Raw genomic sequence first — 72,089 nt, 5'->3', positions numbered from 1 at the left:
AGATCTCCCAATTTGGCCACTTCTTCCCTTGTAGGTTCTGGGGTGTCCTCCTCAGGTTCAACCTCCTTCTTGGCTGGGGGAATCTTAGGAATGGTTTTCAAATGCCCCTTCCCCTCCTTCTCCTGACAAGCTCCTGGGCCACTGGTTCAGGCCCCAGTTGCTTCTGATCACCCTCTCTGGAGGCCATGGCCCATGTGGTCATGCACATCCACTCTGGCAATCCTAACATTTCCAAGTGTGCCTTGAGCTCTTCCTACTTTCAGGTGGTATGCTCTAGGTCATTACCTAGCAGACAATCAAAAGGCATGGATGGGCCCACAGCTACCCTCAAGGAACCTGAGACCCCTCCATTCAACCATTCAGAGGGAACCTGAGCTACCAAGCATTGGTGCTCACTGTTATCTACTGCACCAACACATTAGGGATTACCTGCTCTTCAGGTACCAGATGACAGTGGACTGTTGTCATATTGGCTCCTGTGTCTCTAAGAGCCTCCACTGATCTTCCATTGATTGACACCTACTGCCTGTACTTCTTTGTATTATCAGGCATGGGGGTTCTCTGGACCACCTCACCCAGGGAGACTGGGGTTATCTCAGATATCTCCCCATCACTAACTGGGGCCAACTCCTCCCAAGTCCTACACCAGCCTTCCCAAGTGACTGCCCACAGGTGGGGGCTGTGCCTGCTAAGGACACTTGGGACTCCCTCTGATGTGCCCCTCCTGGCAACAGGCAAAGTACTTGATGGGTCCCTGCCCTGTAGGCTTTCCTTAAGGGAACCAACTCTTTTTCTCAACAAGGGGCTGGGAATCCTTACCCTGGGAACTAGTTTGGGGCCCTTTAGAGAACTCCTTATTTTTATCTTTGTCCCCCGGCCTTCATCTGTTGGGGACTCTGCCCACCCTTGGCTGAGTCTCCCGCATACAACATTTAGACTTTGGCGCTGAGCCAATGGTCCACCTCCTTGGCAAGCTTCCTGGGGTCAGTAAGCTTGCTGTCAATCAAGTGCTGGTGCAGCTCGGGAAAACAATGACTAGACAAGTGCTCCCATCCAATCAAACTGCATAGCCCGTGGTTTCCTTGCTGCCCGTTACCCAACCATCTAGCGCTCTGCAGAAAGAATCCATATACTCCACCCAAGTTTGTGCCTCAAGTTTAGCACTCTAACTAAACGTGACCCTGTAACTTTCTGGGGTGAGACAATGCCTCCTGCTTAGGGTATCCTTCATGGTGAGGTACCTTATCTGATCCTCTCCTTCTAAGGACAACAAGGTATCCCTCCCCTCCAATGAAAAGTACTTCCTCAGACCTGCCCCCAGTCTCTCTCAGGGAGCCTCTGCATCCTCAGTGCTAACTCATAACCCTTGAACCACTGCTCTATGTCATTACCCACCACAAAATCCTTTACCACATTCATGGGTATATGGACCTTCCTCTCAAACTGCACTGTTGAACTGCTGCCACCATCTGTGCTGGACCTGCGCTTTAGCTTCATCACTTTCAAACTCAGCTCTTGAGCAAAAATCGGTTTCTTCTCTTCTGTGGTGATCCTCTCTTTCCCTCTCTCTGCCTCTCTATTGAGTCTGGCCAGTTCCAACTGAAACTCCTTCTCCATTTTGAATCTCTCCAGCTGCCTGGCCTCTCGCCTGTCCTCCAGCTCCTCTGGGTTCAGATCTCTGGAGGAAACACTGCTACCTGTCATGTAGGCTGCTTCCCTCCTAGGCAGATCTTTGTTATCCACCAAATCATCATGTATGCTCTGTACCTCCTCATCCACAGCAACATTTTTCTCTGCTGTGTGCTCATCGGCCTCGTTTGCTGCCAACCAGGCCCTCAGCACCTTTTGCAGCTCCTCCTTTTAAGTGGAGCTTTTGATTGGACCCTTGAATTCCTCACAAAACTGCTTGAGCTGAGATACACTGTAGGTATCCTACTTCTCCAGCTCAAACATCACATTTGTTACAACTGCTGATGGCTTGTGGAAAAGGCTCAACAAAGGTACAAGATATCAAGAGTCAGAGAGATTCCAAAAAGGAAAAAACAGAAAAGTAAAAAATACAAGAGAAATAAATACTTAGTGGTTGTGTAATTGTCTGCAATAAGACAGTAGTGTACACCAATCACTGTATGTCAAGTACAAATAAAAGTCCTATCCTCACCGTTGATCACCAGTGTTAGAGATGTGGTCCCTAGTTGGAAGCCAGTATTCACCCATTCCAAGTTGGGACCCTCACTCTAGTCAGGGTAAGGGAGGTACACAGGTCATATAACCCCTGCTCACCCCCATGGTATCTTGGCACAAGCAGTCAGGCTTATCTCAGAGGCAATGTGTAAAGTATTTGCACAAACACATTAGTAACACAGTGAAAACACCACAATAGGACTCCACACCAGCTCAGAAAAATAGCCAATATTTATCTAAATTAAAAAAGACCAAATTGACAAAAATCCAACATACACAATAGAAGATATCAGCCTTTAAAGTAAAAAAGAGTCTTGATCCTTAGGAATCCACTTATGCGTTGTTTTAGCACAAAGTACCTGGTATGTGCTGCAGGAGAGATAATGTGTCAGAAAAGAAGTGATGGGTCGATTCCTTACTCACAAGTGAGGCCGTGTGTCAGTTCTTCCCCACCGGGTAGGCCATGGGTTTTCCCTCACAGAAGAACGATGTGCCGATTTCCGGACATGCAGCCCCAGGTCTGTGCTGCTATGTTGCAGATTTGATGCCCAAAGGTTGATGCGTGAAAAATTCAGATGCACTGTGCAAAGGGTCCACATGGAGGACAGGCACTGCATTGATTCTCCAGGTGCTGTGTAATATTTTCAGCCATGGGACAGGCGCTGAGTCGATGTTTCTGACGCGCTCACAACAGTGCTTGGATTTTCCCCCATAGGTTACCAGCTTTCACTTCTAAGGGCCCAGGTACTGGATTTGGCACCACTTAACAAGTCAGGACTCACAGCAAAGAAGCCCAGGCACTGGCAGATGAATTATTTGATGTTCCTGAGATTTCACAACAGAAGGCAAGCTCAGTTCAAGCCCTTGGAGAACCTGGGAAAGCAGGATGAAGAAAGCAAAGTCCAGCCCTTTCACTCACAGGGCAGAAGCAGCAGAAGGCCAGTACAGCAAAGCAGCAGGCAGAGTGGCAGGTCCTCCACAATAATCTATATCTTCTCCCTGTCAGAATGTCTTCAATCTAGGAGTGTTCAGAAGTTGTGGGGTCGGCAGTTCAAGATTTATACTCATTTTTGTCTTTGAAGTAGGAAAACTGCAAAGGAAAGTCTTTATAGTGTATAAGAACCTTCCTCTCCCTGTCCTGGCCCCAGACACAATCCAGGGGATTGGAAACTGCTGTGTATAAGGATAGGCAGACCCCTATTCAGGTGCAAGCGTCAGCTCCTCCCTCCACTCTAGCCTTTTAAGACTCATCAGGATATGCAGGACACACCTTAGCTCCCGTTGTGTGGCTGTCTAGAGTGAATTAACAAATAGCCCAACTGTCAGTCTGACCCAGATGCGTATTCCACAACCAGGCATGAACACAGAATGGTTAAGCAAGAAAATGTCTACTTTCTAAACGTGGCATTTTCAAATGGACAATTTAAAAACCAACTTGAAGAAAGACGTATTTTTATCGGCTCTCAATGGGAAACCGCTCTTAAAAGATATTTCAAGGCAATCCTCATGTTACCATATGGGAGAGATAGGCCATGCAATAGTGAACCACAAATTTAGCAGCATTTCACTATCCGGACATGTAAAACACACTAGTTCATGTCCTACCTTTTAAATACACTGCACCCTGCCCATAGGACTGCCTTGGGCCTATCTTAGGGGTGACGTAGATGTAGCAAAAGGGAAGATGTGGGCCTGACAAGTGGGTGCACTTGCCAGGTTGAACTGGTAGTTTAAAACCGCACTCACAGACATTCCAGTGGCAGGTCGGAAACATGTTTACAAGGCTACTCATGTGGGTGGCACAATCAGTGCAGCAGGCCTAATAGTAACATTTGATTTACAGACCCTGGGCAACTCTAGTACATTTTACTGTGGACTTACTAGTAAATTAAATATGCCAATCACGGAGCAAGCTTATCATTAACCCAATTTAGACAGAGAGCACTTCAACGTTAGCACTAGTCAGCAGTGGTAAAGTGCAAAGAGTCCTAAAACCAGCAAAAATGAAGTCCAGCACAGGATCATCACAGGAGGTCAGAAACCAAAAAGACAGGGGTAAACATGCTAAGAGCTGACATCTCTAACAAATATGTTTTCTCAAATTATGGCCTTGTGTTTTCAGAAGTTCCTTTGTTCAAGCATCTGAATAAGAATACTTTTTTAAAGGAGCAGAATTTGCAGGGAAATATTTCTTTCCACTGAAACCGTTATACACTGCATATGCACACAGACAAAATTTGACCTGTTCAATGACTGAGACTGAGAAGAAATATTTGAATTTAGTTGTAGATAGAAGGAGGTAATTAGAAACCAAGGGCCAGGTGTATCAAGCGTTTTTGCATTTGTAAACGGTACGAATGGCTGTTTGCGAATGCAAAAATGCCTTTCATTATGTATGAAAGGCATTCGCTATGCAATATCACGGAATCGCTAAAATAGCGATTCCTTAATATTGCGACCCCGTTTAGAGAATCGCAAATTTCGATTCTCTAAATAAGAAATCGCAAATAAGGAATCCTTATTTGCGATTTCTTAAGCACATGTATCAAGCTTTTCCTTAATACGAATTGGGCATTAAGGAATCGCAATTACCACCAAATACAATTTGGTGGTAACCATGTGCAAATTTTAAAAATGCATAAAAAATGCATTAAAATGAACATAGAGGGACAGATTTACAAGGCCTTAGTGTCTCCTTGTGCCACATTAGTATCATAGGGTTTTTAGGCTAATACAGCTCAACGAGGCAAAAATCACCGCTCCATATTTACAAAATGGCGCAATGCATGCATTGCACAACTTTGCAACCCCTTGTGCCACTTTATGCCTTCGCCAGGCATAATGTATGCAAGTGGGGCATTCTCGCATTTGGAGGCCCGCAAAAATGGCACAAATAAATCTACAAGATTGCATTGCACCATATTTGGCATCATTTTTAATGCCTGCTCAAAGCAGATGTTAAAAGAACGCATCCATTGAAATCAATGGGACTCCTTGCACTTTGCTCTACTAGCGTCAACATTTTTGATGCTGTTGGAGCAAAGCTCCACAATAGCATCAGAAATTCTGCTGCTATTTGCCTAATGTAAGCCATGGTGCGCTGTTTTGGAAATACATCACACTCATGGTTTTGTTAGGTGGTGGTGGGGTGGTGCAAAAAATCTGGAGCATCAGTACTGATACTCCAGATTCTTGTATATCTGGGCCATAGTGTGGCCAGGAACAATTGGCTGTATTTAATGTTGTGGTCTCTTAGTTGCCATTTTGCAGCCCAAAAGTTGTTGCACAATGCCTAGACACAGGGCTAAAATTTGTTTGTCTTCATACAGGGGGGGGGGTCTTCATGAGCATGCATGTTGAAGGACAGTGTTGCAGTCACAATAACTGAAGAGCCAAGCAATCATGCTCATGGAGTTGCAACCGGGTGCAACGCCAATGCCCTTTGATCTCTCTCCGCAGTGGGCCAAGTTCAAGAGTCTTGGAGGCCTGAGAGTCTTTGTGATCCAGTTCTCCATGAAGAGCTCTGCCGAGGAGCCCTCTGCTCATTCTGAGAAGCCCTCCAAGTAGAGATTATTATGCCATGGGGAGCCCGCTGCATCTTCCAGACGTTCTCCTGTGTGTGTGGCATTGCATTTCAACCCCTCAACCATGACCTTCAGCAACTTCACTTCTTTTTGAGACCATCAACATTATTCTCGATCGCAGTGGTCTGTTCCGCCACCTTACATAGGTCTAGGAGCAGGTGGTTAATTTCCATAGCCAACAAATCCATTTACTCCTCCAACACAACTCAGGAGCCCAGCCAATCAATCAATCAATCAAAGGCATTTGTATAGCGCACTGCTCACCCGGAGGGTCTCAAGGCGCTGGGGGGGGGGAAACGCTACTGCTCGAACAGCCAGGTCTTGAGTTGCTTCCTGAAGGCGAGATGGTCTTGCGTTGTCCGGAGGTGGATGGGGAGGGAGTTCCATGTCTTGGCTGCCAGGTAGGAGAAGGATCTTCCTCCGGCGGTGGCTCTGCGGATGCGGGGGACGGTGGCGAGAGCGAGGCTGGCGGAGCGGAGCTGGCGGGTGGGCTTGTGGAAGGTCAGGCGGCTGTTGAGGAACTTGGGGCCCAGGTCGTGGAGGGCCTTGTGTGCGTGGGTGAGGAGTCGGAACGTGATTCTTTTGTTGACGGGGAGCCAGTGCAGGTCTCTCAGGTGTTCGGAGATGTGGCTGTGTCGGGGGATGTCCAGGATGAGTCGTGCTGAGGCGTTCTGGATCCGTTGGAGTTTCTTCTGGAGTTTGGCGGCGGTGCCGGCGTAGAGGGCGTTCCCGTAGTCCAGCCGACTGGTGACGAGGGCCTGGGTGACCGTCTTCCTGGTCTCGGTGGGGATCCACCGGAAGATCTTTCGAAGCATGCGTAGGGTGTTGAAGCATGAAGATGAGACGGCGTTGACTTGTCTGGTCATCGAGAGGGAGGAGTCCAGGATGAAGCCTAGGTTGCGAGCGTGGTCCGTTGGCTTGGGGGTGGCTCCCAGGGCGGGGGGCCACCAGGAGTTGTCCCAGGCGGATGGTGATGATCCCAGGATGAGGACCTCCGTCTTGTCTGAGTTCAGTTTCAGGCGGCTGTTCTTCATCCATTCGGCGACGTCTTTCATCCCTTCGTGTAGGCTGGCTCTGGCGGCGTCCGGGTCGCTGGTGAGGGAGAGGATCAGCTGGGTGTCGTCGGCGTAGGTGATGATCTTGAGGTTGTGTTGACGTGCGATGGTTGCGAGGGGGCTCATATAGACGTTGAAGAGGGTGGGGCTGAGCGATGACCCTTGTGGAACTCCGCAGATGACTTCGGTGGCCGCTGACCGGAACGGGGGGAGGCGGACTCTCTGGGTTCTTCCGGCGAGGAATGAGGCGATCCACTCCAGGGCCTTCCCCTGGATGCCGGTGTTGTTCAGGCGCTGTACCAGGGTGCGGTGGCAGACAGTGTCGAACGCTGCGGAGAGGTCCAGGAGGATGAGGGCCGCAGTTTCCCCATTGTCCATTAGGGATCTGATGTCGTCTGTGGCTGCGATGAGGGCGGTCTCCGTGCTGTGGTTGGCTCGGAAGCCGGATTGCGAGTGGTCGAGGGATCCGTTGGTCTCGAGGAAGGCAGCTAGCTGTCTGTTGACGGTCTTCTCGATGACTTTGGCAGGAAACGGGAGGAGCGAGATGGGGCGGTAGTTCTTGAGGTCGGAGGGGTCTGCAGTTGGTTTCTTCAGCAGGGCACTGATCTCGGCGTGTTTCCAGCACTCCGGGAAGGTGGCGGTGTTGAAGGAGGCGTTGACGATGTCACGGAGGTGGGGTGCGATGATGTGGTCAGCCGTGTTGAAGATGTGGTGTGGGCAGGGGTCCGTAGGGGATCCGGAGTGGATGGTGTTCATTGTGCGTGTTGTGTCTTCGGTGCTGACTGGGGTCCAGGTGCGGAGGGTGGCGGTGGGGGGCATCGGTTCGGTGGTGGGGTTTGTGGTTGGTGGGCCGAAGCTGTTGTGAATGTTGGCGATCTTGTTGTGGAAGAAGGCTGCGAGGGAGTCGCAGAGGTCTTGCGAGGGAGTGATGTCATTGTTTCCGGCGTCGGGGTTGGAGAGCTCTTTGACGATGCTGAAGAGTTCCTTGCTGTTGTGGGTGTTGTTGTCCAGTCGTTCCTTGAAGGCTGTCTTCTTTGTGGCGCGGATCAGTTGGTGGTGTTTGCGGGTGGCGTGTTTGAGGGCCGTCATGTTGTCTGTGGTCTGGTTGGTGCGCCAGGTGTTCTCCAGGGAGCGGCAGTTCTTCTTGGAGGTGATGAGCTCGTCGGTGAACCAGGAGGCTTTCTTGCTGCTGCGTCTGCTGGGGGGGTTCTTCTTCAGTGGTGCGAGGGCGTCTGCGCAGTTGGTGATCCACTGTGTGAGGTTGTTGGCGGCTTCGTTGGGGTCCGTTGAGCTGGTGGGGGGGTTCTGGCTGAGGAAGGTGGTGAGCTGGTTGCCGGTGATCTTGTTCCAGCTCCTGCGGGGGGTTTGTTGAGGGTGGTGGTGGGTCGTCGTTTTACTGAAGCTGAAGTGGACGCAGCTGTGGTCAGTCCACTGGAGATTGGTGGAGTGGCTGAAGGTGACATATTTGCTGGATGAGAAGACTGGGTCAAGCGTGTGGCCGGCGTGGTGTGTAGGGGTGGTTACCAGTTGCTTGAGTCCGAGGTTGGCCAGGTTGTCCAGTAGAGCAGTGGTGTTGCGGTCCTTGTCGTCCTCCAGGTGGAAGTTGAGGTCCCCCAGGAGGATGTAGTCGGTGGAATTGATGGCGTGGGGGCTGACGAAGTCTGTGATGTCTTCGCTGAACTGTGTGCGTGGTCCCGGTGGTCTGTAGATGAGGGTGCCTCTGAGCGTGGTCTTGGGGTTGGTGTGTATCTGGAAGTGGAGGTGTTCGGCGGAGGTGAAGGTGTCATCAGAGTTGGTCGTGATGCGGATGGTGTTCTTGTGGATGATGGCGATGCCTCCTCCTGTCTGGTTGACGCGGTCCCTCCTGGTGATTTTGTAGCCTTCTGGGACGGCGATGGCGACGTCGGGTGCTGAGGAGGCGTTCATCCAGGTTTCTGTCAGGAAGGCGATGTCTGGTGCTGTCGAATCGAGGAGGTTCCAGAGTTCGACGGCATGCCTGTGAACGGAGCGGGTGTTGAGCAGGATGCACATCAGGTGTTTGTTGCTGGGGCTCGGTTTAGTAGGTGCAGTGTTGGGTCGTAGGCTGGTGAAGCGGCAGGTCAGGCAGGTGAAGGGTCCGTGGGTGCGTCTCGGGGTGGCTCGGTAGCAGGCGGTGTTTCGGCCGGCGTTGAGTGCGTGGAGGGTTCTGGCATCGTAGCTGTGCAGGGTGTGCTGGCGAGGGCGAGGACCAGGGGGTCTGGCGCTGGGCGCGGTCCAGGCGCGGACGGGCGCAGACGGGCTTACCTTTGGCGCACCTTCGGCGCTCAGTCGGAGCTCCCGCTGCGCGCGTCCGCTGCGCGGTCGCTCTGGGGGCGTCATAAGTAAGGAGCCGGGAGGGAGGAGCAGCTGGGTGGCGGGAGCGGTCCGGCGAATGGAATCACAGGGGGGCGGGGCCGCAGGGAGGCAGCGGCGGGAAATCCCAGGAGCAGCGAGCGAGCGAAGGAATCTGCAGGCAGGAGGCGGCAAAGGCAGGCAGGAGCGGCAGTAGTGAGTGGGGCGACCAAGCCCTGTGGAGGGCCAGGAGCTTCACAGAGGTATGACTCTGTGCTAATGCTCCTGCAGGTTGCTCACTGTCTTGGCACGCAGGCATCACCTTTGGAAGGTTTACAATATATTTGTCCCTTTATCTTTTCCAATAATGAACTTGTAAGAGGACTTTAACGTATTAGCTAGTAGCTACCATTCACTGCTGCACCAATAGACGGCAGAGGCTCTCACATACTGCCTGCACAAAGTCTCAAATCATAAGGGCAGACCCCTCCGTCTAGACGTAACTGTGGATGTATCTGCCACAACGCGGCTACTCATCCCCCAAAGGTCTCCAGTCGAGAACTCAACTCTAACAGGTCCAATCACGGCGACCTCCAGCCACCACAAATCTACCCAAGCCTGGGGCTTCTCACCTCTGCATCAGGCTTAATCCACCCTACTCAACACCTTTCTGGGGCCACGCAAGGGGGTTTGGCTGGAGGTTATTGTCTCCAAGCAAGAATCCCAAATAAGTCCCAACTAGCTACTGTGTCTCATCTGGCTTTTAAGCGGTCAGTAGAGTTCTCAGAGGTATCCACAGGGCCTAGGGTCCTCGTAGTCTGCATCACTTTTAATACCTGCTCCCCCTTCCAGCTGTGACCTGTAAGTGCAGACTCCCAATCTCCCACACAACAATGGGGAAATGCCCACGGTATCAGCAGGCCCTGTATCACAAAGTCATAGTTACAATCATGGAGATATCACTCCCCCTTGTCTATTCGGCTGGTCGGCCTCAGTCATTGCAAGTAGGGCCCAGGCCCAAGAGCAGCACCCAGGCCACAAAGTCCTCACCTAGGCCAGCACTGCCATGAGATCCAAGCAGCACCATCAGTTCAATAAATGGGCAATGTAGGCCATGGATTGGGGGTCCACGTCAATGTTCAGCCCTCGGGGTGAAGCTCACGGCACAGCCTCCACACTGCACTGTAATGTATTCAGCAGGGGCTGGCAGGACCCAGTCATGGCCTCCCATGCTTGTGGATGCTAAAATGCCTTCCAATGCTCTTGGAGGCAGCCCACTAGTCCACTGCCTCCCCCAGAACCTGTTTTTTTTCACCAGAAAGCTCATCCTGGTTTCCTGCCTCTCTCCATCTGCATACTAAGCAACCAAACTGCTCTGCCGCTAATACGGCCCGGGGGCTCAGCTGGGAAGGACTCACCTCACGTCCCCCCGGAATGTGGGTTGCGCAAGCCCAGTGTGGGCCTCCTGCAGTGGTGCCAGTACCCTTCGTAGGCTCTTCCTTATGTCGGCAAATCTTGCGACTGGTCTCCATCTGACTGAGCTCTCAAACCGCTGCTGAATGCGACCCCATAGCACAGCTGGGACAGGCTCCATGTATGCTCGTCAAGACAGTGGCCGATTTAGGTCCACCCCCACACATCTTCCAGCAGTCGCTTTAGAGAAATTCAAGGGGCCCCCGTGCAGTATCCACTAGTAGGGGATGCAGCATAAACAGTTCTAGTATATTTTGGGCATGTTGGAGTGCAGGATGTAAAAGAATTATCAGGTTCCAGAATGGGAGTGGTAGAAAGGGCATCTAGTCAGCCATCTTGACAGGCTACACCTTCTTAATTTAGGTTGTTTACAATGCCGGCCACACATTTGATGTAGTTTGCCCTCATCTTATATACTTTTATTAAGGGTTATCGTTTCTTGAGAGACTGTGCGAAAACCTATCGTTTCCAGGCACACCTCATTTCGACAGTAGTTTACAATTTGTTTGCACGCTCTAGTTTTTGGAGGGGGTTACAATTATTAGGTGAGCCTCACACCTAATTTGAATAACTGGTTTGTAGCTGCACGGCAGTCTAGTTTTGATTCATATACTTCTTAATTCAGATATGTGAATCAGTTAGCTGACCTACGATCAGTGGATCGAGTCTGGAATGTACTGTATGACATTCACTACATGAGTCGGGGAAAAGTGGTAGGTTACCCACCTCCCATTGAATTTTTCAATGTATGTGAGTTATCACAAACCAACTAAGAAGTGGTTTCTTCTTTATAGGTGTTTCCCATTCCTTGTCCTGATGATGACCCTGTAAAAATAATCTTAGAGGTTCATAACACTGACACATTAATAGTGTACTAGGAGTCTGAAACTCAATGTCAGATTGTATATCAAACATCTGGGCATCCTCTACAGTCACTATTTAAGTATATATTGTATAGCACCAACACACATATTACTCACTTTCACTGTGCATTGCATCATTTGGGAACACCACTTTAATTTCAAATGTACAAGATAACAGAGCTTAATTAGTTATTCTTCCTATTATTCTAAATGTTAAACAATTTAATAAAAATGTATTTTTTCCAGTAAAACCAATCTACTCATGGTTATTCACAAGTTTACCATGTAAGTTGAGGTTAACACTTCCCTTTCCAGGGATCATTGTTTACTTTATCAGAGTCCTAAAGACAGCAAATATGAAGTCAGCAAAACAGGAGGTCAGAGAACAAAAAGTCAGAGAAACCGCACTAAGGATGCCAGGTCTAACATATGTTACATGTTAAAATATTTTATAAAAATTATAAGGATACTAATGAATTTGAAAGGCTTGTTTAAAAAATAAATACTGATATGTGCTATTGCGTAAACTATGACTCTGGCTTAGCTCTATAAGGTTGCCTTCAAACTGATAGGTGTCAAGAGTCAACTTAGTTCAGTGCACCAGCAACTGAATGTGAAGACGCAGGTTGTTGTAGCCCAACACAGCCCAATTCAATACATAGTTGAAATGGTGTCCATGTTTTTAGGTTACTAACAGTCCTTAAACAGGGATCCCGGCACACAGTGATAATTTGAAAAACCCAATTTCACTCTTTACAATATCACACATGCTAGCTGCATAAAGAACAAGACACTTTGGCCCTCATTACGACCCTGGCGGTGTTGCGATGGTGGTCAGACCACCACCAATGTGGTGACAGACATAAAACAAGGTGTTTTTCTGTCTATATTTATTTTTAAAAGCAGAAAAATACAGAAGATTGTGCTTCTTACGTGTTTAAGATTCCCTTAAATACAGGCATACGTTAACATATATTTGATTATGATACTAATATTTACCTGTCGGTATAGTGTTTTGTTGTATGAGTGCATGTTTTTCAGTTTAACAAATGTGGAACTGTACAATTTTACAACTGCATTCATTTTCAAAGCATAAAATAACTATGGATAAATACCCCAAAATTGCCCAAAAATACATATGGATAAATACAGATGGAAATGTTAAAAAATAAATACCATAAACCAGGAGCCCCGTATATAGCTACGCCCAACAGAATGAAGTAAAGGGGACATTTAGAGAAGTTCAATATTCCACCCAGTTTTAAATAAGCATTGTAAAGTCAGTAGATCATGGTAGTAAAAGGCCAAGCTATTGACTTTGGTTTGGTGTTGACTGTGAAACGTTATAAATCTGGAGGCAAGATTTGGATCTTTAGAATTAATCACAGAAGCCCATTCATTTGGACCTGGAAAGTTTGTGGAATGCAGACATGCATCATCTAACAATCCAGTTCAAGGTTTAACCAATTAAAAAGGCATAAACAAAGCCTGTAGTTTGAGCCCAAGTAGAAGAAAGCAGTTGTAGTGGTGAACTTTGACTGCTGAAAGAGTCAGCCTTCTTCAATGAGTCACACAACCAAGGGATACACATCTTAGCCTTAGTTTATTGAAAGATTAAACATCAGAGTTCATGACAAACATAACAAAAAGTTGGATACAGCAATCACCACCACCCCCTTGGGGTTACATTTATAAATTTTCAAAACTATTACACAGTCTGTCAAACTCAGTAAGCAACAAATGGGAGATATCCACCTTGATCTTAAATAAGTCATGCAGATTAATAAGTTTTGTTTTGTCACATCCGCATGACAGCCTGCTAAATTTGCGTGTTACTTCGACACTAGTACACACCATAATGTATGGAGAAATTGGAAGACAGGTTGGTCAGTATACTGCATTGTTTGATCATTTATTTTGTTTTTCTTTTTTAAATGAAAGTTCGCTGTTTGTTTCCATTGTTGTGATCCTCATCTGGTGCCTGACTCTCATGCATGGGGACAAGTAGCTTTTACTCTAGCCTCCTAAAGGTCAAGTCACGTCACACACACTTAAACGAAAACAGAAGGCATCATTCTAGTGAACATATGGATCCAAATTTCCAGCTGTTTAGAGCTGTACCTGCCAGATCAATTAAAGAATTAGCCAACATTTTGTTTTGACAAAAACACTAAGGATCTTTTCCTAATGCACTGCACACCAATCAATGAGGGTGATTTAGATTTCGGTGGAGGGAATACTTTGCCACAAACGAGATGGATATGATATCTGCTGTATTATGAGCTCCATAAGATATAATGGGACCGTAAGGACGGGATATCCGTCATGTTTATGATGGAGTATTTCCCTCTATCAAGATCTAAACCAAATAGGAAAAAAGAGAAAACAAGTGCACCTTGAAAACTCTGAACACTACATACCAGAGAGTGGGAAAAAGATTGAGTGCCTCATTGACAATGTTTAGGGGCAGGGCTGCGCTGCAAGATTTCTTGCTGAGCTGCCCTGCGTCCAATGAAAAGGGCAGGAATTCTCTGTATCTATAAGATACATCACATTCCTGTCCTCTTCCACAGCACTTGAGCACAATTGGCTGCCGTGCCCTAATGCAGGCACCCTGCAACATGGTGCAAGGGTGTCTGCATTGTAGGGATGATTGTTTTTGTGCAGAAAGGGGCACCTTCCTGCACAAAAACAATCAATGGAGGTATTCTTACTATGTGTGCTGCAGAATTCAGCACACATAGAAAAAAATAAGGAGAAATAATGTTATTTCTCCTTCTTGCACCTCCATTACTCATCCCCTGGGGAGGCATAGGCTTTTGACACATTCCCATGTTTACAGCATGTTGTAAACCTGGGAATGTGCGAAATGCTTTGGGTGTTATGTGGGAACACCCACCGTAACACCCATGGCCCGCTCCCTATCAGAGAGTGAGACAACACAGCAACTTGGCTGCATTCCCTCAGTCCATGTCTACAAGGCCATGAAAAGCACTGCAGAGTGGCTTTATGTGACCTTATAGATATGGCTCTACAGTATGTACCAGAGGAGTGTCAAAAAAGTGACGCTCTGCATGTGCATGGGGGCTTGTAAATAAGCCCCGTAGTGGGCACTTTAGTGTAGCCCATAATAGGGCAGCTAAGAGCCTTCTTACAACTGCAACAAGCTTGAAGGGAAAGAAGAAAGGTCAAGCTCCTCTCAACCCTGCCGACAAACTGTCTGCCATCAATCATTGCCAACATTGCTGTTCCCACAAACCTTTTCAATTGAATACATTTTTAATATATAATCATAAAAACAATGGCACATTCACATTCAGTAATGGATGCTGCAGCACACCAAGCACCATGTAGCACAAGAGAATGAATAAATAAAAAATAGAGCATGCACAGCCCATTGCAACAACTATCCTAGCCATAGCAGTACAGGAGGAGAAAAGCTTACAGCTTTGAAGAGCTGTAAAATAAAAGCACCATTTTCATGGACCTCTTTAGCATGAACCAGTAAGTAATAATACATAGTTCCTCATCCTTGATGCATGACATTCATGGAGCTCTACTGAAACTTATGTGCAATATACAGGGCTCAACATTCTCTTCCTTTGCCTTCTTAGTCTCACCAGAATATAAACAGCAAACATGAAGCACACAATAAGCTACTTGAGCCTGACAGGGAACAACTTGAGAATATTTGTTTGCAGCAGGAGCTTAACCTATTGAAATTTGTTCAGTAACCCCACTAATATTTTGCTGCCCCAATTACGTATGTCCATTAGAAAATCTGTTACAGCTCCTGGTCTCAAAGGTCCCCCTGTACAATGTGCCATCCTAAAATGCAGGAGCAAAAAGAACAGATTTTGGATGAAATGCTGAATAATGCAAACATTCACCCAAGTCACATATCTGGTTTTAATCCATCATTTTTTTGCTTCCCACACCACTCCAGTTTGGACTCAGCTGTATGCAAATCAGCCTTGACCCTGCTAACTCTGGGAACAGTCAAGCCTGAACCAGGTCCTCCATGGACTGGAAACAAGCATCTTGGAACCAGTTTCAGGGTATCACCTCTCATCAGCCAGACTAGCTTTAATCCAGCCGGACAGTGAGCCTGGGATCCGCGCCTGGGCATACCCAGCACACTCAGGGTGACAAAAGCATAATGAACAGATGATGGACAGAATGCTGAACAACATCAAACATTCACCTCAGTCACAGATCTGGAACAAAATCCATACTTTTTTTGCCCACCACAATTGTCACTTTAAGTCTCGATTTGAAAGACACCTTGTTAAATGAATATTGTGTTTCTGCTTGCTGTGCAAAAACCTTTCTCTTGTTTCAGAAGCCAAAATTCTGCAATGTTCTAATTAACAGTATTGTTATTGTTAGTTTGTTTGTGAAAACACTGAAAGTGTCTTTTTAAAGATAGACAAAATACATCTTAGGACATGCGCGAGAGAGGCTGGTGGAGAAGAATTAACACTTGTGCCTTATATATGAAGGCCATGGTGCTAGAAACTCTGTCTGCATTTGTCATGAGAACAGTTTCAGTACCAGGAGTTTTTTTAATGTTTAGTTTTGATTAGTTTTGTCTCTGTGGGAAGCCTGATGAGCATCCATTCTGTTGAGTTTCATATTTTAATTGTGTGTCATTGACTTTAGCTAATAAGACTTGCTCCGCTCCACCTTTGAAGGCCGACATCCCTCTCCCACTCTTGAGACCACATCTTAATTTAATTCTGCTTATATACTCGATTGAGCAAGCACATTTCTTCTTTTCCTGATTTGAACATTAATTTGGTTCTTCTTGGGGAATCGGACATTGAGGCGAGGGACTCCAGGACCCAGAATTCTGTGGAGGCTCCAGGGGGTGGGGCCAGACTTCATCTTGCACGCTTTTAGGCACTTACGGAACCCCGCGTCGCGGGAATCGGACAATGCCGCAAGGGACTCCAGGTCCCAGAACTCTGTGGAGGCTCCAGGGGACGGGGCCAGACTTCATCCCGCGTGCTTTTAAGAGTTTACGGAACCCCACTTCACGGGACGAAAGCTGGCAGCGCCTGGCCAACGCCTGGGCCAAAGGCGGGCCCGTCCTGCACCCGTCCTGCGGCCGGAAGATGCCGGCCGGGCAACCCCCCTGACAACTGCAATTCAGGGAGTAATGTGGTAAGCTGTTTTGAACAGAACTTAGCCCCATGCTCATGTTCAGTAAAGCCTCACTTTTAAGGCAGTCCAGTGCTAATATCAGGATTGATCTTTGAGCAGCCCTTTATATATCCTCCTATATCCTTTTATACACATCCCCCTGTGTTTGGTCTTTTGAATTAGTAATATTGGCCTCCTAGTCCTTTTATATAAAGGGTAAAAGAAAAAGTGCCTTACTAGGGGGGTGGCACCCAGGGTCCGCATATTCAACCAACTATAACCAGTTATTTATCATCTGTGATTGGGCCCATCAAAACTGAAATCGTGCAGGTTGTAGAAAAGATTGGGGCTTCTCATAAACTCACCTAGAGAATCCCCCTTGACCCCTTGGTGCATATACTGCCTAACCAAGGGACTCAGGGTTCTTCCATTAGCACTCTTAACCACGATTCACCCCAACCCGAAGATGGTGCGTCAGGCCCAAAGCCTTTTAATGTATGCGACAAAGCTATTGTGGATTGTTTTGCTGCGGTCTCCTCACAGTCACAAAAAAGAAAAGAGGGAGGCCGTTTCAAACATTCTAAGACCTCAATACGGACTCCAAGGGTAAAGGGAAACACACATTCATCTTTGGTCTCTTTGGTTGATCCATCATCAGCTCCAGATTTACCATCAGATGATTTAGGTTCTGACATCAGGGAAATGAGAGTCACTCAGGATCATAACATACTCAAAATAGACTCCATGCTTAAATCTATTTTTGTAACTTTGGAGGAGAAATTAGTAACTTTAATAACTATAAAGTTTGAACAACTCCAGAATACCATGACTGAGTCGATCACCCAAACACTTTCTTCAATACTGGGTAATTTCCACATGCAGGAGGCCGTGCCTGAATATAAAGAAGCACCACAAACTAATCTACCAATAGGCCACGATCTACCTTTGGCTCACATCACAGCCAGCCATGGAACTTTACCTACGAAGACCGTTCCTACTTCGGCTGGCAGAATGGGAACCCCTTTGGAATGTGTATCGGTTCCTCAGTCTGTCTCTTCTATTGCCCAAAAGGAAACTTTGCAACTCCCACCAGATTGTATGCCATACGTTTTGGTCTTAGCTAATGTGCCTCCGCTTGATCCCATATATAGGGAAGACACCCAGGCACTAATGAGGAAAAGCGCTCATTGTCTGAGGCTAAAGCTTAGTTACCAAGATGATCTAAATAATAAGATACTTATGGCACGCAGAGTGAAGTGGGTAGGTTTATCAAAGAAGGTATATGAAGGTGATTGTATTGTGCTTAACTTTGCTAATCCGTGCCTGGTTAAACATTTGTTGATGGCTTCCTTATGCTGTGCCAAGAAAAAAGGAGGGATTCAAATACATCCTTTAAGTTTCATTTATGATCCAACTGTTTTATCTGCCCCCCCTGCTAAGGTTTGTTGTGATTCTAACGTGGGATTGCCTATGATACTTTCACAGAAAGATTTCCTTATCCACAGCTGCCTCCAGGACTCGACCTCTTTTGATGCGAATGATTGACAGGCGGTTAAGAATAGGCTTACAACAGGTGTCCCACATGGAGCAGTGGTGAGTGATGGGCATGTGCCTCCTATATTACCGAAAGGGGCCGATGAGACAGACACTCCCCCTCAAGTTATAGTACATGTTGCTACAAATAAGGAGTTAGCGGGTAGGACCTCAAACATTAATAAACCTTTAGCTTTGATTAGCTGGAATATTGCGGGGCTTCGGTCAAAGGTTAAAAACCTCAGGGCCTTATTTATACTTTTTGGTGCAAAACTGCACTAAGGCAGTTTTGCCCCAAAAAGTTTTGCACCGGCTTGCACCATTTTTTAGCACCAGCTGGGCACCATATTTATGGAATGGTGCAAGCCTGTGCAAAGGGTAGGCTAGCTTAAAAAAAAATGACATTAGGCAGTTTTGAGTCAAAATAAATGATTCTGACCAGATTAGCATCATTTCTTGACACTAAGGCCCATATTTATACTTTTTGACGCTAAACTGCGCTAACGCAGTTTAGCGTCAAAAAATTTTGCGCCGTCTAACGCCATTCTGAAGCGCCATGCGGGCGCCGTATTTATGGAATGGCGTTAGACGGCGCAATCAGACCGGCGCTGCCTGGTTTGCGTGGGAAAAAACCACGTAGACCAGACAGCGCCGGCGTAGGGGGAAAATGGCGTATGGGCGTCTTAAAATGGGGCAAGTCAGGTTACGTCGAAAAAATCAGCGTAACCCGACTTGCGCCATTTTTTTTCGACGCCCATCCCCCATCAACATGACTCCTATCATTGTAAAGATAGGAGTCATGCCCCCTTGCCCAATGGCCATGCCCAGGGGACTTCTGTCATGCATGGTCATTGGGCATAGTGGCATGTAGGGGGGCACAAATCAGGCCCCCCTATGCCACAAAAAATTTAAAAAAAAATACTTACCTGAACTTACCTGAATGTCCCTGGGGTGGGTCCCTCCAGCCTTGGGTGTCCTCCTGGGGTGGGCAAGGGTGGCAGGGGGGGTCCCTGGGGGCAGGGGAGGGCACTCTGGGCTCATTTTGAGCCCACTTGTCCCTTAACGCCATGCCTGACCCAGGCGTTAAAAAGCGGCGCAAATGCGCCGTTTTTAGCCACGCCCACTCCCGGGCGTCTCTTTTGCCCGGGAGTATAAATACCACGTAAAGGCCTGGGAGTCATTTTTTAAGACGGGAACGCCTCCCTTGCATATCATTAACGCAAGGAAGGGGTTCACGCTAAAAAATGACGCACATTCCGGGAACTTTGGCGCTAGACGCCTCTAACGCCATAGTATAAATATGGCGTTAGTTGGCGTTAGTTTAGCGTCGAATTTGCGTTGAAAAAAACGACGCAAATTCAGCGCAAACGGAGTATAAATACGGGCCTAAGGGGCATATTTATACTCTGTTTGCACTGAATTAGCGTAATTTTTTTAAAATTCTAATTCAGTGCAAAAATTTATACTTTGGTGCTAGACCCGTCATTTTTTTGCACGGGAACGCCTACTTTGCATCTCATTAAGGCAAGGTAGGTTTCCACTTCCAAAAAATTACTTTAACTCCATAAATTTGGTGCTAGAGGGGTCTAGCACCAAAGTATAAATATGGAGGTGGTTTTGCACCGAATTAGAGTAAAAAAAAATGACACTAATTCGGTGCAAACAGAGTATAAATATACCCACCAGAGTGGCTGGAATTTATATTCACCTATGATGTCATTTGTTTTCAGGAGAGTTGGTCTACAGACCCTTTCCATTTGGATGGGTATTTTCTGCATTCCAACCAGCAACCCCTTCCCCAGTGGGTAGGGCAAGTGGGGGGCTTTTGGTTCTTCTTTCTTTGCAGCTTCCTAAAATGGAGGCATCCTTGATTTGGTCCTCTGCACTCTTTATGGTGGTCCAAATATTGACGTAGGGGAATAAGGGCATTTTGTTTTTAAATTGTTATAGCAATATCCTGTGTGACTCCCTGAATAGAAGTTTCGAGGAGTTAACAGACTTCCTTGATTCTTTTGGGAAGTTTCAATACAGTGAGCTAGTTATAATCTGGGTTGGAGATATTAATGTGCCGCTATGTAACCAGGAACTTCCTCATGTGTGCGTCCCTTCATAGAGGGCAGAGAGACGTCTACCCATTTTATACATTCCAATCAAGGTGAAGCCCTAAATACCCTTATCTATAAATTTGATCTTGCTTATGCAAGGGAGAAGGATGCTACACACATCCAAAAGATACCCACTTACATGGGGAATTCTAAAGACAGTATTATTGATTTTATTTTAATTAGTTCTCCAGATTTCCATTCAATCCTGGAATTTAAGATAATACCACACTGCGCTAGTGACCATAATCCTTTGTGTATCAATTTATCTTTTAATACCAGGCTGGCTCCACCTAGTATTGAACGTAGGGGTAAACCAGCTTTTAACAATAACTAGGGTCTTTGTATGAAATGGGAAAGAGTAGACCCTAAAACCTTTCACAAGGAAATCATTGAGCATAATTTGATTCCATTAATAAATGTCTGTCGCCACAACCAATTTATGCCATCTTGTAGCTGATTTTGAACTTTTAAGCCATGCTATTTCTGAGGCCTTAGTATGAAGCAGGCCCACTCAGGGCCCCAAGCCTCGGTGATGGTTTAATTCTACCTGTACAGCTTCCCATAAAGATTTAAAAGTAGCCATGAAAACAATCCCATTCAGCCGCAAACTAGTCAGACGGGCAAGGGGCCGATATAAGACAGCCCTGGAGGACAGAAGAAATTAAAGTAGAACCAGAGCATGGGAAGATCTCCTGGCAGCCACAGAATTGAAGGATCCTGCACAATTCTGGAAAGTAGTTAACCACCCCTACTTTTTAAGAATGTGATGACAAGGAGGATGATTGTCTGATACCTGAAGGGGTCTAGGTGAAACATTTCACAAAGGTATTCCAACCCGAAAATGACTCCCAAAACGAAAAAGGGGACTGTAGTAATTTGAGTATGGTAGCACTAAACTGGAACACAAATGATTTCTTGTTTGAGGTACATGAGGTAATAACAGCTATCAAACGACTGAAATCAGGGAAAGCCCTTGGCCCGGAAGGGGTCCCAGTCAATTTATTTAAATCTAGACCTGACCTCTGGGGTCCGTTAATTACAAATGTACTGATTAGTGTAGCCAAAAGTAACATCCCCTCTTCATGGCAAACGGCAATAATTGTCCCTATTTTTAAAAAGGGCAATAGGCTTGATCCAACTTGTTATAGACCAATCTCCCTCATAGATTCTATGGCCAAGATCTTGGGGAGCGTCATCCTGACTCAGCTTGAGGATTGGGTGAGAAAGACAAAAATTCTCTCCCCAATTCAATATGGCTTTAGGCCTGGTTTAGGCACAGTAGATCAGGCTTTAAATTTGCACCTTATCCTCAGCAAATATGTCATCGCCAGGAGAGGATCTATTCACTTAGCTTTTATTGATCTATCCAGTGCGTTTGACTTGGTGAACAGAGAGTAGCTGTGGCAACTTATGGAGGAAGTGGGGGTCGACCAGGATCTGCTTGAGTTGATTAAACGTCTATACACTGACCTCACTATTTCAGTCCAATATGGCCAGCGTGGCGAGAGGTCCTCTTCTTTCCCATCCATGCGAGGAGTTAGACAGGGTTGTATCTTAGCACCTTTTTTATTTTTGCTGTATATTAATGGCCTTTACAGATGTCTAGTAAAAAATGGTAGGGATTCCCCAGGATGGGTTCTAGACAACTTCCGGTTTTACTGCATGCCGATGATGCTGTTTTAATTGCTCATACAGCAAACGGCCTTCAGAATTTATTGGATCTTTTTTTAACCTTTATGCAGGAGCTTGATTTGAAAGTTAATTTTACAAAGTCTTACGTTCTGACATGTGGCCCTCGAAACACCTAAACTAAATGTTTTACTATGGGTGGAAATATTTTAAGTATGGTAAAAGACTTTTGTTATTTAGGATTATTTTTAAGCTCTTCTTTTTCATAGAACCCTCATTTTATTTTTAAGACCCAACAAATGGAGAGAAACATGGAAGCGATTTTTCGCTTTGCTCGTAAACTAGGGCATAGACCAGTCCATCAGATCATCATGCTCTATAAGTCCAAATGTGTCTCTTTGGGGTTACACCAATTCAGTCCTTTTACAATGCACCGAAAACAAATTCTTGCACAGGCTGCTTTTGGTATCTAAGAACGTGGCAAATATCATCTCCGACGAGGAGTTGGTAGTACGGCACATTGAGGATTTGATTGGCATTGCTCCACTCCTGCTATGGTTAAAAGTCTGGTCAAACCCGGCGGCTAGCCTGGTACAAGACTGTTTAATCGAGTGCATTCACTCAGCTAACCATAACAAAATTCTGTGGCTCACTTTTGTGCATAATTCTTTTTGGAACTTAGGCTTGGAGAGTATGTTTACTAACCCAGAGTCTCTGCCTATTAATGCTAAGGAACTGGTTAAAACACAATATATAGTGTACGCCACGAACCTCAGATATCAAGGGGTAGTAAAACTGAAAACATTTGTTTCTTATGTTCAGATTTCAACTACGATTTTGATAGAGCCATATCTTACTTGGTTCCCGAACTCCTCATTATATTCCTTACTTGTTTTATTTAGATTAAATATGATACATTTTACAGTGGGTTTTCCAAAGAAATGTACATGGCAAAATACGCTCCCGACTTGTCCCTGTGATAACTCTCCTAAGCAAAGCACTTGCCATTTTCTTTTATTCTATACGCTCTGTTCTGTTCCTAGACAAGTTTTTATATTGCCAATTTTGCACAATTTGCAAACTACTTCCTATAAGGAAGCGCTGACCAGCATCCAAAGTCTCTCGTCAATACAAATGTCTCATTCTGTCTTAAGTTTTATCAAATCTGCCATGGCCAAGAGGAACCAATATGAACTGGTCAAAGTAGACACATAAATCGGCACTTCATGATTTTATTTTGATGTTGGGATCTTATCATATGGAAACCATTATATTTGTATATTTACGGGTCGTTGGATAGATTGATAAAGGCAGTATATACAGCTTTGTAATGTAGTTGATTGAAGAGGTTTGGTAACTATTGTCTTAATTTATATGTACTGCATTTAAATTATTTATAATTTTAGTATGTAATGTACATGTGCTTCTATGGCATAATGCTGAATAAAGATTTCTGACTGACTGGTTCTTCTTTAGAGGATATATATGCTGACACCTGCATAAATCTTAAGTTTAGCATTAGGGAGTTTCCATTTAGGGGAACTGAATCTTTCATGATTTGCTTACTAGACCTTTAAAAATTTTGTTTTCACTTGCTCTTTGACCTATCTGGATTATACTGAGATGTGGTAACCATTGGTTAGTGATTTATAGCTAAACTGATTGATTTTAGCTGTAACTTTACTATTTTGCTAATAAAGTCTTTATGGTTGACAAATCTACTAATCCGTCAGTCTTGTGGGACACCATGTGCTTCCCAGATATTGATGTGTCTTTGAACTATTGACATTAAGACCCAGTTTGATCAAAGATCCATCCACTTGAGTACAGCTGAGATTTGAGATTTGCACTGGCCTTTGCTCGGTGCAAACACCATCCTTTGAGCGCTATCAATTGTATTCCTTCTCATGGTTTTAATGACCTGCAGGTCCAGATCCTTCTCTTCTGGCTCCCATGGTCCAGTGTTTGATTTCAATTTCAAACAAGAAGAAAAGTCTAAGGGCCCAATTATATATTGGATATTAGGCTGTTCATCCTCTGTGATGGAGCTTTCAACTTGTTCATCAGGTTGGCAGATTATCTCCCACCCAATTATATATGGGAAAAGAGAAACATCATAAGTCTTGATGGAGGTATTACCGTCCAACTAGCAGTTCTCCTCTGTCTATGCCACACATTTGGCTGTTGTCAGAAATCACTCCAGTGGTGTTGGAGTGACAGTATACCACCTCCAAAATTAGATATCTCCATATTATTGGCGTACTGATGATATAAATATGTTGCAGGGATCTTATGGTGTGGCATATCCATGTGTCTTTTATGTCACATGCCTGAAATGAAAGTGACAAATAATCACACCTACAAAACACACCTCGTTCAATACCAGGGTTGTTTGTCTTTCATATATGTAAGCAGCAAGAACTAAGGTTTTTTTGTTGCCTCTTAAATTTTCAGTAATTTTGTTCCATTGTTCTCTACTTTTTTGTTAATTTGGGTCTATTATTTTAAACTACACCATGTATGGAAGAAGAAACCCCAGATTCTCAGGCACAGAGTAGATAGCCATGGTGAATGAAATTATTTGGGTAGAGCCACACTTGTTTGAAACACTTGTCCAAAGAACCACTATCACTCAGAAGAGGCAAATGTGAGAGAGAGATGTCTAAAAAATGAATGCAGGATCTAAATAAAGACACTCACAGGAGGAAATTAGGAAGTGTTGGAATAATTGGGATGTTAAGATCCCTGAGCTCTAAAGCCTACCTTGAGGTCCAGTAGACTGGTGGATGTTCTCCCAGACCTGTGTACCTCTTGGCCTCTAGGTTGCCATTTTGCACAATGCTACAGTCCATCTGTGGTGGTAGGAAGATGAAAAAGGACATAAATATGCTTTTGTTTTGTAATCTTACTTTGTACACCTATTTTCATGTATCACACTTCATATATTATGGACAGTGACAAAGAATTGATGTCACCTCACATTTCCACAAATACAAAGATGCAACTTTATTCCGCTCCATGTGTGATGTTCTTTCCAAATACAGGGTACCTTATTTTAAAATCTTTAACTTGTAGTTTACTTCGATAATGTTATAATCGAGACTACAACTAACAGATCATAAAGACATCTGCCGTTTGTGACTGACATGGGATGGCAGAGATTAGCTAGAGACTGATTTAGGAGTCAAGGAGATTGAGGATGTGATACAAGAGTTGCAGTCAGGAACAGCCATGGGCCCCAAGGGGCTCCTAGTGGAGCTCAAAAATGCCATGGCAACAAAACATTCCCCACACGTGTTAACCATGTACAAGGGTGGCAGAGGGCAGGATTATCCTCCTGCATGACCAACAACTCACCACAATAATAGTCCTCCATAAGGAGGAGAACCCCTAGAGGAACGTGCCTTGTACAGGCCTATTTCAAATTTAAATACAGAAGTCAAAAAATTGGCTGAAATTTTGGTGACACACCGGAAGAAGGTAATTCAATCACTGTTCCACCTGGGTCAATTGGCTCTTATGTCCCACCAGAGCACAAAGCATAATCTGTGGCAACTGTATGTACTGCTGGGGTAGAGGTAGACACTGCAGGTAAGTGCACTAGTGATGTTCCTAGGCATCTAATGCGCTTGAATCTTTGTGGTATTGGGGAGACTGGGACCAACGTCAACAAAATATTCTCATCCATTTTCAGATTGCGACAAGGCACCAGACAGGGGTGGTCTCTGTCAATCATGATCTTTGCTCTAGCAAAGGAACTACTTGCCGTTCGGCAGCAATGAGACTCACTGGTAGGGGGACTGGACTGTAGTGGTGCCTAGGAGGATAAAATATCCCAATGTGTGAATTATGTCCTGATTTCCTACTGTACATTACCAACCCTGAGATGATAGTTTCCAGAATAATGCAAATGCTCACAAACCTTGGCAAATACTCGGGATAAATCATTACTTGGCATAAGTCCCCTATGTACCCACTAGTGGGGATGGGGATACCATGACTACCACTGGAGTGCAAAGTAACACCTACACGGAATGGCTTTTGATACCTAAGTATATATGTGACAATTGACGCTGGCCTCCTCCATGTTCAAAATCTTTCCCATTGCTTGAAAAAGGTGAAATTATGACACTGGGAAGCCCTGCCACTCTCCTTGTTAGGTAAAGTACCATTATTTAAAATTATGTCCTCACCACATTGTCTATATGTGCTACAATATGCCCCATATAAGATCCTGAAAACATATTTCACAAGGCTAAAAGTGGAAATGAAACTATTGTTGTGGGACTGCAGACCAGCAGGCATCCCCCTGTCCAAATTGACAAAAGGATGGTATGACGGGGAATTGCACTTCCAGATGTACAGAAATACTACTGGACATCCCAACTGATCATGGTTGATGGTTGGGCTTTTAAGGCACAGACTGACCAGACACTGCGGATTGACCAGTGTGTAATGGGCAATAGGGGGTACCCAGCAGTGTTGTTTGGCAGGTGACCACAGGGTGAGCTACCCACTCCCACCAGAACAGTGGTTAAAAACTGGAAAGAAGTTAACACTTACCTAGGTTGGAGAAACAAGCTTACACAGCAACTTTGTTGTGGGATACAGCAGCCCTGGTAAATCTGTGGGCCATGAAGGGATTCAACAGATGGGACCTACTCAGAAAATCCACAGTGTGCAACATATTGGTGAAGGGAGGTGCAGTTTCCCTGCTGGATTTAATGAGAGAGTATCAGATGGTGGCCTGTGAGATTTTCCCATACCTACAGGTCAGACATACCCTACCCTCAGTGACAGTGAAGGGTACAAAACTGGAGGAATCCTCCCCTCTGGAGGACAGTCTAGGTGACCTATAAAAGCCACATCACTAACATATAAAAAGATCTGAAACCATGTCCTAGATGTTTTACCACAGCTAAAGGAAAGGTGAGAGGAGTATATGGAAGACTTTGAAAACGGGGAGAGGGAGGACACTGACAGCACCCTCTGGGAGGGCACCATGAAGTCAGACCTTTGACTGGTGCAGCTTTCCATACAGCATTGCTCATCCTAATCTTGCAAAACACCAATAAAAATAGGTAGATCCACTTCCAATCTGTGCTGGCTTGGTTGTGGGCAAAAAGGGTCCTTCTTTCACACCTGTGGACCTACCCAGGAATGCAGACTTTATGGACAGAACTGTCAGACTCATGGGTGAGATTGACAGGATCAGCCAGAAGGTATGTGCAGAATGTGTGGAAGAAGGTGGAATCCCCAAAATACCAGAATATGTGGACTACCTTTGTTCTGACGGTGGTGAAAAGGAATATCGCCACTGCTTGGAAGCCAGGAACTCACCAAATCTGTACTACTTGAAATGTGGCGTGGCCTGGTGTATGGTAGCTGAAACAGTGACATATGAGGGTAGGGGATACCCAGGAAAAGAATAAAGGTCTGGAGTAAGTTAAAGTGCTACCATGGACTGTCCATGGCAAGTCCCAGACCGATACCCATATCAATAGGTACTAAACTCCTGGTGCTCAAAGACAACCAGTCTGACGAATAAATGGGTGGGGAAGACAGGTGGTTCCAAACAAATCATTGATACAGATTTTTGTACAATATAGTGAAAGTTGTAAACTCCATTGTATTTTCTTTAAAATCAGTAATAAAAGATATGAAAAAGACTACAACTACCACAAAGCAATCAAGAAGCATGCACTGAAAATGAACATCTGGCATGCACCAGGAAGATTTTGCAAATATGCATAACCTTTTAGTGATCTGTCAAGGGAGGTTTATTTTAAAACCGCATACATTATAGGTGTAATGTACACTACTGCTATTCAACATTTATCCATTTAACAAATGTACCATGATCATTTTTAAGTATTTGGCATTTGCAAAACATGAATTACCATGTTACATTTCCATTGTAAGCTTTCTAGTAAGCTGCAGATGGTGCATCTAAACATGGTGACTGCCTGATTTCTCTGTCATGACACTCCGAAAGTGTACATCTGCCGGGTGTGCCATCAGTCAGTGACTTACACACCTTTAGGTTAACATGCTGTGACTGTCAGTGGACTATAGAATTGTTGTTGCAGGCATCCAAAGATGGATGTGTATGGCTCAGTGATGAACGTTTTCTGTACTGATTTCTCCCTTGCCTCCTAAACTTGGTATTTTGCAGACCTCCTCTAACTTTGCAACTCCAAGAGCTCTGCAAGCTACTGTGGAGAACAGGCTCAAGAAGGTACCCCAAACATCACTCCAGAGGCATTGGAACTACTTACAGATGAGGTCTTCTCCCAGTACAGTCAGTTGAATGGCTGTTATATATTATTAATCATATATTTATTTTTCAGGATAAACAAAGCATGTGTTGCATTGTGTTAATTTAAGAGTTGTTACATAACTTTTTGCCACCATTATAGATAATAAGAATTAAATATGTTTCAAAGAAAAAAGATGTTATGTTTACAATGATATGTTTTCAAATGAGATTTTATCTATGGCTGTTATATTTGCAGCATTTTCGAACAGATATTTCTTTTTTCATTTTTCATGAATTTACAGAGCATAAATACAGATATACATATATATATGTATATATATACATACATATGTATATATACATATATATATATATATATATATATATATATATATATATATATATATATATATACATTGTCATGTGTGAGATATATTAGGTCATTATAGTTTAGACCTTGTTTCTATATTTTTCTAAAAACTTCAGCGCCTTTCATGAATCTTCAAGAAATATAAAAAAAAAGAAACTCTTCAGTGTCTGTCTGGAAAGTTTTTGACTGATCCATCAAGTTGGGGCTAAGAAAAAGGGGTGTCCCAAAAAGCTTAACCCCTATGCATTTTTCCACAGGGATTTTGAACCGGAATAGCACCCGAACCACTGGATGGAATCACACCAAAAGTGGCAGAAAGGTAGGTCTTTGTCCAGAAAGTGCCCTCCCTGCTCACACAGGCCGCCCTTCAAACAGTAAGTAAGGGGCTATGGTGGAGCCCTAGGGCACCTTTGGCCCAAGCTGGTTCCCCACATGCACCCTTTCTGGGTGCTGCAAGAGCTGGCATTGCTACAGCCTGGAGGCAGCTGTTTTTGTTTGCTCCCACCCGTGTGGGAGAATTGTGTGTTTCCTTGCTCACAAGAGTGCGGGCAGGAAAACAAGAGCCTGCTGCCACCTGGTGCAAGCATTTTTAAACTTTCTGCTGAATAGGAGCAAACTTGCTTTCCTGTATGAATTCCAGTGACCTGGGAAGACATGTCTGCTCCCGTCCCAGTTAAGCTATAAACATGCTCAAACCATGTAGGAAGAGACATATGTTCCGCTGTTGTGGACAGGGAAACTACTGTGTCCTGGGTTGAACTCCCCAAGACACAATAATTGAGCCATCCTGGGGGATGGGGTCCCCGGACCATTTACAGGATCAGGGTGGGTGGCCATACAGCCCCCTCCACTTTTTAATAGATGTCAGCCCCAGGAGTTGGGTCTCTTGGGGCCTATTGATGTTGGTCACCCCCTCCTCTTTTTAATCAAAATTGGCTCCAGGGAGTGGGGTCCTTGAGGCCTTTTGATATTCAGGTAAAGTGATGCACATCCCCTCCCCTTTACAACTTTACTATGCTATTAGGCCCCTGGGGATGAGTCTGTGGGGCCTAGTTAGGCTGTGGGAGGGTGCCACATAACACGCTCCTCTTATGTTGCATTACAGCCCCAGGTTTTGGGATCCCCATGGCCCAGGGCCTCTCAGAGCATCAGTAAAGAGTACACCATGTTCCCTCCCCAAATAAATGCTGTCCGATGCCCCAAGCGTTAGCCCACCCTTGGTGGGTTTTGAAATAGTATAGTGATATGCTCTGCAAAGTCCCTCTGAAACCCAACTCCCAGCCCTAGATGGTCAGGGTATCCCTACACGGCTCCCTAATGTTATTTGTAGGACTCATAACTGAGTTTTGAGATCTAAGATGGCTGTCATTACATCCTTGTTGATGTGGTGGCTGCCAAACGGATCTCAGCGTGAGATCTGTTGACCCCCATAATCTCCACTGTGTGAAATGTATGAATTACTCAAAAACTACTGAACATGTGAAGATTCATCAAACAGAGCATTATTTATTGGGAAAAAAAAAATATTTTCCTTAAATATAGGCATATCATGAAGACAGTACTTTTACAAATGAGTTACAGGAGTATGTGTGTATATATCTATGCCTTACAGACAGTAGGAATGTACACTGTCTAAAATGTTGGTTCAAGAATAGTGCTATGTTTTAAATACGTATGCATTCCCGCTGACACATCTAACATATTGGTGTACATTTTCACAGTTTTTAAATATGACAAGTCATCTCTCATAAGAAAGCCATCGCAGGGCTATCATGCGGAAATTGTGGTCTCTGGGGTCCATAGGCACCAGTGCCTCACTTCCCCAAGTGGTGGGAGGACCAGCGTTGTTGGGCCAAGATACCAGCAGAGGTCCATCTTGGAAATTCCTCCCATCTCACCCTGGCCTCTCTAATGAACAACATTTTACTGGTGGTCTATACCCTGCTCGGTGGGGAGCTCAAGGCCAGAGAACAGCAACAAGGGGCTAAATATATTGTTATCTGTGTGGATTATTATATCATTAGCATAATTTTTCCACAGCCAATACATAAGTAGAAGTAATTGTTGTCACATCACAACTGTGGCAACACATTTCCTTAAGGTATAAATTATTTATATTAAATCATTGAAAAGCTGTATGGTGGCATTAGGGGGCGCTAAGGGACATTCACCAACAACACTTAGCTGAGGGCAATTTGAAGTACTGTTCGACAAAATGGACCCATCGAAACCATCCAACATGGCTGCCACCTAGTTGGTCTTGAGAACACCCAACCCTTCATCACTGTATATAGCACAATTCACTCAATTCTACCAATAAAACACATTTCACACCTGTAATACTGTCCCCTGTCTTAAATTGTGAACAAAATGGAGTATGGATACAACTGGCAGAGAACAACTTTATTGTCAATTTGTGCTTGATGGTGGTACTGTGTGCCCAAATGTTGGCAAGGAGGGAATGCATATATTTTTTGTCAGTACCATGCAGAAGTGGTCCATGTATCGCCTATCATGACCAATCCCCCCTATATGACAGAGCACACTGACAGTATTAGTCACTAACCCGAATGACAGGCTTAAGTCCCACACAGTTATTGGAAGTAGTGTTGTATCAGTTGGTTCCTGGAATTGGCATCTTCCCCTTCCTCATCCTCACCACCACTCTCCTCACCTCTCTGAGGTAGCTGATCAGGACCTATAGCACCCTCACCTCCAAAAGAGGGATAGAATGTCTGACTGCCACGTTGTGCAGCATGCAGCAGGCCACCACTATTCTACACACTTTATCAGGCCCATCGGCCAGGGAACCCCCAGATATATGTAGACACTGGAATCTAGCCTTCAGGAGACCTATTGTACACTCTATGACCCTCCTAGTATGTCCATGGGCCTCATTGTATTTCCTCTCTGCATCCGTCCTGGGATTCCTCACTGGTGTCAGGAGCCAACGCAAATTTGGATAGCCAGAATCACCTACAAAATGGTTCAATACAGACTTGTCATTGTTATGTTCGTTAGTCAGACAGGCTGGTTTTCTGCAATGTGTCAGTTAGTGATAGGCAAACTTACCTATGATCCACCCTCTGTCCTCTTGTAGTTGTTCCATCTTCTGTGGCACACTACTGTTCCTCAACATAAATGAATTACGGACTGAACCTGGAAACATGGCATTCACATGGGACATGTACTGGTCTGCAGTACACACTAATTGGATGTTCATGGAGTGAAAGTTCTTCCTGTTTCTGTACACCTGTTCACTCTCTCTTGGGGGATGATGGGTATGTGTGTGCCATCGATGGCACCTATGACATGGCGAATGTTTGCAAAGGCATAGAAGTCAGACTTGATGGCAGGGAGGTCAGTACTTTGGGGAAACTGCACATAGGATTGCAGATGTTGTACAAATGCATTCAGAAATCTTGTCAGTACCTGGCTGAAAATTGGCTGTGAGAAACCAGCACCCATGCGCACTGTCACTTGAAATGAGCCTGTGGCCAGGAAATGTAGTGCGGAGAGCACCTGCACCTCAGTTGGAATGGCATGCTGATTACGATTTCCCTGAGTTAGTGCAGGATCCAGTAATGCACAAAGGTCCTGAATAGTTGCACGTGTGAGTCTGTAAGTGATAATGATCTGACGCTCCACCATGGTCCCCATATCCACAAGTGATCTGTACACCGATGGTGCCCTTCTTCACCACAAGGGTCGGTACATACGAGGGGTTACAAAAAGGAGTGATGTGGACACATACATAGGCACAAACTTCTAAACATTTCTGCACTGCATTGTTCATTGTAGTGTCTCTACAATAACTGCTACCTGACAGATATACATGTACATCACTAGGAGTGAACAGAGTAACTCATGTGTGCTACTATACAGAATGGATAGAAGCCTAGGTGCTTCATGTGGCTAGTAGGCCCTGGATTGTGAGTAGTAGGAAATTCAAGATGCGTAGGTGATGGGAAAATGTCTGCCCACAGTAGATCTGCCCCTTCGTTATGGAAGTGACCTCATACCGCTAGCGGTTGACATCACAGCGTAAGGCGTGTTGACCGCTGTTCGCACCCTCATTGGCTAACATGGATGCCAATGGTGAATCCTGGCGTATCATGATCGCCTCCGGTGGTGACGGTGCATACCGCCGGGGAACGTGCACGCATTCGTCATCGTTTGATCACTTGACTCCCTGATCTCGTGAGGATTGGTACTCCACTCTGTTTACTGCTGTGGCCTGCCTCTGGCTATGGATGTGCTACGTGGTGCAGGTGAAAGGACCCCGGCCTTCACCCAGGAAGAACTGGAGAAGCTGGTGGATGGGGGCCTCCCCTGTATGGCAGACTCTACGGACGGCCAGAAGTACAGGTGAGTCTGGGTTTGGAGGGCACTGTGTGTGTAATGGATGGTGTGGATTGGACATATGTGTGCTCCTCTGAGCATGCATGGGCCATGGTGCATGGAATGCTGCGTGCGACTGTCCTGTATGTCTGAGAGTAGTATTCGTCCCATGTTGGACAATTTGCCAGCTGTTCCTATAGTGCAAGTGCCTGACCTCTGTGTTCCATTTCTGTGTCGCCCTTCTAGGTCAGCGCCCACCAGAAGAGGGCACATTGGCATGCCATCGCCAAGGAGGTGAGGACACTGGGGGTCTACAACCGGCGGAGCACCTACTGTCGAAAGAGATGGGAGGACCTGCGGCGCTAGGCGCGAAACATCAGTGAGGCCCAACTGGGGAAGTTCTCCCAACGTGGAAGGGGTGTCTGTCGGGCACTGACCCCACTCATGCGACATATCCTGGCGGTGGTATACCCAGATCTGGATGGACGCTTGAAGGCTGCACAGAAGTCACAAGGGGGTGAGTACTCATTGACCATACTTCAGTCTGGAAGGATGTCTGGGTGTGCAATAGGGCACCTGCTGCTTAAAGCAGGGAATTTGACTGGTGTCCATCTACTGTATGTTACCCAAAGGATGTAGGGGTGTCCCTGTCAGGTTTCACCTACCTCAGCTCCAAAAGTGTTTCAGGGGATGGGTGTAGAGCAATACTCTGGTCAGTAGTCAGGGGCATGGCCATGGCCATAGTGTACAGTGCTGCCTGTTGTGTGGGTTTGCTGGGTGGGTGTATGTCTGGCTATTCTGTATCTGCATTCAGCTATTTACAAGTGTCTCTCCTGTTTTGTCTCCCCATCCCTGTTCTCTTGTGTTGGTTTAGTACAGCATCAACATCAGGGAATGGAGCTGCGGCACCGGCAGGTGGGGAGGCAGCGGCCCACGGATCCTCTGAGGCAGAGACAATGGATGCCCAGGGGACCAATGGGTGGGAGGGCGAGGGGACTTCCACTGGGGAAGCTACTATCACAGGAGGTAGTGACTCTGAGACCTCTTCCGATGTGCAGCAGACAAATGCCTATCTGGATGGCATTCACAGTGCTGTGTCAGCCCTACAGAGATCTTTTCAGGCTCTAGCCTCCTCTCGGATGGCAGCCAGTTTCCCTGGCTATTCCGCCCTCCCCTCCAACCTCCTCTACCCCTTCCAGCACCCTACTCCCTTCACCCATGTGTCCAAAGCACACAATCAGACCAGCTGACAGGCACATCAACACACAAGAAGCACACTTCAAAACACAAGCACCACACCTCCCACCACAAGCATTCACACAGCCAACAGACACCTGCACACACAACAACATCCACTTACCCCAGTGTGCCCACCTCTTCCGCCTCCTTGTCTGTCCTGTGTACATCCACACCCCCATGCACTGGACCTACACTCACTGTTGCTGCTCCTCTTCCTGCACTCACAATTGCAGACAGCCATTCATGCACCCCATACACCGCACCTGCACTCATCACCTATACTGTAGTTGACACATGCAGCACACTCACCAGACTTGCAGACAACCACACAACATACATCCACACTAGCTGTCTGTCTTCTCCCGCTGTGTCCACCCCCCCACCTCCCAAGACACACAAACGCACCAAGACACCCACCCATCATACATCCACCACACAACAGCATACTGAGCAGTCACCTGCACCCATTACATGCACCCCCCACTCCCCATACATCCACTCCCTCTGCCTCCACTCCCACGCCCTCATCCACGCCCACCCCAACTGCTCCCAAGAAACTTTTCCTCTGCCGTGCTGACCTCTTCCAACCCACTGGCACACCCCTTCTTGTCCCCAAACGTGCCCACCTCCTTGCCCTTTCCGCTCCTTCCACATCACAGCCCACCCCGGTCGACCCTTCACATTCCCGTGCCCCTTCCCCAGAGAAGAAGAAGGCTCGGTCAGAACCTAGGCCATCCAGCTCCATCCGAGCCAAACAGCCCCCACCCCTTCAAAGGAGAAGCCCACCCCCATCCACCCTCCACAAGAAAGTCAAAGGCCCACCCCTGTCGAAAATCCCCACCCCCACCACCCCCTGCCCATTTCCATGAGGTGCCTGGATCCCCATATGGTGCGGCGTTCTGTGGAGTACCCAGCACTTGTGGGAATCAGGGGGGCCCATTGTGACCCATGACCATTGGGATTTTACGAACTGGCCAGTGGCCCTGTTTGCACTGTTTGGCTCAGTGAGCTTCTTATTAAAGTTTATGTGTGGCCTGTGTTTGGGCTGCACGCTGTTACACCCTGGTGTTTGTTTTACTTTTTTATGGGTGTGGGGCTTTTTTATATACTATGGTCAAGTTGCATTAGCCTTGTGTCGGGTAAGTACCTCTTGATGTGGGATGTATGACTTGTGCTGCTGCGAAGGGTTAGGGGTTGTTGCCGGATGGGTGGAGTGGGAGGCTATGTAACTGTGCCCTTTCCTCCCTTGTGTCGTAGGTTGCGGTACTTACTGTTGTCGTCTTCGTCGGCGGTCTCGGTCGTGTAGGTAAATGGCAAGGAGCAGGGCTGGCATGATCTGCAGCTCTCTATCCATGGCTGCCGCTGCACGTTCTGTGGGACTCCGGTACGTGGTTCCTTATATTTGGTTAATTTCCCCCGGGCTTTGTGTGGTGGTGGTTCCCGCCCCGGAACTGGCGGCGGAATAGTGGTTCATAATTTGATGGGTGGGTTGGGCCTTTCCGACGGCTTATGGGCGGACTCTGCCGTCGTCTGCTGGACTCCTCTCCTGGCGGTTGATGGTTTGCGGGATGCGTGTGTTTCATTTGGTTCATTATTTGGCGGTCCGGACCGCTCCTCTGTTGGCAGTTTCTACCGCCACCTCCGGGGTAGCAGAACGGACCGCCATGTTTATAATGAGGGCCTTTGTCTCCAGGTTGAAACTCCCCCCGGGTGGTCTTCTGGTCATGCCAGCGTTTTATAACCTCTTGACTGGCCTTGTGTTTGCTCTTCCAGAACCACTTCATCTAGTTGCTGAGGGCCAGCATGTAGATGACCACATTTTGAGGGGTACCTTAAGAGCTTTCTCCCACACCTCTTTCACAATGCTGAGGGGTCCTCTGAGAGGGTACTCATCGAGAAGCTCAAAGGGACTGAACCCTACCCCCTTCTTGGTACCTCTCTATAAGCAAAGAGAAGACATGGTAAGAGGAAGTCCCACTTATGCCTCAGGGCCTCAGGGAGGCCTGTGATCATGCCCTTCAAGGTCTTGTTGACTCTCTCCACAAGATCATTGGATTGAGGATGATAGGCTGTGGTGAACTTGAATGTCATCCCACGTGCATCCCACAATAATTGCATAAATGCAGACATGAACTTTGTGCCTCTATCTGACAAAATCTCCTTGGGGAATCCCACATGAGAGTTTTGGTCACCACCAGTGTAGTCACCGTCCTCAGGGGGATTTCCTCTGGGTAGCAAGTGGCATGTTCCACCAAAACCAGGATAAACCTGTTGCCTAGTGCAGTTTTGTGGTCCAAGAGACCAATAACGTCAATGTCCACACTTTCAAAGGTGGTGCCAATGACGGGGAGTCGGATCAGGGGGGCCTTGAGGCTTTTCCCTGTCTTCCCACTGGCCTGGCAGGTAGGACAGGCCTGACAGAATGCATCTGAGACCGTGAGCATTCGGTGTCAACAGAAGTGGGGGACAGGCCTGGCGAAGGTCTTTGTATTGCCCTAAGTATCCTGCCAGGGGAATGATGTGAGCCAGGCCCAGTAGGAAGGCCTAGTAACACTGGAAGACCACCAGCACACGGGTTGCCCCAGCCTCCGATACCTTAGGCTCAATGTAAAAGAGATTGTTCTCCCAATAGGGGATCCCAAGAGGCTTCACCTGCTTCTTGGGCTGAGGCTTGTTGCCTCAAGCCCACAAGATTGGGACACTCCTTTTGCGCTTTGCAGAATTCTTTCCTGGTTGGCCCACCCTCATCTTGCCAGCCAGCAAGCAAAGGTAGGTCACTCAGGGCAGCAATGTTCTCTCCAGTTGGTTCAGGGGCCTCCTCTTCAGGCACCGCGTCAACTACCACGGGCACTTCTGGGACCGGTTTCCCATATCCCTTGCCTCTCTCCTTGGCAGATGCCATTCTTCCAGGCTTCAGATGTCCTTGACTCCCCTCCGGGCAGCCATGGACCTTGTGGTCATGCAGACCCACTCAGACAACCCCATCTTCTCCAATTGAGACCTTAGCTCTACCTCCCTCCAGGTAGTTTGGGCAAGTCATTGCCCAACAGACAATCTACAGGCATGGCAAGACGCACAGCTACTTTCAGAGTGCCCAAGAACCCCCACCTCCACTCAAAGGAACCAGAGCTACCGGTAGGTGGCTCTCACGATTGTTGGCAACTCAAATTTGACACTCACAAAATCTTATCTTTACCTGAGAGTCAATACAATATGAAGGGTCACAAAATACGTGGGTTAATGTTCCTTCATGATTGTGTTTGAAAGAAACATCTTAGAGGTATTGTTGTCAGAGAAAATCTCAAACACACCCAATGAGTTAGGATGCTCACTTTTGGGAAATAATTAACACCTTCAGTACCTCTTTAATATTTAAATGCCAAAACCACATGATAAAATGGTTACACTCAACTTGTAGAGGACACAGGCTTCAGGCACCAAATGTTTTTGAAAGTGATATGTTTAATTTGTTTAGACTTGCTTCCAGGTATTTATTTTCACATCTAACTGACTAGTGAGGTGGAAGTTACATATACAACCATCTAGATACATGTAGACTGACTTTACCAGGGATGTATATGTTACATAACATGTACCTATTGTTATCAAGGATATTTTTTCAGGTTTCAAGGAAAATACTCATACACTTTGGCACTGATTGGTGGTCCTAGTATGCGTAGACATGACACCTTCCCTAAATTGGCTTATGAAAACTGGAGGGTTGAAGGCAACAAGTTTTGCTATGAGTCTTCAGAGTGGGACTGGTATAGCACTTGGGTCATGAAATATCCCTGGAAGGAGGGCTACTTTATAGTTGTAAGGATAGTGAAATATTAATTGACTTTAAAAAACGAGCATATTTAAGACAAGTGGCACCACTTTTCCTGTGTCCCTTAGCGCCCCTCTAACCCCACCATGTGTGCGCCATATTTAAAATACGGCTCACCATGGTGGTAGTTAGGGGACTAGTGTCGGAATTTTGATGCTAGTCTGGCAGTTTGCCGGATTAGTGTCAAAATTGTGACTCTAATAGTGCAATGCACCCAGAGGCCTATTGTAAGCAATGGAAGCCTCATTTTAATGCCTGCTCTGAGCAGGTGTTAAAGGTGCTGAAACAAATGGCGCAAGGAAATCTCTTAGATTTCCTTGATCCATTTGTTTAGCCCACCTAAGGGGGTAACGCCCCCTTTGCATACATTATGCCTGGCACAGGCATAATGTAGTGCAAAGGTTTACAAAGTGGCACAATGCATGTATTAGACTACTTTGTAAATATGGCACTGCGTTTTTAGCCTTCTAAAGATACATTAGCGGGAAAAAAATGAAGAATGATTCCCATTGTGGAACTAAAACATATTCCTAGCAATAATTGACCTATATCTTCAAATGCCTTCTAGTATTTTTTAAGGTAACCAGTACAACCCTGTACAAATGCTTGCAATTATATTGAAGCTGATTTTCAGAACTTGAGCATTGTAAAAGAATTATGTGTTATGTAGCGCATGTGTATTTATTATGTATGTTAACAACATGTATGTTAACAATCTGTAGCACTATGATGCTGGTAAAATCAGCAAACACTTTCCATACCGGGAAAGATACATTATTACGATTTATGGAGTAAGTATAGGTTATATTGTGATGGGTAGATTGATGCACATACATGGTATGTGTACATAATAGACAGAAAGCTACAGGAAGAAGTCCACATATTTGGAAATATACTAAATAGATGAAACATGCTAACTGAACTAATCTGTTTGTGCCTAAAATACAGCCCATAAACGTCTGCATGATAAATGATGTGTGAGTAAATAGGAAAGTGTAAACAAAGCAACCTGTTGTGATGCTAATGGTGGTGGATGCATTCATATCTCAGACTAGTTTTGAACGTTCTGTCAACCTTGCAAGTGTTTTATATATGATAAATGTTGAGTGACTAACACTTTATCAGGCACATGTGACCTAATCATCCATCCACTACGTTAACAAACAATTACTTGTGATTATATTGTAATTCAAGTAATTTAATTAATTGCATATATAGAGTGATGAATATTTTTGAGAACTGTACTGCATTTCATTCTTTATACTTTAAACATGTGCTCGAAAAATATTTGTTTTTATGAAAGTGAGGCTCATATAGATTCAAATATTTATCTTTCTCTAATCAGCAGCATCTTGAGCAAGTTAAAGAAACATTGGCCAAGAAGGCAGGTAACCTGATAACTACTGGGAGCTGGAAGACAGTACTATTGAAGCGAAGGAACACAGTGGAATGGAGGGTGAGGGGGCTTGAGAGGAGACCACAGGTTCTTCAGAATCAGTTTCCTGCATGTCAGACCAGCAGCATGTGGTGGTGGATCCTACAACATCTCATGGACTTCCATCATCGTCCACCACCACCAGGAAGATTAGCACCCTCCCTGCTGTTCCCTCCCAAGTTAGTCAACACTCAGCCCCTAAAAGAACTGCAGCTTCTTTTACCTCAGACACCTAACCTCCTGCCCCACCCGCCCAGCAGTGATTTATGACGAGGCTCTGGAATTACTGTGCAGCCTGCCTGTAGGCCACACTGCACTAATATGTGTCATTGAGGGGAGTCATTCACTAATTGACCCAATTACCATCCTTCCTGAATGGCATACACAGTGCAATATGTGCTATACAAAGAGGCATGGTCCCCATCAGATCCCCCTCAGACATCCCTGCTTGTATAGTGCACCACAATGATATAATAATGGATAAAAAATGTTAAAGCTGTGGATGCATTTTAATGTGTTATTAATTATATTGATTACATGCAAGATTAAATGAATAATTTTATAGGAATACAGTAAGACAGAGTTATGTTTGTTCATATAAATGAACAGATGGTATTATGCTTCTGTATATTACCATATGAAATTGAGGTTGTTCATGTATGTACGACTAGTATATTTTGGTATTGAATCCAGGGTTACAATCGAGGGATGTGGCTTGAGATATTTTGCTACAACAAGGGACTCTTGTCTGCCTTTTTAGCTGTTTACAACCCTGTCTCTTGTTGGTTTTTAAGAGTGACTCTTCTCTGGTTGAGTATTTGCACATCCTTTAACACCTCTAAACCCTCAACCACTAGCACTTGCTCAATCACCAACACACCCTCAACAGCTACCACAACCTCAAATACCACCACACCCTCAATCACTACCACACCCTCAATCACTACCACAACCCCAATAAAACACATATCATCACCTAAACGAATTACACCAGATAAGCAAACCTCAGCAAAACACACATTAAAACCCATCAAGACTACATCACAGGACTACATCACAGAAACACATGCTTTTAGCAAAACTCAAACCATCACCTAAACAAACTAAACCACAGAAACGTGCACCCAAAGCCACTCCCTCAAGAAAAAATACATCTTCACCAAATTCTAAACCCTCACCCACTGCACAGCATACATCTAAACAGAGTAGAATCAACAAATGACACAAACAGGTACACACTCAGGGGCATATTTATACCTGTTTTGTGCCGAATTTGCGTCATGTTTTTTAACGCAAATTCGGTGCAAAACAAACTCCATATTTATACTTTGGCGCAAGACCCATCTAGTGCCAATTTATAGAGTGAAAGTCATTTTTTGGACGTGGAAACCTACTTTGCGTCATTGAGATGCAAAGTAGGCATTCCCATGCAAAAAATTACTCTATAGCCATAGCGCAATATTTATCCCCTGTGCTAAAATCATGCACAGGAGGGAGGAGTGGTAAAAAATGACACAAAGCTTGCTTTGCACTATTTTGTAACTCCTGGGTAAGGGCAGGAATTAGGGGACCTGTGGGCCTATTTCCATGGTGGAGCACCATGGAATAAGCCCACAGATGCCTTCCCCAGGCCCCAGAGACACCCCCACCCACAACAGAGGGACAGCGAAGGATGGGGCACCCCATCCCATGTAAGTATAAGTAAGTACAGGTAAGTATTTTTTTTAAGTGCCATTGCGAGCCCTGAAATGGGCACCCCCTACATGGCACTGGATGCAATGGCCATTCCCAGGGGACTCTGGTCCCCTTTGCTGGCAATTGGGGTGGTGGGCATTTCTCCTGTCTTTTATAATACAGGAGTCATGTGGTATGGATGGTTTTGCATCCAAAAATTACCCTAGGCTGGTTAGAGTCTTTTTACTTTTTTTTTTTTTTACTCTAACCCACCTAATGTCATTTTTTGGTGCAAAGCCCCCTTCTGTCATACCATCAGCCCCACCTGGCTAATGTCATTTTTATTTTTTCCGCTAGCCTATCCTTTGCACCCGCTCGCACCATTCCATAAACATGGTGCCCGTCTGGTGCTCAGAAATGGTGCAAGCCAGTGCTAAACTTTTTGGTGCAAAATTGCGTTGGTGCAGTTTTGCACCAAAAAGTATAAATCAGGGCCTTAGTCTCACAGCAACAAGAACACACACACTTCTACAACCAAAGCAAACGTCCTACCATCCTCTATCCCAATCACTGCACTAACCCCATCTACCCTTCCTCCTCCCTCCCAACTCACCACGACTTCTCCCAAACCTCTGAATCCCATCCCCCAAGTAATTATTTGAGGTGCCTGACTTCCACCTGTGCGAGGAGTGACATAAGCCCCTTTGTGAGGAGGTTTTATTATGTACCATGTAGTTACGACGAGCACTTCAGGTACACTAGTGGCATTATGGCCCTCATTCCAACCCTGGCGGTCTCTGAGGGCAGCGGAAGCACCGCCAACAGGCTGGCGGTGCTTCCTGGCCAATTCTGACCGCGGCGCTAAAAAGCCGCGTCAGAAAAGGGAAACCAGCGGTTTCCCACCGGCTTTCCCCTGGCCATAGGAATCCTCCATGGGATTCCGACCCCCTTCCCGCCATCCTGTTCCTGACGGTTCTTACCGCCAGGAACAGGATGGCAGGAACGGGTGTCGTGGGGCCCCTGGGGGCCCCTGCACTGCCCATGCCACTGGCATGGGCAGTGTATGGGCCCCCTAACAGGGCCCGATAATGATTTTCAGTGTCTGCTTTGCAGACACTGAAAATCGCGACGGGTGCCACTGCACCCGTCGCACCCCTTCAACTCCGCCGGCTCCATTCGGAGCCGGCTTCATTGTTGAAGGGGCTTTCCCGTTGGGCCGGCGGGCGGCCTTCTGGCGTGCACCCGCCGGCCCAGCGGGAAAGTCAGAATGACCGCCGCGGTCATTTGACCGCGGTACGGTCTTCTGGCGGTTCCCGCCAGGCGGGCAGCTTCCGCCGCCCGCCGGGGTCGGAATGACCCCCTATATGTACAGGCCAGGATATAGTCAGTGACAATTTCATAGGGACCGATCAGTACATGAAATGTAGCGAAAATGTGTTCAGGAGAGGGCTGATCTAAATCACTGTAGCACTGATTAGCATTGGTAAAGGGACCAGAGCTCTCAAAAGAAACACACATGTTCAATAACAGGAGAGATGAAGCAAATGATTTTATGATATGACAATTCAGAGAGATTAAAGTCAAACAGCTTAAAGAAATATCATAAATAGCAAAGTGACCTTTAAGATATGAGGACTCATTAATTGACATTTTCACTTGCTGAATATGACATAGGAAATGAAATATAAATTAACTAAGACATGAGTGAGTTTCACATTTTTGATGGAGTTTCCTTTAGATGTACAATTTGATAGACATTTAAAGTTGTGATCTAGAATGGATATTTGGTGCGCATGTCCATAAAAATAGCATACCCTTATATCACATTTACTATTGCAATTAATGTGTCTGTGAGATACCTGTGTCAATGGATGTATGAAAATATTTTTTTTATGTGAAAAGTGTACATGACACTATTACACATGTACCACACGTATTTTGTACATAAAGTTAATTCGTTCTACTACAAGTTTATGTAAAATCAACACACTATGGGGGTTATTACAACTTTGGAGGAGGTGTTAATCCGTCCCAAATGTGACGGATATACCACCAGCCGTATTACGAGTTCCACAGGATATAATGGACTCGTAATACGGCTGGTGGTATATCCGTCACTTTACCGTCACTTTTGGGACGGATTAACACTTCCTCCAAAGTTGTAATAACCTCCTATGTGAGAAGTTGGTACGGGTGTGTTACAGTTAAATGCAAAATAAGCTACAGAAAAAGTACACAAATCTCCCATTTTGGTGGTGACATGGTGAGTCACCATCCATATTGAGCAGCATGTGAGCAACAGCTTGCAACATGAAGATCATGGTAAAAATATTGAGTTGCCAAGATAAATAAAGTTAATTTAGCCCTTTTACAAGTTTTAATGCACCAGCTTAGAAGTAGAGGTTTAACCACCCTGGTTATGCTGACTGGAGCCACCATTGTGATTAGGCGGGCAGAGTTGTGTCTGTAATACTTCCACCAGCCACTTTTCACCTATTACTCCATTGACGGAGGAGTCTGCACATGATGGAGATTTTGAGGGTTTGATCAAGTTTCATCCATCATACTACCAGCATATAGATCAGATATGAAAACAGTCTTGATGGTGGATTGAGGGCACATCAACTTTTGATGTTTGGATGCACCCACCAACATTTAAATTGTGCCCTGAGTCCTGGTCATTCTCTAAGGGAAGAAAGAAAAGTGTTCGAGATGAACGCAAGTCAAAGCAACTTTTATTAGAAAAGTACTGTAGTTAATTGGGTTATTGGTTGGGGAGTAAAACCCTTCTCAAGCAACAACTACAATCCTTGTTGTGGTGAGCCACAAATGTCACTGAAATAACCTGTACTTAACCCTCTGGTATCTTGGCACAAAAGCAGTCAATCTAAACTTAGTGGTTAAGTATTTATGTTGCACACAACTGTTAGTAATTGGATCTCTAGTTGGCAGAGGTATACACGTTTACCTGTGCTCACCCTCTGGAAGCGTGGCACAAACAGCCAGGCTAAACTAAAGAGGCAATGTGTAAAGTATTTGTGCGCACACACACACACACACATATTAACACAGTGACAACACAACAAAAGGACTCCACACCAGTTTAGAAAACTAGCCAATATTTAGGAGCTAAACAAGACCAAAAAAACAAAAATCCAACCTACACAAGTAAAGGTAATAATTTTTAAAGTTAAATAGTCGCGCTGGACTGAGCCAAATCCAAAAGTTCAATCAGGGTGTGATGGAGTTGGCCCAGGTACAGGAGTTATGCAGACACGCTGGCAGTACCTTGGTTGTATTGAGGCTCAGTGACCATGCTTTGATCCAAGGAGGGGATGCATTGAGCTTGCAGGCGATGAGATGTTTTCTGATCGGGAACCTTCGATGACGCATCGAGGGTCAGAAGCCAAGAGTACTGGTTCTGATGCATTGGTGCTGCATCGGCAAAGCCGGGGCTTTGTTGTAAAGTCAGGTCCATTGAGTCATGCAGTCAGGCAGCGGTGTCTGTGGCTGTGGTACATGCAGCTGTAAAAGCAGCAGAGGATGTAGAGAGTTACATCCAGTCCTCTCACTCCCAGGCAAGAAGCAGCAGGTCAACACAGCAGAGCAAACAGCAAAGTGGCAGTCCCTCCTGACAGCCCTGCAATCCTTCTTCCTGCTAGAAAGTCCTCAGTCTAGAAGTGTTCTGAGTATATGGTGTCAGAGGCCGAGTATGTATATCCAAATGTGCCTTTGAAGTGGTGGAAGAGTTCAAAGAGTGGTTTTGAAGTGCATCAGTTCCCTTTTAGCCCAGTCATGTCTGCCAGGAGGTCTATGTCTTCGAAGTAAAATTAATGAACACCAAGGAATATTCCAGTTGGTAAAATCCACATAATATCAAATACAATGGACAACATATATAGGACCTTAGCCATTTGAAATTCCAATCATAAAACATCAGTCCTTAAGAGAAATAACCATACTTACTTTCGATATCATCTCGGATCAAATCATTTTCATGTGTCCTCAGTAAAATTGAAACTTTCCTTTACGATAGATAGGAAATTTTGTGCTCTATGTCAGGACCGGAGGCAATGATTTTGCTAATTTAAAGGCTTATTAACCACCAAGGATGCCATGTTTACTACTGGTTTAAAATAAAGTTTCTTAAAAATAGAGTCAAACAATAATTACCAATCAGCCATATTTATAAAGTCCTAGTATTTAGATTCTAGGCCAAAGGTTTTTTAGGCCCTAGCCTCTCTGAGAGAATGAGTGTAGAATAGGGCCATTTCGATGCTTGCCTCCTGCCTGACCCAACGGACCCAATGGGTGATGGTGGGAGAGGACACTGCTTTCAAAGGCTTTCTGCATGTGGAAGGTGACCCCCTAGGTAGAAAAAACATGATTCGATATATCCAGGGTTCTCACATCCGAGACCCTACAGCAGGAAATCAGGCATGACAGCATTGCCAGTTGGGGCGTGGCTTGACGCTCATGGAGTGAGCAACCACGAGGGAGAGCTCCGGTCCCGGCCCTTCGATTGCAGCCCATCCTGACTGCATCGCCCGAGGCACTGGTCATGCCTGCCGTTTGCGGAGAGTGAGAAGGCGGGAGCCCGAGTTTCTGGAAGGCTAACCCACCGGAAAAACGGAGTTCGGTGAGCGGGGACAGAGCTGACAGCGCACCGCCTGACTCTAAGATGGCGGGCACGCTGCATCAAACAGACTGTGCCCCCTGGTGAGCTTGCACCGGGTGGGCGCTTGATGGTGGGAGAGTCTGCCACTGGGGCGACCTCCGGGCCGCGGGGCTGCCAGCTGGTGGCCATGCTGGGCTCCTTTGAACTGGTGCAGAGCTCGGCCTATTAAACGAGGGGTGGCCTGGGACGACCACAGCCTGAAGCACACATGGGGACCACCCAGATGACACCGAGGGACCCACTCACCTGCAGGGGGCCCCACGGAGCAAGTTAACCATCGGAGGGTGGGAGGAGCGCATTGTGCAGCCCGGCCGGGAGTGGGCTGCTGCGGGACTCATCTTCCCTCCATACTAATTGAGGGGTGAGACCTGCAGACCGGAGGGCTCTGGGCTCCCGCCTGCGGTCCTGGGGGCGACCGAAGCTGGAGAGGACGGCAGCTGACAGACACCAGATCGAGCTGTGAGACTTGGGCCACGCCACCGGCACCAGCGTAAGGAGGTGAGCTGCGCAGCCATCCTTGGTGGATCTAGCTGAGGTAATTACCGAAATTTAACCAGAATTGCGGACCCCTCTCCCCCACAGGATGGCCAAGCTGGGGAAGAAAAAGGACGCGATGGGTGAAGCGGGGGCACAGCAGAGCTGCCCGCGGCCCCCCCTACTAAGGTGCCGCAAGCTGGGGAAGATAGGGGGCTGCCTGAGGGTCCCTCGCTGGAAGAAATAATGCAAGATATCACATTCTCCAGGGAGAGCCTTGAAACAAAGATTGACTCATTGGCGGTGGACCTAGGACTGCTCCGGGAGGATCAGCGACGCCTTACGGAGTGAGTGACTGCAAAGGAGCGAACAATAGGCACCCTTAGTCCAGGGCTGACAGTAGCCGAGGAATGGATCACTAAATTGGAGAGGCAACCAGAGATCTTAATGGCCCATGCTGAAGATGCGGAAAACAGATCCAAAATGAACAATATTCGCATAATAGGTCTCCCTTAACAAATCGACCAATGCAACCTACCCGAATACTTGGAGCGTTGGATCTCCGAAACCGTTGCGCCAGAGGGACTCTCGCACTTCTTCACCCTCGAGAGGGCGCACGGGGTCCCACGCGGGCTCCCCCTCTGGGGGCTGCGCCGCGACCAGTGATAGCCTGCCTACTGCATTACAGAGACCAGGACCACATCCTGGCACAGGCCAGAAAGGCTGGAGAAATAAGGATAGAGAACTCCCTGATTCGCATATTTCCCGATTTCTCTTGAGAAGTGCAGAGACAAAGAGCAACTCACTCGGAAGTCAAGAAGTGCCTGCGGCAACTGAATATCCCATATGCAATGCTGTTTCCCGTCACGTTGAGAGTGACGGATGTCAGGGAGCTCAGTTCTTCCGTACACCACAAGAGGCGAGAGACTAGTTGGAGGAGCGGGAGGGCCCGACTGAGAAGGGGCCACCCGCAAACCCAGACCCTGCAGTAGACGCCGGAGTGTGAGAGGAACCAGGTGGAAGACTGTGGTGCCCACTCAGGTGGAGGCACAGGCGGAGAGGCATCAAGCCTCGGCGGCGGTGTCCTCCTTCAGCTAAGGAAATACTGGTGGAATTGCCAGTGGTGACACCGGGAACCTCGGACTGCATTATCTGATGGTCAACCCCAGCATTCAACACTTTTACTTTTATTGGTCTCAAGACACCCGAGCCACGCGAACCATAAGGCATGCCGCAAGATAAGGAAGTTAATCCCGGGCCATGGGCTCGTCACCTCAGAAGGCTTGAACGTTCTCTTTTGCCTGCCCACCCAGAACTGACTTATGTTTGAAACAGTTTGGATGGGGAACTCTTTTACCTCCTGTGCTGGGGATAGGAGTTAAGGGACTTTTGGTTGTTCACAGAGGGAAATGTTAAATGCTTCGCCTGTAGTGGAACACTGTCTGTAGGAAGTGATGGTCTGGGTCACCTAATCGGGTGGCAGCTGTGTGAGGGGAGATGGTCAGTGGATATCTCTAATGGGTGATCCGCAGGGGTAGAAGGTGATCTCCTGGAATATAAGAGGAATGCACAATATAACCAATCAGTACAAGGTATATTCCTATCTGCTTAGAAGAGGGGTACACATAGCAATGTTGCAGGAGACCCACCTGCTGCCACGGAGGGTGCAGCACTGCAAAGGAGGTGGAGAGGCCAATTATTATATACAACTTACTCAGCATACGCAAGGGGCACTTTGATATGGGTCAGGGAGGGAGTCCCGTTCCAGGTTATTAACCGGTTCTGTGCCGCGGACGTAATGGTTACGTCCTGCGGCACAATGCTGCTGTGCCGACGACGTAACCATTATGTCCTCGGCACACAGCCCAGAGGGAGCGCTCTCGCTCCCTCTGTGTGCTTCCCCCCACACCCCCAAAGGCAGGGATAGAAGGGGAAGCCCTTCCCCTTCTACTCCGACCCCCCCACACCCCCATAATGACGTCAGCGCGCGATCGCGCGCTGACTTCATTATCGGGTGCCCGTCGCACAGGAAGCCATTTGCTTCCTGTGCGGCGAGAGAGGAAGAGGTAAGTTTCTCTTCCCGGTGGGTGGGGGGTTTGCAGAAAGAGGCACTGGGGGAAAGAAAAGGGTTTTCCTTTCCCCCGGTGTCTCTTTGAGCATTCCTGCTGCCCGATCGCATTGCGATCGGGCAACAGGAATGCCCACTAGACGCCAGGGATTTTTTTTTTTAGTTCTATTTGTGTTTTTACTGTCGGGGAGCGGCCTCTTGGGCAAGGGTCGCTCCCCTTTTGGGGGCAAATAATAACGGCCATTTCTGTCCCCCTTGGGGGCAGATTGGCCTACTATTTTAGGCTGATCTGCCCCCAAGGGGGGCAGAAACCACTGGAACGCCAGGGATGTTGTGTTTCTTGTGTATTTATGTGGGGGTTGCCCCCTTGGGCAAGGGGTGCCCCCCCTCATGGGGGCATAGAACTGTTGGCCTTTTCTGCCCACCTTGGGGGCAGATCGGCCTATTTTTTTTAGGTCCATCTGTCCCCAAGGGGGGCAGAAGCCACTTAGGCACCAGGGATTGTGTGTGTAGTGGATGGGGGGGCGGACCCTTGGGCAAGGGTCACTCCCCTTTGGGGGGCACATGTACCGAGGCCATTTCTGCACCCCTTGGAGACAGATCGGCCTATTATTTTTAGACTGATCTGCCCCCAAGGGGGGCAGAAACCACTAGAATGCCAGCGATTTTTTTATATTTGTTTATTTTTGTGGGGGGGCGTCGCCTTGGGCACGTGGCACCCCCCCAAGGGGGGCATTGACCTGTTGGCCATTTCTGCCCCCCTTGGGGGCAGATGGGCCTATATTTTTAGGCCCATCTGCCCCCAAGGGGGGCAGAAGCCACTTAGACACCAGGGATAGTGTGTGTGTGTGTTAGTGGATGGGGGGGGCCCTTGGGCAAGGGTCGCCCCCCCTTTGGGGGCACATGTACTGAGGCCATTTCTGCACCCCTTGGAGACAGATCGGCCTAATGTTTTTTGGCTGAGAAACCACTAGAACGCCAGTGATTTTTTTTTATTAGTTTATTTTTGTGGGGGGGCGTCCCCTTGGGCACGGGGCGCCCCCCCCCCAAGGGGGGCATTGACCTGTTGGCCATTTCTGCCCCCCTTGGGGGCAGATGGGCCTATTTTTTTAGCCCCATCTGCCCCCCTTGGGGGCAGAAGCCACTTAGACACCAGGGATAGTGTGTGTGTGTATTAGTGGATGGGGGGGCCCTTGGGCAAGGGTCGCCCCCCCCCTTTGGGGGCACATGTACCAAGGCCATTTCTGCACCCCTTGGAGACAGATCGGCCTATTATTTTTAGGCTGATCTGCCCCAAGGGGGGAAGAAGCCACTTAGGCACCAGGGATAGTGTTGTGTGTGTTTTTTTGTTTTTTTTTGTTTGGGGGCTGTCCCCTTGGGCAAGGGTCGCTCCCCATGGGGACACACTACTAAAGGTATTTTCTGCCCTCCTTGGGGCAGATAGGCCTATTGTTTTAGTAGGCCCATCTGCCCCTATGGCAGAATCCACTTAGGCACCAATTTCTAAATGTTTGATGGTGGGGTGTTTGTCAACTGATGAAGTATTTGCATTTGTGATAAAAAATGTTTTCCTCCTTTTTGTTCTAGTTCAAAGCTTTTGGTTTATTTGCTGTGGCTCCTTGCGGTTTTGGCGTTGGTTGACCTGCAGTTTGCACAGTTGCATGTTTTAGGTAAGTAAAAACAATTTACTCCAAAGGAGTATTGTTGCCATGCATGAATGACATGTTTGTAGGGGTGTACTAAATGCAGGATTGTGTTTGAAATTGTCCTTAGATTTGTGCACAATGATATTTGTTTTGTCTTATTTCTAATTTGCCTTTCTTTCTTTCTTTCTTTTTAGTGGAATATCATTGGTGATTGCTGTGTCTGCGCAGAGTAGTTGCTGGTGAATCAAGCTTTTTCAGGCAAGGGAGCGGTGTAGTTTTTGAGTTTATAACTCTTACTAACAAAGCTACACTTTGTTACTTGTCTTACACAGTGCTGGTTGTTGGTGGTGAATTTGTCCAGTTAATTTTAGTAGGAAAGATCATGGCTAGCAGGATTACCGCTCAGCAGATGGTTGGTATGCTTTTTGAGTCATTGTCTGATCATGATTATGAGATTGGCTCTGCATCTGAGACATAGGAGGAAGTGTGAGATTCTGGCAGTGATGTTTCTGTTGGAGGGGAATCTTCTGATGAGGAAGCCACACTCAGTGCAGATGAAGGGCCTGTTTTAGAGGAGGACACTGATGTGCCATTAGTGCAGCAACCTGGGGCTGAAAGGTTTCCCGTTATAAGACCTGATATCTGGGTTGCCCCAAACATGGAGCAGCCAGAGGTGCCTGCCTTTACTGGTCTCCCGGGGTGTAGCGCCAATACAGAGAACTTTTTGCCTATCAATTTCTTTGAGTTATTCATGGATGATGTGTTTTTGGAAGATATTGTTGAGCAGACTAATTTGTATGCGGAGCAGCATTTGAGGGACAACGCTGCTAGACTTAGGCCACACTCTAGAGCTGCCCAGTTGATTCCCACAAATTTGGAGGAGATAAAAAAGTATTTGGGTTTGACTTTTTTGATGGGGTTGATAAGGAAGCCGTCACTGGCTTCTTATTAGTCTACTAGTCCCTTGATGGCAACAGCTATATTTCCTGCCATCATGAGTCGTAATCGGTATTTGCTTCTTCTTAGGATGCTGCATTTTGTTGACAATGCATTAGCCTTGCCACAAGATCACCCAGATTCTGACCGTCTTTTTAAGATTAGGCCTGTCCTTGATCATTTTGTAGATTGGTTTTCGGAGGTCTATGTTCCAGGCAAAGAGATAAGTGTGGACGAGTCTTTGGTCAACTTCAAGGGTCGTTTGGTTTTTAGGCAGTACATTCCTAGCAAAAGGGCACGATATGGAATTAAATTGTATATGCTGTCTGAAAGTAGTACAGGATGTGTGTATAGTTTCCGTGTCTACACTGGTAGGGATTCCAATATTGACCCCCCTGGTTGTCCTCCCACTTTTGGAGTTACTGAGAAAATTGTGTGGGATCTTGGTAGACGACTGTTCAACAAAGGTCACCATTTGTATGTAGATAACTTCTACACTGGAGTAGAGTTGTTCAAGGAATTGTTTAAAGTGGACCCTGTTGCTTGTGGCACAATTTGTTGTAACCGGAAAGGCTATCCAAGGGAGCTTGTTTGTAAAAAACTTGAGAGGGGACAGTGCTGTGCCTTGCGGAATGATGAGCTGCTAGCTTTGAAATTTTCAGACAATAGGGATGTCTACATGCTAAGTACCATCCATGATGAGAGTACTTCCCCCATGACTGTTTGGGGCCAGGTTGCTGAAGTGCGCAAACCTGTGTGCATTTTAGATTATAATAAGCACATGGGAGGTGTAGACAGAGTTGATCAGAAGTTGGAACCTTATACTGCTATTCGTAAGTCTTACGTTTGGTATAAGAAGTTAGCATCACCTCTTCCACTTAGCAACCTTTAATGCTTTTATTGTGTTTAGGGATGGGTCTCCAGAGTCAAAGATGACATTTGTGAAATTTCAGGAGTCAGTGATAGGGAGCCTTATTGTGGTGGAACAGGCCAGAGTTCCTAGAGAAGCAGTGGTGGAGGATGTGGCTAGATTGAAAGATCGCCACTTTGCTGAGCACATTCCTCCCACGCCCAAAAAAGACTTTCCTGCTAAGAAATGTAGAGTGTGTTTTTCAAGAGGTATCCAGAGGGAGACTCGAATGTATGGCCCAGATTGTCCTTCAAAGCCTGGGCTGTGTGTGGGTAGTTGTTTTAAGAAATACCACACCCAGAAGAATTTCTGGGAACAACCATGAATGTAAACTCATGTCTGTTTTGTATTTTCATGTGTTCAGTTTCATGGTTAGCATTTCTGTCATGTACTTAGTTAGAGCTTTTGTGTTTGTAGTTTTGTAATTCCTTCTACTTAGTTAGGGGTTCTTCTGTTTAAAAAAAAATAAAAAAATGATGCCATTGTGTGTGGAGTGGGGCTTGGCTGAGAGTGTACATATTGACTTGCTGTTGGCTACTGCAACACACTGCCAGCTAAACACCAGTCCATACACTCCCATCAGCTGGTTTGATTGTTGTATCAGGCATGTGGGCGTATGTAAGAGATGGGCCCTTGAGTGGCGCTGTCTGTCGATTTGAGTGTTGTAATGTGCTGGGCCCGTGGCTGGTGGTGTGAATGGTCTTGTGCGTGTCATGTATGAAAGGTGTGTGAATGGACTGTAAAGCGGTTGGTGCCTTGCCGCGGCTTTACAGCTCACGAGCTGTGAGTCATTGGTTCAGTTTTTTGCCTTTCAGTTATTAACAGTGCATTTCATTGTTGTGAAATCTCTTGTTAATAAAATTTGATCCACTGAACCATCACTCACCCTCGTGCCAAATCCAACCAGTATGTGTTGTAAAAAAGAGAAAACCTGCTCCGCTGTAATCAGGCGTCGCAGCACACCTGTGACACGCTAGGTGCCTCGGGTGGGACCCCGATGATGAAGCATGCCACCAACTTGGTTGGTGGGTGAGGGGTCTTTTTCACATAAATTAAGTGCGTTTCTTTTCACAATTTTAGTGTTTGGCACATCACAGACGTATGTGGACACATCAAAATGTTATATTACAAAACTACCTGTGTTTGGAGGGGAGGGGGCACCTATGTTTTTGGTCCTGGGTGCGGCCTTCATCTAGGGAAACCTACCAAACCCAGACATTTTTCTAAACTAGACACCCCAAGGAGTCCAGGGAGGTGTGGCTTGTGTGGATCCCCCAACATTTTCTTACCCAGACTCCTCTGTAAACCTCAAAATTTACTTAAAAAAGCATGTTTTCCTGACTTTTCTTAGTAGGATCACCGCTCCAGCACAAAATTCCTACTCCCCAGTGTTCCCCTCAGTCTCCCAAGTAAAATGACACTTCACGTATGTGGGTCCCCAAGCAGAGTCAGTCTAAAGATGTATAAAAGAAGAATATTTCCTTATAAACTCGCTGTGCTATCCCCTCTATCTCTACAAGTTTTGGGCCTTATTCTGTTGCAGGCACCTGGCCCACCCACACGAGTGAGGTATCATTTTTACCGGGAGACTTGGGGGAACGCTGGGTGGAAGGAAATTTGTGGCTCCTCTCAGATTCCAGAACTTTCTGTCACCGAAATGTGAGGAAAACGTGTTTCTTTAGCCACATTTTGAGGTTTGCAAAGGGTTCTGGGTAACAGAACCTGATCAGAGCCCCACATGTCACCCCTTCTTGGATTCCCCTAGGTCTCTAGTTTTCAAAAATGTGCAGGTTTGGTAGGTTTCCCTAGGTGCCGGCTGAGCTAGAGGCCAAAATCCACAGGTATGCACTGTTTTCTATGAAAAAATGTGATGTGTCCACGTTGTGTTTTGGGCCATTTCCTGTCACGGGCGCTAGGCCTACCCACACAAATGACATATCATTTCTATCGGGAGACTTGGGGGAACGCTGGGTGGAAGGAAATTTGTGGCTCCTCTTAGATTCCAGAACTTTCTGTCACCATAATGTGAGGAAAACGTGTTTTTTGTTGCCATATTTTGAGGTTTGCAAAGGATTCTGGGTAACAGAACCTGGTCAGAGCCCCACAAGTCACCCCATCTTGGATTCCCCTAGGTCTCTAGTTTTCAAAAATGCACAGGTTTGGTAGGTTTCCCTAGGTGCCGGCTGAGCTAGAGGCCAAAATCTACAGGTAGGCACTTTGCAAAAAACACCTCTGTTTTCTTTAAAAAAATGTGATGTGTCCACGTTGTGTTTTGGGACATTTCCTGTCGCGGGCGCTAGGCCTACCCACACAAGTGAGGTATCATTTTTATCGGCAGACTTGGGGGAACGCTGGGTGGAAGGAAATTTGTGGCTCCTCTCAGATTCCAGAACTTTCTGTCACCGAAATGTGAGGAAAATGTGTTTCTTTGGCCAAATTTTGAGGTTTGCAAAGGATTCTGGGTAGCAGAACCTGGTCAGAGCCCCAAAAGTCACCCCATCTTGGATTCCCCTAGGTCTCTAGTTTTAAAAAATGCACAGGTTTGGTAGGTTTCCCTAGGTGCCGGCTGAGCTAGAGGCCAAAATCCACAGGTAGGTACTGTTTTCTATGAAAAAATGTGATGTGTCCACGTTGTGTTTTGGGCCATTTCCTGTCACGGGCGCTAGGCCTACCCACACAAATGACATATCATTTCTATCGGGAGACTTGGGGGAACTCTGGGTGGAAGGAAATTTGTGGCTCCTCTCAGATTCCAGAACTTTCTGTCACCATAATGTGAGAAAAAACTTGTTTTTTATAGCCAAATTTTGAGGTTTGCAAAGGATTCTGGGTAACAGAACCTGGTCAGAGCCCCACAAGTCACCCCATCTTGGATTCCCCTAGGTCTCTAGTTTTCATAAATGCACAGGTTTGGTAGGTTTCCCTAGGTGCCGGCTGAGCTAGAGGCCAAAATCTACAGGTAGGCACTTTGCAAAAAACACCTCTGTTTTCTTGAAAAAAATGTGATGTGTCCACGTTGCGTTTTTGGGCGTTTCCTGTTGCGGGCGCTATGCCTACCCACACAAGTGAGGTATCATTTTTATCGGGAGACTTGGGGGAACACAGATTAGCAAAACAAGTGTTATTGCCCCTTGTCTTTCTCTACATTTTTTCCTTCCAAATATAAGAGAGTGTGTAAAAAAGACATCTATTTGAGAAATGCCCTGTAATTCACATGCTAGTATGGTCACCCCGGAATTCAGAGATGTGCAAATAACCACTGCTCCTCAACACCTTATCTTGTGCCCATTTTGGAAATACAAAGGTTTTCTTGATAGCTATTTTTCACTCTTTATATTTCAGCAAATGAATTGCTGTATACCCAGTATAGAATGAAAACGCACTGCAGGGTGCTGCTCATTTATTGGCTCTGGGTACCTAGGGTTCTTGATGAACCTACAAGCTCTATATATCCCCGCGACCAGAGGAGTCCAACAGACGTAACTGTATATAGCTTTCAAAAATCTGACATTGCAGGAAAAAGTTACAGAGTAAAACGTAGAGCAATATTTATGTTTTTTTCACCTCAATTTCAATATTTTTCTTTTTCAGTTGTTATTTTCTGTAGGAAACCCTTGTAGGATCTACACAAGTTACCCCTGTCTGAATTCCGAATTTTGTCTACTTTTCAGAAATGTTGCGGTTTCTGGGATCCAGTGTTGGTTTCATGCCCATTTCTGTCACTGACTGGAAGGAGGCTGAAAGCACAAAAAATCGTAAACATTGGGTATGTCCCAGTAAAATGCCAAAATTGTGATAAAAAATTGGGTTTTCTGATTCAAGTCTGCCTGTTCCTGAAAGCTGGGAAGCTGGTGATTTTAGCACTGCAAACCCTTTGTTGATGCCCTTTTCAGGGAAAAAACCACAAGCCTTCTTCTGCAGCCTCTTTTTCCCATTTTTTTGAAAAAAACTAAATTTTCACTATATTTTGGCTAATTTCTTGGCCTCCTTCTGGGGAACCCACAAAGTCTGGGTACCTCTAGAAACCCTAGGATGTTGGAAAAAAGGACTCAAATTTGGCGTGGGTAGCTTATGTGAACAAAAAGTTATGAGGGCCTAAGCGCGAACTGCCCCAAATAGCCAAAAAAAGGCTCAGCACAGGAGGGGGAAAAGGCCTGGCAGCGAAGGGGTTAACACAGTGACGGACCCCTGTGGGAGCTATGTTGTGGCCTCTGCCCGTTTGGGAGGACGGGTCATAAGGCTGATCAACATATATGCTCCTAACATAGAACAAGGCACATTTCTCAACCAATATAAGGAAATTCCTCCTTGGCATGGTTACCCCCTAACTTTTTTTCCTTTGCTGATGCTAAATTATGATTTGAAAGTGTGCTGGGACCCTGCTAACCAGGCCCCAACACCAGTGTACTTTCCCTAAACTGTACCTTTGTCTCCACAATTGGCACAACTCAGGCACTCAGGTAAGTTCCTTGTAACCTGTATCCCTGGTACCAACGGCTCTGATGCCAGGGAAGGTCTCTAAGGCCTGCAGCATGCCTTATGCCACCCTGGGGAACCCCTCACTCAGCACATGCACACTGCCTCACAGCTTGTGTGTGCTGGTGGGGAGCAAATGAGTAAGTCAACATGGCACGCCCCTCGGAGTTCCATGCCAACCTCACACTGCCTGTGGCATAGGTAAGTCACCCCTCTAGCAGGCCTTACAGCCCTAAGGCAGGGTGCCATATACCACAGGTGAGGGCATATGTGCATGAGCACTATGCCCCTACAGTGTCTAAGCAAAACCTTAGATATTGTTAGTGCAGGGTAGCCATAGCAGTATATGGTCTGGGAGCTTGTCAAACATGAACTCCACAGTTTCATAATGGCTACACTGAAAACTGGGAAGTTTGGCATCAAACTTCTCAGCACAATAAATGCACACTGATGCCAGTGTGCAATTTATTGTAACATACACCCAGAGGGCATCTTAGAGATGCCCCCTGAATACCAATCCGACTTCTAGTGTAGGCTGACAAGTTCCTGCCATCCTGCCACACACCAGACATGTTGCTGGCCACATGGGGAGAGTGCCTGTGTCATTCTGTGGCCAGGAACAAAGCCTGTACTGGGTGGAGGTGTTTCTCACCTCCCCCTGCAGGAACTGTAACACCTGGCGGTGAGCCTCAAATCTCACCTCTTTTCTTACAGTGCCCTAGGGCATCCCAGCTAGTGGAGATGTCCGCCCCTCCGGCCTCTGTCCCCACTTTTGGAGGCAAGGCTGGAGGAGATAATGAGAAAAACAAGGAGGAGTCACCCACCAGTCAGGACAGCCCCTCAGGTGTCCTGAGCTGAGGTGACCCCTGCCTTTTAAAATCCTCCAACTGGAGTTTGGAGGATTCCCCCAATAGGATTAGGGATGTGCCCCCCTCCCCACAGGGAGGAGGCACAAAGAGGGTGTATCCACCCTCTAGGACAGTAGCCATTGGCTACTGCCCTCCCAGACCTAAACACACCCATTCAGTATTTAGGGTCTCCCCAGATCCCAGGAAATCAGATTCCTGCAACCTGAAGAAAAAGAAGGACTGCTGACCTACAAGCCTGCAGAGAAGGAGGAAAATGACAACTGCTTTGGCCCCAGCCCTACCGGCCTGTCTCCAACTTCGAAAACCTGCAACCAGCTATGCATCCGACAGAGACCAGAGACCGCTGAAGCCTCAGAGGACTGCCCTGGACTAAAGGACCAAGAAACTCCCGTGAGCAGCGGCCCTGCTCAAAACCAGCTACTTCTTTGCAACAAAGAAGCAACTTTCAAAGACTGTACGTTTCCCGCCGGAAGCCTGAGACTTCACACTCTGCACCCGACATCCCCGGCTCGAGATCCAGAAAACAAACATCTCAGGGAGGACTCCCCTGACCGCGACTGCCTGTAACAAGGGACCCGATGCCTGGAACCAACACTGCACCCGCTGACCCCAGGACCTGAAGGAACCGAACTTCAATGCAGGAGTGACCCCCAGGCGACCCACTGCCTAGCCCAGGTTTTGGTTGTCCCGAGAAGCCCCCCCATGCCTGCCTGGACCGCTAGAGTGACCTCCATTGTTTTCTATCTGGAACCCAACGCCTGCTTTGCACACTGCACCCGGCCGCCCCTGTGCCGCTGAGGGTATGTTTTGTGTGCCTACTTGTGTCCCTGCCAGTGCTCTAAAAAAACACCCTGGTCTGCCCCCGAGGATGCAGGTACTTACCTGCTGGCATACTGGAACCGGAGCAACCCTGTTCTCCATAGGCGCCTATGTGTTTTGGGCACCTCTTCGACCTCTGCACCTGACCAGACCTGAGCTGCTGGTGTGGTAAGTTTGGGGTTGCCTTGAACCCCCAACGGTGGGCTGCCTATACCCCAGGACTGAGACTTGTAAGTGTTTTACTTACCTCCTAATCTAACCTTTACTTACCTCCCCCAGGAACTGTTGATTTTTGCACTGTGTCCACTTTAAAAATAGCTTATTGCCATTTTTACAAAGACTGTACATGATATTGTATTCATTCAAAGTTCCTAAAGTAACTTAGTGAAGTACCTTACATTTAAAGTGTTTAATGTAAATCTTGAACCTGTGGTTCTTAAAATAAACTAAGAAAATAGATATTTCAATATAAAAACCTATTGGTCTGGAGTAAGTCTTTGAGTATGTGTTCCTCATTTATTGCCTGTGTGTGTACAACAAATTCTTAACACTACCCTCTGATAAGCCTACTGCTCGACCACACTACCACGAAAATAGAGCATTAGAATTATCTACTTTTGCCACTATCTCACCTCTAAGAGAAACCCTTGGACTCTGTGCACAATATTTCTTACTTTGAAATAGTAGAAACAGAGCCAACTTCCTACAACCAATTATCGACCACGCTGGCACTTCACATGCTACACTCGGTGTTAGTCAGGGGAGACTTTATCTGCGTGGCCAACCGTGGCATAGACAGGTCCCACCCACTGCTGCGGGATTCCCCAGTAGATGTGCTTGCCAAAAAAATTCACTGAGTGGCAGACAGAGTGGCATTTGGTAGACACATTAAGAACCCTCAACCCTATGGCCAGAGAACACTCGCGCTATTCTGCTGTCCATGACCTGCAAGTGCCACTTGATACCTTTTTGAGCACCCCAGAGGTGCATGCGCAGGCGCAGGGAGTGGAGTACCTGGGGAAAACCATTTCCGATCATAATCCGATTCTGTTGCACTTATCATTGACACAAATCACCACATGCATACCCACCTGACTGCTTAAACCTAACTCGCTGACGGACCCTGCTTTCCGAGAAGAGATCAGGGAACACATAACCCACTACTTCAAGGACAATGAACCCACCGCCCCTTCACCGCAGACACTCTGGGAAGCATTTAAGGTGGTAGTGCGTGGCCACTGCATAGCAACTTCCATCGGGATCAGAGGGTCCTTATTGCGGGCTATTGTTGTAGCAGAGAAGGAACTTAGGTCGCTAGGGAAACTCTCACTGGATCACCCGGAGAAGCGGGGAGAAGAGCGGAAAGCCAAGGACAAGGTTGCGGAGCATACCTAGACGCTCAGGTGCTTCGACTATAAATAATACATGGCAAGAGCCCATTTTGAAAGAGATAAATCAGGGGCACTGCTGGCATGGTTGGCCAACCCCGCCAAATGAGGATCTCCCATTATGGAGATCACTACCCCATTGGGGGAAAAGCTTTATCACCAAGCTGACATAAACTTGTACTTCTGCGACTATTACACCACTCTTTATACCAGTTTGTCCTGCGGGATGAGCTCTGAACTACAGGATCTCTTGTCGGCACTGCCACCCCAGACCCTGACCGACGAGGCGCATGGTGCCCTGGGTGGGGACATCGAACTGTCGGAGATTGGGACTGCCATAGCGAGACTAGCTGGTACGGACGGACTGCCCATTGAGTTCTAGCAACATATGCATGGATACTCACCCCCAAGTTGGTGCAATTGTAGAATGATGGATGAGGCCTTAATCGTACCATTGCTGAAACCAGGCAAGCCTCCTGATGATAGCAGGGCTTATAGGCCCCTCTCCATGCTTAACTCGGACTATAAAATATTGAGGCGAGTGCTAGCAACGAGGTTGCTGCCCTATATGATGCAACTGGTGCACCCAGATCAAGAAGGATTCATTCCTACTAGGGGCACCGCTCAGAACATACGTTGGCTGCTTTATCTTAAGGATTCTGCGGCTTCTTCTGAACCTGGGTTAGCAGTCCTAGCCATAGATATTGGGGAGGCATTCAATAGCCTGGAGTGGGATTACCTATATGCGGTCCTCACACACATGGACCTCGGGGAAGGTTTCATCAAATGGACAGAGCTGCTTTACACAGACCCCAAGAATAGGGTTAGGAAGGGCACAATCATCTCAGAACAGTACTCGGTTAGCAGGGGCACCAGACAGGGGTGCCCACTGTCACCACTGCTATATGCCCTGACATTGGAGCCACTGGCCACTCAGGCCAGGACGGCCACCTGGTACAGAGGCTTGACCAGATGAGATCGTTATCACGCAATTGCACTATACTCAGATGACCTGCCCTTATTCTTACGGGATACTGGCCCGGAAAGTGAGGGGGAAAAGGCTCTGCTGGTGAACTTCGGTCGGCTATCGGGATTGCGGGTCAATTGGCAAAAATCATTCTTGTTCCCACTGACGGCGGGGTGTGCTCCACTGATGGAGATGGGTGGCGTGACATGGGAGCCATGTTGTATCACGTACCTTGGTGTATGAGTATATCACTCCCAGTCAGATATCCTAGACTGCAACATCGGAGAGGCGGTCAGGGCTCTGAGGTCAAGCTTCGGTTTCTGGGGCTCGCTCCGGCTCTCGGTGGCCGGACGGATTGCGCTCCTTAAAATGGTGGCGCTGCCTCAACTGCTGTATTATTTTGCAGCACTAACCCTCTGGGTGCCGAGGGCCCTGTTCAGGGAGCTGGATATGGCGGTCACCTCATTAATATGGGGAGGGGGAAGACGCAGGGTGGCACTAGCTACCCTGAAGAGACCTCGGACGGAGGGCGGCCTGGTGGTACCTGACTTTGAGGCCTATTACCTTGCCGCACAGCTGCAATGGCTGGTATGGTGGATGGGAGATGGCAACACTGGAAAGAACATCGAGAGCCTGGTGGTTCCCCCCATAGCTGTACTGGCTGGAATCATTTTTAATGCGGCAGGAGGAAGACCGGCTCTGACAGCCGAAGCCGCCGTTATCCTTTGGTGCTGGAGACGATGCTTCCGGAGGGCAGGCCTGATCGCGCCGTACTTTCCTGACATTCCATTGTCCTGGATCTGCTGGCTGCCTAGAGCTAGAGAGTGGAGGGGAATACTCACATTGATAGATGCAGGGGCCACGCCGGTGGGGGACTTGTTTAAGGAGGGCAACCTGCTGCCCTTTGAGGACTTTCGGCAAGAACCTGATCTTCCACAGGGCCACTTCTTGCTACACCGGGCTCTCACTCGTTCCGTCTGGCGGTACTGGGGGGCGGGAGCGGTTGAAACCCCCCCAACACGGCCTCAGCACTTATTTGCTAGCTACATGATGCACACACAAAGCAGTCACCAGACTCTATAGGATCGTTGGGACTGGAGAGGGAACCTCCCTGATTGACCTGAAACAAGAGTGGGAACACGATCTGGGGACTCAGATAACAGATTCGGACTGGGATCACAAATATACAGGAACGCTAGGTTCTAGCTCCTACAGTTTTAAGTGCTCCATAGGGCTTACCTTACCCCACTTAGACTACGAGATCATTTTGGAGTAAGGGACGCAGGCTGCCCCTGGTGCGGCACGATGGCAGCGGACTTTCTCCACATGCTGTGGTCTTGCTCCCGGCTGGAGTCCTACTGGGACACAGTGGTGGAGGAGGTGGCAAACATTATTGAGGTTGAGATCGCACGCACACCCGCTAGATGCTTACTGCATTGGTTCCCCCACACACCCAAAAACAAGGCCACTAGCAGGTTCCAAGACCTTGCATTTATATTAGCCAAGCGAGAGCTGACAAGGAACTGGAAGACCCCGGGGGGCCCACATCTCCGTGACTGGAGAAGAGAACTCAAGAAATGGGTAGATAGTGAAGGTTCGGCACTGTACACTGAACTAAAGAAGGGAAGGGGGTCTCATGAGATGAAGGAAGCTTGGGAACAGATTATCATAGCGCTACAGAGGGAACACATGGCCCCTAGCTGGAGGGGACCCATTACAGATCAATGCACCTGACGACTGATACCCTCGCAGAGGATAAACCGAACTGCAGTCAAAACAAACAGAGCGGATCCCCGAGAAATGAGACTAGGATATCTCTCATGGCTTGCATGACCAATCACGAACGGACATAGCACATCACCACTGCAGGAGGCAAGTTGGGGAGGATGGGGGAATTAGCAACAAATAGGTCGAGCAATAAAAATCCTTAAATAGACAGGTACAGTTTTGACTAATAGACAGATCATGGTCTCCTCACCACACCATGAGCATACACCTACTAACTCAGTGAGGAACAAAAGGCCAATCCGGAATAAATACTGACCAAAGGGATAGCAATAACAACAGTATTAACAATGGCAAGCGAAAATTGTTATTGAAGCATGATGCACATAGCTGCTATGTTTCAAGCTCTGTAAGGAAAAGATCAGCTGTTGTTAACCTTCTCATGCCTAATGCAGAACTACAACCTATTTTGTTTTAAATTGCTTATGTTTCTTTTACTCTTCTCACTAAAATTTGTTTACAAAAAAAAACGGCATTGCCAGTTTTGCTGACAAATCTTTGCATGTCAGATATTTATTCCTATGCCAAGATCGAGATGTACCATCCAGTCGTCTGGACAGAGCAAGTCACAAAGCAGAGGGATACCCTCCATCCTGAAATGGGGGTAGAACAACCAGCTATTGAGCTCCCTCAGATTGATGGCTAGATGTTGCCCACCATCTCTTTTGTCCTCTAAAAATAGATTGCTGAGGAAGCCTTATGGATGTAAAGAAGAAAGAGCTATTGCCTCCTTGGTTAATAGGTCCTGTACCTCCTGATCCACCAAGGCTCGCTAGTCCTGAGAAAAGATCATTGGAGGAGGCCTGGAGGGCTGGACTGGGGATCTGATGAACTTGATCTCAAACCGCGTATGGTTTGGAGCACCCAGGTGTCTGAGGTGAGAGCCTGCCAATTGTGGAAGAACTGTGCCAACCTCCCCTCCACAGGAAAAGAGGAATCAGAGACAACACTTATAGGCTTGGGTTTCTTGAATGTGGCCTCAGGAAGTCCCCGGAGAGCCTTGTCCCCTGTTGCATCTTCTGGTGGGGAAGTACTCGCCTGCACTGGATTGTTTCTGCCATCTTCTGATACCTTGTCCACTAGTGGGGGCTTGCACATTGAAGTGGCCAGTCAAGCACCCTCTACCATGACTGGCCCCATTGAAAAGACATTGATGGAACATTGGTTTGATCGAGGATTGGGCATTGAAGTGGTGACAAAGTTTGACAATTCTGTGATAAAGGGGTCACCAAAAAGGCCCTTTGTGCCACAGCCCCTCCCTCTGTGGAAGCAAGGTCCCCATGTTTGGGGTCCACCTTAATAAGGAAATACTGTTGCTTCTTCGGTGAGAGCACACAATTGGAGTTCCCCAGAGAAATAACTGCCCTTTGGGGAAACCCAAAACACTTTATGAAGAAAGTGGGGTGCCAGAGGCCTGTTCGGTGAGGTCAAGGATCTTTGGTAGAGGGCCCACGATGTCCAATAGTTTGTCCTGGCATGACTTCCAGGAACTACTGATGCCTTTGTTGGGGTGTCGCACATATTTTTGGAGGAAAATGGCCATCCTGAGATCTGTCGCTGGGATCGAAGAGACCTTCCCCGGCAAGGGAGGACGGGCCATTTGGCCCACAACTTGGCATGGGCGTCTTTGTCCAATGATTTCCTGAGATGATGGGTGATATATGCGCTCACTTTATTAGAGGGGAACCACTCTGAGGAGAGGGGGTGACCCAGCTCCTCCGTGTCCACCATATATCAGGCTCCCTGAATTTTGTGAGTGGCTCTGAGGACCCAGCAGAAAGATACCAGGGCCTAGATGGGCCCGCTTCATGGGTTGAGTCGCCTGGATAGTCCTCCTAGTCAGCATCTGCTGAGGGCAGGAATGTAAAATATTCTCCTTGGGCTCCAAATACATCTAGGGAGTCTACAAATGTAGGGGATTGGCCCTTTCTAGAAAGGTCTACTTAACCTTGTCAAATGCTCTCAGGTCCACTCACAACTCCATCTGGCACTTCTGGAGGTGTTGTGCCAGTTGAAATGTAGGGGCAGTCCTGGGGCTGGGAGTGGACAAATTAAGCAGAACTGGGCAGGCACATGCCAATTGTAGGAGACATCTCTCCAGGGGTTCAATGGCAAATGCCACAGCTTGCTAGATGGAAGTGTCCACTACCTTGCAGAATTTATCATCAATAGGAAGGACCAAAATGGTCTCTTCCTCAGCGTAGGCGTCCTGTATACTGTTAGGTTTGATAGGCAATAGCTGAGGTTGAAGGGATAGGAGGGTGAGGGACAGTTAATTGAATCTCCCTGAACTATACTAATTTTTATATACATGTATATATATATATATATATATATATATATATATATATATATATATATATATATATATGTATATATATATATATATATATATATATATAGAGAGAGAGAGATAGATAGATAGATAGATAGATAGATAGATAGATAGATAGATAGATAGATAGATAGATAGATAGATAGATAGATAGATAGATAGATATGTATATATTCTAGCCCGATGGAGAGGGTGACCCCGTACATAAAAGGGCCACAAGCATCTAAATACCACGTGGACTAGAATACGGCCCCACTCACATTCATCCAGAAATGAGCTGGATGTATCCAGGAATCAATACGGTGACAAGTCATTGTTATATTAAGTCTGGGCCAGTGATTGAATTTAGTGCCAACTCAGCGTTTATTCACTTTCTTTTTATTTCAGTGTCAATTGAGCATTGATTGACACTGTTTTTATGAACAGAAATATCCTTGAGCTATCCCCCGGGGTCAGAACTTCCACAAGATAATGAAAGGAATGGGTGAGCACCTGGGCACGGACCCACAGCAGCAAGAGAAACATGCAGTGCCTGCTCAATAAAGCGAGAACAAAATACGCCTGCAGGAGGCTTCAGCAATTAGTACAGAACCAGTCACGGTTGTCGGCCGCTGGAACCTATACTACTGACCCCCAGGGCTTCAAGGGTGCCGGGGCTGTGAGGCACAAGGGATGAGCGTCTTAGTTTGAATGAGGTACCCATCCTGTGAAAGGGAGATGACGCATTACGCACACATTACCCAGTTGACTGCCCTCTAGGGGCAACCTAGCCTCACTCCACTCCTCGCTGTTATTTCTGAGATGTGAGGAGGTCAAATTAAGCCATGTGGTGGAGTATTTGAGAATAATGCACCACAGCGCATTTGCTGTGATGGGAAAAAGATAACCAAAGAGAAATGTGAAACAAACTACAATACATAGTGATGTAAAGCACCTATCTTCTCTGAAGCAGGAAAGAAAGAAGAAGTACAGAGATGCAAACAGAAATACATGGACATTGCTGGAGATATTTCATTGGCTGTTGACTTCTTTCTGTAGCTCTTTCCCAGGGAGTTATGAGAATAGTAGTTTATACTTTGAATGCTGCTGATTAATAAAAAGGAAAGAAAGTTGAGCATAATCCTCTCCTCCAGTCCTGACATACAATCCCAACTCACTGTGTACATTTATTGCTCTTCTGGTAAAAGGGAAAAAGGGAGTTTTGAGTCTGACCCACTTCATTTTAGATCACTCTTTTGTGCGTTTGTCAATTTCACATAGATCAATTCAGTTTCCAGATGCCTCTGTTGCTGTTCTGTGTACTTTAACCCCACGGGAGCCTGGGGCGAGCTGGTCTCCTCCAGGCACATGGCTCCTGTGTGCCTGTGACGAGACCAGCTCGTCCTGCACCCGGCCCATGGGGGGAGCGCTAGCGCTCTCAAAGTGGGACTCCCACCCACACCCCCCAGTCGGGGATGTAAGGGGAATCGCTTCCCCTTCCACCCCGACCCCCGCTCTCGGCAATCTGATGACACCGGCGTGTTCACAGCGCGCCAACGTCATCAGAAGCTGCTGAGGATGTGCTGGAAGCCATTTGCTTCCAGCATGTCTAGTGAAAGAACACAAGTTTGGTAAGTCCTTCTCTTTTTGGGGGTTTTGGGTGGAAAACAGACACGGGGGAAAGGAAAGAGTTTTTCCTTTCCCCTGTGCCTGTTTTCAATGGATTCCTGTTTCACAATGGTGGGTGGGGCGATCGTGCCCAATCCAACCAGTATGTGTGGTAAAAATGACAAAACCTGATCTGCTGTAATCAGGCATCGCAGCACACTTGTGACATGCTAGGGCCCATATTTATACTTTTTTAGCGCCGCATTTTCACCACTTTTGAACGCAAAAGCGACAAAAACATTTTGCATCAAAAAATTACGCTAAAAAAGTATAAATATGGACCATGGTGTCTCAAGTGGGATCCCGATGATGAAGCATGCCACCAACTTGACTCAGATAACCTAAGTGCATTTCTTTTCACAATTTTGGTGCTTGGCACATCACAGACGTACATGGACACATCAAAATGATATATATTACAAAACTACCTGTGTTTGGGGGGGAGGGGACACCTATGTTTTTGGTCCTGGGTGCAGCTTTCATATAGGAAAACCTACCAAACCCAGACATTTTTTTAAACTAGACACCCCAAGGAGGCCAGGGAAGTGTGGCTTGCGTGGATCCCCTGACATTTTCCTACCCAGACTCCTCTGCAAACCTCAAAATTTGCTTAAAAACATGTTTTCCTGACTTTTCTTTGTAGGATTACCACTCCAGTACAAAATTCCTACTCCCCAGTGTTCCCCTCAGTATCCCATTTAAAATGACACCTCACTTTTGTGGGTCCCCAAATCAGAGTCAACCTAAAGATGTATAAAAAACAAATATGTGCTCATCAACTCGCTGTGCTATCCCCTCAATATCCACATGTTTTTGGCCTTTTTCTGTTGCAGGCACCTGACCCACCCACACAAGTGAGGTATGATTTTTATCGGGAGACTTGGGGGAACGCTGGGCGGAAGGAAATTTGGGTCTCCTCTCATATTCCTTAACTTTCTGTCACTGAAATGTGAGAAAAAAGTAATTTTTAGCCAAATTTTGAAGTTTGCAAAGGATTCTGGGTAACAGAACCTGGTGAGAGCCTCACAAGTCACCCCATTTTGGATTCCCCTAGGTCTCTAGTTTTAAAAAATGCACAGGTTTGGTAGGTTTCCCTAGGTGCCGAGTGAGCTAGAGGCCATAATCCACAGGTAGGCACTTTGCAAAACACACCTCTGATTTCTTTGGGAAAATGTGATGTGTCCACATTGTGTTTTGAGACATTTCCTGTCGCGGGCACTAGGCCTACCCACACAAGTGAGGTATCATTTTTATCGGGAGACTTGGGGGAACATAGAATAGCAAAACAAGTGCTATTGCCCCTTATTTTTCTCTACATTTTTTCCTTCCAAATACAAGACAGTGTGTAAAAAAGACGTCTATTCCCCATTTTGGAAATACAAAGGTTTTCTTGATACCTATTTTTCACTCTTTCTATTTCAGCAAATAAATTGCTATATACCCGGTATAGAATGAAAACCCACTGCAAGGTGCAACTCATTTATTGGCGCTGGGTACCTAGGGTTCTTGATGAACCTACAAGCCCTATCTATCCCCGCAACCAGAAGAGTCCAGCAGACGTAACTGTATATTGCTTCGCAGGAAAAAGTTACAGAGTAAAACGTAGAGAAAAATTGCTGTTTTTTTCACCCCAAGTTCAATATTTTTTTATTTCAGTTGTTATTTTCTGTAGGAAACCCTTGTAGGATCTACACAAATTACCCATTGCTGAATTCAGAATGTTGGCCAACTTTTCATAAAATTTTTAGGTTTCTGGGATCCAGCATTGGTTTCACATCCATTTCTGTCAATGATGGAAGGAGGCTGAAAGCACAAAAAATTCGTAAAAATGGGGTATGTACCAGTAACATGCCAAAATTGTGTTGAAAAATGTGGTTTTCTGATTCAAGTGTGCCTGTTCCTGAAAGCTGAGAAGCTGGTGATTTTAGCGCCATAAACTCTTTGTTGATGCCATTTTCAGGGGAAAAACCACAAGCCTTCTTCTGCAGCCCTTTTTTCACATTTTATTGAAAAAAAACTAAATGTTTGCTGTATTTCTTGGTCTCCTTCAGGGGAACCCACAAAGTCTAGGTACCTCTATAATCCCTAGGATGTTGGAAAAACAGGACGCAAATTTGGCGTGGGTAGCTTATGTGGACAAAATGTTATGAGGGCCGAAGCGTGACCTGCCCCAAATAGCCAAATAAAAGGCCTGGCACCTGAGGGGGGAAAAGGCCTGGCAGCAAAGGGGTTAAGTTTGAATTTGAATTGGTTAACAAATTATAATATGGGATAATCTGCAAGCACTGGGCTGTTGTCAGAGACTACTAAGCATGATCGAAGTGCTGCACAATGATAATTGATCAGAGGTGGAGTTAAGTCTGGAAGGCAGTTTATCTAAACCAGTCCTTATTCAAAATAGATTAAAGAAAGTTTGTGAACTGGCTCCAGAACAATTTGATCTATAATGGGAAGGCCCCCCTTGCACTATTGAATTAACATCATCCTTTACTCTGAAAATGGGAGGGAAGCATGTGGCATGTCTCTTACTTATGGACAGCATAATTATCATTGATCATACTTGACCTGGATTACAGAGGAAAATGGTTGCCTTAAATAACTATTATAAAGAAAACAGACCAGTAGTGAACACTGACAAGACTAAGCACCTTATTTAGAGTTTGGAAGGTGGGATACTCCATAAAAAATGTGGCTAATGTCATGTCTGCTGTATTATAAGTTAATTAAATCCATATTGGCACTTGTAATACAGCAGATGGGATATCCTCTATGTTCTGGAAAAAGTATCCTGGCCGTAAAGCTCTAAATAAGGCCCTAAATCTCAGTTATCTGCCCCAGCTTTGTCACATTTAGTGGAAAGGAGGGTTCACCCCCAAGATTTCCATTGGGTTTCGACGTATTGAGACCTGCTGACAAAAAGTCAATGACTTTGAATTTTTAAGACATTAGAGCTAGTAGAGTCAAATAAAATGAACCATTTATGTTGTAAATCTCTGCAAAGAAGGAGTTATACTGTAGTTTTTCAAATTATTACTATATAAATGGGCATTTGTGAGGATTTCTCTCCCTGACCACCTCAGAGAACACATTAACTCCTTGTGAGTTGAAAAACTATGCTGCTCAGTGAGAGAGGTAAGCTTCATGAGAGACCTTAAAGGGGAAACCTTTATTTTCTTTTGCAGAGACTATTTAGGGAGACCAGCAAGGTCATACTTGCCAACAGGGCAAACGCCTGAAGGGCAAGTCTGACAGGCCAGTGGGTGGGGCAGTATTTTGGCTGTTAGTGGTTCTATTTTATTGTCTGGTGGGTCAATTTCACTGTGGAGTTCCCCAATATTACCACAATCATTGTCTGTAGTAAGCAGAAATTCCTAGTCTTCAATACCTTGCAAAGTATGTATACAATGTATTAACTACTTCAAGACTGCCCTGATGTGGGCCACTTTTATTTAGATGTCCAGTTGGCTAATGGAGCCTATTTTTTGTTCAAGTTCATCGCTGGAGACCAGTCGAATTTTCCCAATTTGTCAAGCTGCTGGGTAGGAAATTGCAGGAAGAAGACTGCAGGAGAGATTGATTTCGAATACGTTTTAAATTAAGTATGGGACATTGAAGATTTTGGACAATTAATTAGGAGTGAGAGGAGCTACCGTAGATTCAGGATACATCAAAAGCTTACGTAAAGCATGTTTTATTGTACTGATTTATGTTTTAATCCTTAAGACAAAAAATATACGATTCTTTTTTTAAATTATAGAATTATTAACGGTGGATAAGCTTATGTTAGGTCAAATGAATTCATTTGACGTGGTAGCTAAGCCCAGGCTATTTTTAAACACAATATAAAAAAATATGTTATTGCTGTTAACACCTACTTTAAACCTAAGGGCACTGCTGCTTTTGGATTAGATGTTTTGTATGAAGTAGTAACTGAGGCCCATATTTATACTTTTTGACGCACAACTGCGCCAACGCAGTTGTGCGTCAAACATTTTACCGCCGGATAACGCCATTCCAACACCCAATGCGGGCGCCTTATTAATGGAATGACGTTAGCCGGCGCTGCGGACTGGTGTGCGTCAAAAAACATGACTCACACCAGGCAGCGCCGGCGTATGGGAAAATGGGGGTTGTGCGTCAAAAAATGGTGCACGTCAGGTCTGAGGCAAAATTCAGGCCTCAAACCGGATTTGCGGATTTTTTTTTTACGCCTAACCTCCATTGACATGACTCCTGTCTTAGCAAAGACAGGAGTCATGCCCCCTTGCCCAATGGCCATGCCCCCTGGGCCCCCTGGGCATGGTCATTGGGCATAGTGGCATGTAGTGGCATGAAGGGGGGCCCAAATCAGGCCCCCCTATGCCACAAAAAAATTCTGAAAAAAATACTTACCCGAACTTACCTTTACTTCCCTGGGATGGGTCCCTCCATCCTTGGGTGTCCTCCTGGGGTGGGTAAGGGTGGCAGGGGGTGTCCCTGGGGGCAGGGGAGAGCACCTCTGGGCTCCTTCCGAGCCCACAGGTCCCTTAACGCCTGCCCTGACCCAGGCGTTAAAAAACGGCGCACATCAGGCTGTGCGCCGTTTTTTAAGGCCCATCCCCTCCTGTGCGTCAAAATGACGCCAGAGTATAAATAAGGGGCACAGGCCTTAAAGTCATTTTTTGGAAGGGAACGCCTACCTTGCATATAATTAACGCAAGGCTGGTTCCCCCTTCCAAAAAATGACGCACATGGTGGAATTCTGACACCCGCAGGGTCGGACGTCAAAGTATAAATATGGGGCAGGGTTTGCGCCGATTGTGCGTCAAAAATTTTGACGCACATTCGGCGCAAACAGAGTATAAATATGCCCCTGAGTTTGGATGATTTTAACTGAAATTAAAAATGTTGTGGCAATGTATTACAACTCAATCATAACGTTTGACAATATTGTGTTTAATTAACTTGCATTGTTCAGTAATTAAAATAATCGAGGGGCCTATTGCTTTTATAATGAAGAAGCACCAAAACGAGTGTGCTTTAATGTGCACTTTAATTTAATTTTCAAAAATAAACATACGTCCTGATTGTTATGGTTCCGTTTAATATTAGATAGTACCACTCATCTGTCCTTATTTATGGCATGGTGGACTGCGCTGCTGAAATCCTGGAGGTTTAATTTATGTAGTGATATCCTTTTGTGAATGTTTACCCACGAGCCTTTGAGGTGGGGGTCTAAAGTTTCTTCTGATCACATTTGATCAGGGTTTGTTAGAAGTGTGGGTCTTGTCTTTACCTAGAGTTTTTCCCCCAACTTGGGGGAACCATTTTAGCGTTCAGAACTATGTTGACCTTTGGACAGTGAAGCTGTCCCTGTGTACATCACAAATTTGAGCTTTTTTTTGGGATAACCAAATTTCTATTGATTTGCATACATAACAACAGATCGCACAGAAGGTACAGTTCATTAATACTGTGAAGTATTCGTATACAAACTCTTGAGCGAGTGGGACCACTTCACCGGCCTGTCTGAAAACACAGTCAGGGGGGAATGTTACCCAACCAAATGTCCCAAATCTTGTGATACTTACTCTCACATCCTCTTGCCTGGTAGACGGAACGTTCCATTTGAGCACACCAGTCCACCCCCCTTCTCCACTGCTGCAGCGATGGGGGATTCGCAGATGACCAACATCAGGCAATGTCCCTTTTGGCAATAAGCAGAGCCGTGCCCACTAGTGTGCGGGTCGCCCGGGAGCTACCCACTCTCTCCATCACCCCCATGAGGGCCACATTAGGAGAGGCCGCCAAATCGAGACTCGATAGCGCGGACAGCTCACAAAGGACACCCGCTCAGTACTGTTGGATCCTAGGACACGACCAAACCATATGGAAGAGATCTGCCGGCGAATGGGAGCACCTAGCACATCGGGGTCTGATCTAAGGCCGGCATGGAACAATCGGGCCCGATAAGCACAGTGCAAAAAATACATCTGAACCATTCGTAGCCTTGCGGATATTGCCAGAGTTTGCGGCGCCATCAATGTATCCCGCCAATCCTCCATCTCCAAGGGGCCGATCCAG

Source organism: Pleurodeles waltl, chromosome 2_2 (assembly GCF_031143425.1).
Source record: "Pleurodeles waltl isolate 20211129_DDA chromosome 2_2, aPleWal1.hap1.20221129, whole genome shotgun sequence".
In the NCBI taxonomy this organism is placed as follows: domain Eukaryota; kingdom Metazoa; phylum Chordata; class Amphibia; order Caudata; family Salamandridae; genus Pleurodeles; species Pleurodeles waltl.
This window is presented reverse-complemented; position numbering follows the sequence as displayed.